We start from the raw sequence: 72,089 nt of genomic DNA, 5'->3' as shown, positions 1-72,089 counted from the left end.
GCTCAGATGGCCAATGAAAAATTACAAATGTTCTGTTCCATAAGTACTTCCTCTTAGAGTTTGCTGAACACAAACTTCAGTGCACAAGTCTGGGAGTTTATAAGGGTCCGTGAATTAGAATAATTATTAGAGAAAACGATCTAATTCTCCATGGATTTTGCACTTACACATGTCACTCATCCTCATGTGACCATGTGTGAACAGATAATGTGGTTGTTGATTATGATAATGTTAACTGCTTTTGATAATAATATGATACACTCTTACATGAGAAAGAATGAAAATTTGGCTGTAAGTATGAGACTAATGAAACCACAGCAGTCATAGTTCTCAAATCCTGGTGGTTTGAGGGGGAAAAAAGCTGCTAACAATCTCTCACACTGCCTTGGAACTTTCTTAACATAACTGATATCCTGTATAAAACTGGCTATCTGAAGAGCTGATGCAGAACAGTTGCATCTAGTTATATTCTCATGAGTTAGTACTAGGAATTCACTTTTTAAAAAAGTCATTATTACCTGAGAGCTATTCCTTGAGAGCTTACCCATAATGGTTCATTTGCAATAGCTTTGGGAGAAGGGGGGCTTTTTGAGACGTCTTTTCTCATCAGATATTTTAGTCCATTGTGGTCTTTTTTCTCAGCTGATGGATATCATGAAAGATTAAGTGAAAGGACTGACAGAGAACAGCTTCTAAAAATACCTTTTGTCCCTGAAAAGACATTCTGATGTGAAAAGAAGATATTGAGTGCCTAGAATAAAATGTGCTTAATTTAGGCTATATCTTGATGAAACAAGATCATTCAACCATACTATATTATGAGGGTGCATCAATGACTAATGAGAATTCAAGTATAGTTTCACTTTTTAAAAATGTATCTCAGTTGTTCTTGACAGAGGTGATTTTGCCCATTTAGGGCACACTGGGAAGCATCTGGAGACATTTTTGATTGTCATGACCTGTGGGTGCTACTGGAATCTAGTGGGTAAAGGCCAGGGACGCTGCTCAACACTTGACAATACACAGATAGCCCCTACAACAAGAATTATGTAGTCTAACATGTCAAGAGAACTGAGGTTGAGAAATCCCAATTTAGAGGATACATTCTTGTTCAACGCAAATTCCACACCTTAGTTCTAACATCTGATATGCCTCCACATTCTAAAAAGGAAATATTGTATAGTGTTTAAGAGTGAGCTCAGGAATCAAACCTTCGGTTTTCAAATTCTGGTTATACTATTTATTCCCTTTATCCCTCAGTTTTCTAATCTGCACCTTCTGAATAATAACTACCTCATAGGGATATTGTGATGATAAAATAAATTTAAGTCAAATGCATAAAAATTCCTGGCACATAATATCTATTCAGTAAATAACAGCTGTTGTTATTGTTATTATTTTTATATTAAAATAATAAAAGTTAGTATAACATGACATAGATAACTTCGTAGCAAATATTTGTAATCATACTTGAACTTCTCTATGAAGGTTCAAAATGAACCTCAGAAGTTACAATGATGCTGAACAACTGTCTATTTAGCTCACATATTCAATGGTAAATGATGCTTGACGTCACTGTTTAAAGACAGTAGGAGTGAAAATTTTCACTGTTGATCAGAGGTATAATCATACACACATGCATAAAAGTTAAGACTATTACAAATCTTTTTGGAGTTAACAGCATAACAAAGAAACATATAATAATAAATATATGGATTTTGTTCAATAAGAATTTATTGAGTAACTTCTGCATACAAGACCAGATGCTTTATAGAACAGATGGAAGATTGTTCAGAAACTTGTCATTTCTTGGGCGAGCTCTGGGAAAGGCAGAGTTGTGCTTGGAGAGAACACTGAGCACGCCCAGGGTTGGGGACATTGGTGAACTGTATCGTTAATCTCTGTGGAGGAATTTCTACCAGGACTGGGTGTTGCTCTAACAAAACATAGAGAATATAAGGCATTGACTTTGGATCTTGGCAGTGGGTGGCAAGGTAACTATTACAGGAGCCTGGAAAAATGGTGACCCATGTGTGGCAAGGCATTTGATACAACTGACTCTTGTGATAGTGTAGAAACCAGATAATGTAGTTAATAAACGTGTGGCTGTAAGTGCAATGATTGAGAAATGAGTAGTACTAGCTAGTACTGGTTACAACTGACTGCATTTAAAAAGAATCTCAGAAACTAACACAACATTGTAAATCAACTATACTTCAATAATAAAAAGAAAACACTGAAAAAGAATCTCAACACTTCTTGAATGAATGAATGAATCTCTACTAATACTCTTCAGTTCAACTCCCTAATCGTTATTTGAATTATTGTCTTTGCCTCCTAGCTAGTCTCTTTACTGTTAACCTTATTCCTATTATCTAACTTCCTTTTCACTCCCTGGGAAAATAATCTATTAAATATGCCTATTATGGCCTTGTATCAGATGCTTCAGGATATATTATATATTGTACCCTTTAGTAAGTCATAGAATAATTTGGCTTCTGCTTACCTTTCCTCTACTGTTTTCCCACATACAACCCACCCTTCCGACACATTCAACTCCTTTCATTTCCACAGCTCCATGTTTATAAATGAGAAATGTTCACAGTTTGAAATTGCTCTCCTCAGTTTTGCCTGGAAAATAGCAGCCACTTAATAAATACTTGTAGCCTTAAGAAAGATGAATATATAGATATGAAGATCAAAAAATGAAACTATTGTACTCATTGAAAATATCAGATACCATAGAAAAATAATGTGAAATCGCCCAAATTTTAATGCGCATATACATCACCTGGGTTCTTGTTAAAATGCAGATTCTGATTCAATAGGTCTGGAGAAGGCATGAGATAAATTTCTAACTACAGCTCTCAGGTGATACCAAAGCTACTGGTCCACAGATCACACTGGAGTTAACAAAGTCCTAACAGTAGAATTTCCCATAAAAGTATCAATAGAAAGAAAAGATAGGTAAAGGGACAGTATTAACAAAGTCACTGAGATAGAAAATTATTGCCTTTAGCCACAGTGAATTATTTCAATTTGTGGTCACTTAGGATTTACAGAGGTGAAATTAAGGCAATAATGCTGGAAAGATAAGTTAAGACCATGTTATAAAAGATCTTGAAAACCACAGTGAGAAACGTATACCTAGTAGAGCTGGCAGTGACAAATAATTAACTTTTTTTTTTTTTGAGTAAATGTGTATGTGTATATGTATGAGTTTGTGCATGTGAATTCATTTTGGTTATTTGGATTGTGAATAAATAAGTTAAAGGTAAAGAATTTGGTATGATATCAAAGGGAAGTCAGACATAACAGCACCAGAGTGATGAGTAGCTGAAATTCCATATTGATATTTAGCATCATAAGAGTATCTTCAAGTCACTACAATGCAATCTCTGAAGCCAGAACACCTCCCCTTCCTCTTTCCTCTCACAAATTTAGATTTAATGAAATATTTGTTTGGTTTAGAAAAATAGTTTATATTGTTTTTATACCTGTTTCATAGAGAAATATGTAGATTTAGTTCCTGTTTGACCTAGTCAGTTGAATTAGAAACCAACAAGCATGTAAACAAAAAAGTCAGAGTAAAATCTAATTCAGTTAATGGCCTAGAAAACAGTTTTACATTTGCTTTGGTTAGGGGTAAAAAGCTCAATGAATATATTGAGTTTATTTCAGCTTTTAATTTACTTTTTGGTTGAATCGTTGAATACAAATGCTGGATAGAACACCCAGAATGGATTTGGAAGCATTCGAGTACACAACGTTAAACTCCAAAATCTCTGAACTGAGACTGTAACCTGTGGGAGCTTATCTAGTGGCTGTATTTCAGTGAGGATATCCCAGGTATCTGTGATTCAATATGTATGTGCCCATCAGGAAACATTTTCAGTAGAATTTGCCTAAGCTGTGTAGGTTGACGAACAAAGGAAACCTGAGGGGTTGGCATCATATAACAGTAATCACAACACCCCCTTTGTATTGTTTATTTGCAAAATAAATCAAACTACATTTTTATGCAGCTAAAGCCAAACCTATCTATTTGATGATTCTCTGAAAACTTCTTCAGTAGTAAAAACAGACTGCAGAAATCATCTTAGCAAGATTGTTTGCTATATTACAGGAAGAAAAAGATGAAAAGCTTTTATGTCTGTGTGTGAACATTAATTGGGTCTGATGCTGAAAACAGAATCAGGATGCATATAGTTGACTGCAGTAGACTGGATGTTTGTGTCCACCCAAAATTCATATGTTGAAGTCTAACCTCCAATGTGGTGGTATTTGGAGATTGAGCTTTTGGGAGGTAATGAGGTCATGAGGGTGGAGCCATCATGAATGGGATTGGCGCCTTGTAAAAGAGACCGTAGATGGCTCACTTGCTCTTTTTCCACCATGTGAGGACACATGGAGAGGATGGCTGTCTATGAACCAGAAAGAGGGCTCTCATCAGACAGTGAATATGCTGGCACCTTGATCTTGGACTTCCCAGCCTCCAGAACTATGAGAAATAAGTCGATGTTGTTTAAAAGCCACCCAGTCTATGATAATATATTATAGCAGCCTGATCTATCACATTGACCAATGGATCAAAAGATAGATAGATATCTATCTTTTGATAGAATTCATATAGATAAATGGAACTACTTTACTTCATTTCTAGACTATAAGCATCCTGGAACTACTTTACTTCATTTCTAGACTATAAGCATACTATAAGTAAAGTAGTAACTACTTTACTTCATTTCTAGACTACAATTTAAGATGTTGTCTAAAAGATATTTTGAATATTCCCTACAATCTGCATAATACAGTGTTCCCAAAATAACAATTTAAGAAATGTTTATGGAATTGCGTGAAAACAAATTAGCAAGCATATCTATCTACCTTTCTGGAAATTAAAACCCAAATGAATTTCCTCATCACTCTCTATGTTCCTAGAAGATCAATGTGGAAGGAAAAAGAATACAGACAGGGTTTAGAGATAGACTGATTTTATTCAAATCCCAGCTTTCCATTCACTATGTGTGTGGCTTTGGGAAAATTACTTAAATCCTCTGCACCTGATCTCTTCATCCCTAAAATGGAAATAAAATTTTGTTGTCAATGTTAGTGTGAGTATTGGAGATAAAGCAATGTAAAGTGCTAGCATCATTCATCATGCACAGAAGCTATTCAATAATGTTATCTCTTATTAAGATATAATCTTTACACCTTTAGTTTTCATCATAACCAAGTCACCAATTCACATTCAGCAGGGAATTTTGCAAAAAATGCCACTTTGACTTTTCTTTTTTTTTCTTAGTTTATTCAAAGACACTGAGAGCTAAGTTGGGGTGGGAAAGTTGAAAGCTATGAAGGGACAAAGGGAAATAAACATTTGAATCAGGGAGGGCTGTGAGCTCTCAGGAGACAGAATAAATCCTGAAGATGACGGACAAAACTGCTTCCTTCTTGCTGGAGATGGGTAAAAGGTAGCACCTCACATTTTAAATGCTTTTCAGTGGAAAAAACAAAACTAGAAGCAGTAAATATACTACTTAAAGCATACCTTCAAGGTCAGCATAGTGATTTTTGAAAGTTTTTGCCTACTACTGAGAAATTTATATGGGGAAAAAGAAAGCATGACTCAGAGATCCTTATAAATCTTCTTAAAGTACCAGGATCATCTCCCTCTATATACCCTTCTAAAGTCTAAGAAGATAAAACAAAATCCCTCTTAATTAAATGTTTGATGCCTCTTCAACTAAGCTAATAGTTTTAGCTCAAATTTTGGATACAGTAGTTATATGTTATTTGCTGTAGGTTTATTTCCCCCACATAATCAATGTGCATATTGCATTGATATTTATTTTATATGATCTAGAGCATCATTTTGATTATTTATATGATTATTGTATGGGTTTTCATGCTTTTGACTTTGTGACATTTGTTAGTTCAGGCTAAGATTTATTTAATGCTGAGGACTTGGTCAGGAAAACAACACTCAATTGTAATATTTTTATTTTTTGACTTGCCAGATTGTGGCAAGAAGCATGAAATGGGTTTTCCTGAAGCATAAAAACAAAAAACATGAAAAAGCAAACAAATAAAAAGTCTATGAGGAACAAATGGTATATGACTTCTAAAGAAAATGATAGCTTCATAGGTAATTATTGTGTAGATTACACAGTAATGTTACTAAGAAATTAATGTGCGAATTTGGGCTATTTTTTGATGCTGTATCTTTATGTATGCTTATAATTTGATATGATTTGTGATTACATTTATGATAACACTGTTATTAAAATGAATACTGATTCCTCCATGTAATCAAACTTTGAACTCTCAATATTAACATGATAGAGTTGAAGTACTTTTATTTTAAATCTGTGATCATGTTTTTTTCTGATTTACAAGTTAGAAGGAAATAAACAAAATATGGAACTCCTTAAGTTGATAATTGTTGAAACATGTAAGTGTTTGGAAAAACATAACAAAAATAATGAAGTAATTCCATTTATTTCCTGTCTTCTTAGAAGAAATTCAAGAGTAAATGAATTCTTGAATCAAGAAATGTTTAGAAAACATATTACTGTATTTGAGAATAGTTTAATTGAAGAAATGTCTGATAATTCGGAAAATATTTCAGACATTTGGAACCTAAAGAAGAGTAGATATTTTATTTTTAGGATTTAAAAAAAATGAATATTGGAATGCAAGGAAATTTAGGTGTCATTTACTCAACCCCTGAATAATATATTTTATATTAATTGCATGGAAAAATAATCATTCAGCCCTTTTGGGAACACTTCCAGTGAAGGGTGGTTCTCTTCTTCCATTTTGGGAAAGCTGTGTTCAAATGTTCTTCCTCACATTGATTTGACATTAAATTCTATATCACTTATAACCATTCATCTCACAGAAAACAGAATATCATAGGTATTGTATACATGAACTTCAAACATTTTTACCTATGATAAGAGTATTTTTACTTTGTTTTTCAAGTTTCACAAAATAAACCTAGTTTGTTTTCCATGTGATAGGTCTTCACTGGCTCTAATGTGTCCAAAAAGTCTTTTGTCCAGGATAAGAATAACTGGAAAAGCAAGAAATGAATAGTTTGGTAGATAAATAAGGAGATTTACATTTCTGACAGTATATTAGACAGCATATATAACCCTCTCTGAAAAAAAAAAGTTGAAGACACTATTAAAACATATCACTGAGCTGAGAAGAAAGTAACTATAGAAAGCTCAAAAACTATAAAAATGGGGATCTTGGAAGATAGATATATTAATGTCAAAGATCTCTTTTAATCACAAGTTTTCCACCAAGCCCTATTGTTCATAATCTTCAATTTTAAAATTGTGGAGGCTATGGAATTATAATGGGGTATCCTGCAGATAAAGTCTAAGAGAGCATCTCATGAAGAGAAAACCCAAAAGGGCCATTCCATCTGTGTATGGGTAAATGAAAAATAAATCTACCCATCCTCCCTCCTCTTGCGACAACAGGGATGAACCTGGAGGTCATTATGCTAAGTGAAATAAGTCAGAGTCAGATGGAAAAAGAAAATACTGCACAGGGTCACTATATGTGGAATCTTAAAAATAAAAAAAAGTTGAACTCATAGAAACAGAGAAGTGAAAAGTGGTTGCCAGGGGTGGTAAAAATAGGGAGAAGCTGATAAAATGGTATGAACATTCAGTTATAGGATGAATAAGGTCTGAGGATCTAATGTAAAACATGGTGACTACAGCTGATAACACTGTATTGTATAATTGAAATTTGCTAATAGAGCAGAAGTTGAATGTTCTCACACACACAAAAAAGTAAATACGTGGGATGTTAACTCAATGGGGAGAATCTTTTCACAATATATATGTATATCAAATCATCATGTTGTACTCTTTAAATATCTTACAATTTTGTTTATCAGTTATACCTCAATAAAGTTGAAAATGAATAAAATAAGATGCAACTAATTTTAGATTAACTAATGCTCTGTCCCATGAACACCATTTTCACATTTTTATAAATGAAAATGACCACTGTGACTCTCCATCAGTAGACAGGAACATCAGCAATATTAGGGTTTTTCTCCTCAATGAATGGTGATGGATTTCTGATGATTCATCCACTTCTCTTAGCTAGAAATCATGTAGAAATGGAATTCTTTTATAGTATATTATGGTGCTCCTTGGTAAAACAAAATTGTCTTCAGTGGGATTAAGTCTTGGTCTACTTAGCCCTTACTCATAAACATTTTGGTTTCCAAATACAACAAATGGAGAAGTGTATCAGTTCTCTCAAAACCCATTCTAACACTTTGTTTCTGGAATGCAGAGGCTGGAGATACAATATTTACTATTCTCAGTTTCTCTGTGGCTGTAGCTCCACGTGTGATTTGGGTTTGGCACATTAGATAGAGTCGTATGCTACTTTGGTTTGGAGCTAAGTCATGAGGAAGAAAGGGCATCCAATTTGTTGGCACGGATCATGGCAGTGAGCCTCCTTGGGGCTCTGTACCACTGCGGTATTAAAAGCCATTTTTGGAAGTCTAGCCACGAGAGCATTTCTTCAGCCCTGCCAGCAATTCTATGAGCTGTGACTGTACTGATTAATATCCTTTTGCACTTTTCCAAAAATGGAGTCTCTTGTTCATACTTTCCTATATCCAGGGGTGTATCAAGTGGATACATCTGGATACTTTGAAATATAAAAATGAAACAGGAAACTAAATGTAGTACACTTGATTGAAGGCTAAAATAAGTTAGTTAACTAATGACCTAGACACTTCTGTTTAATTAACTGGGCTGGCTAATAATTTATTTCATCAAATAAAATAAATTATTTTAATATAAACAATATATGTGTAAATCTATTAGAGGAATGTTTTCCATACTTATCTTACTTGAGAAAAGGAGGTGAAGGTTAGTTTTATTAACCCTTATAACAATCATAACAAATAAAAACACTTTTTTGCATTATTGGACCTTAGATATTTCTCAGTGTGAAATGATTATTTTTTTCTTATGAATGTGAATGGCTAATACACTATATTGATTTATGTTGCCAATTGTAACAATGCTATTCTAAGAATACTCTATTTCAGAAAGTTCAACTTTTAGTTACTGGCTCCTTTGTCTCTGAAAGTTTTGGTGATTGATCGTACTAGCTAAGCTACAATGATATTGTCAGGAAGGAAAGGAAAAATTAATGTTGATAGATGTGCATGACATTTATAACTTAAGATGTGTATGACCATCCTGCTAATCATGGCAAGTTTTCTTCCCTTTTTCTGTATGAGTTGCATATATGTATATGTTTTCTTCTTCTAAGCCATTCCAGCATCAATTGCCTGTTGTGACTTTCATACAGGGAAGTGTATGTTCACAGCAAAAGTATTATCACAGTTGGACTAAAAAACCTATTGATAGTGATGCAAAGAAATGGAACATAAAGTGAATTTAGTTCAACAGAATGATGACCTTTTCCCCATGATCAGCATGGTCTTGTTTCTCATTGCAATATCCAAACAAGTATTATGTAATCTCCAGAAATCTGTACTGATATTGAAGGAAATGTGCAGCTCAGAACTTCAAGTGCTATATTTGATTAGCATCCAAAAACCTAGTTTATTTGACTGGTGTTTGTTTATTATACTTATTTGAACAAGTAGAATCTTGAAATATATAAAGCTAGAATAAAAAGAAAAGATTTATTTTTAAGTAAAAAGAGTGAGGAAATTCATAATTGATTTCCATTATTCAAGAAATGCCCTCATAAACCTTAAGTAGGGGTTTAGATGTGGGTCCATTCAGGCCGAAAGGAAAAAAGTAAAAGAAAATCACTTAACAACCTATTTTAGAAATAACAAAAGCTTAGGGTTTTAATGTATCTCTAAAAGTGGGCCAGGATCAGCAGGGGTTCTCATTTTATCTAAAACCATTTCCTTAAACTTGAGTATTTCAAATGTGTCAGAGATTCCACCTCTTTCAAAGTTTCTTCTTATTTAATCAATGTCTAATAACCAAGGGATGCTAGAGGACAGCTTTACAAAGCTCATTCTTGATGACTTCAATTAAATCCTTGTTCTGTGCTTTATACTGATGAATACTTATACATCCTCCTTTTGTTGAGAAACACTGAACTCAGAAAAATCTTTACTTTCTGAAATTGTTTGTACCTTTTTTTCCCTTTGGACAGATGTTAGTAGGTGGAGTGTTAAAGACTCTAGACAGACCTAGTTTAATATATAGCTCCATATAAGCTATTGGAGAGAATTAAAAAACGGTATTTTGTTTCAAATGATAAAGGGTTTCTAGCAAAAGAATCAATACATACATTTACCTGTTCTTAAAAGCTATGTTTTAAGTAAAAATAAATTTATTTAGTTATACATTAAACTTAAACCAATAAATGATAATGTCATAAAATGAACTAGAGACACTAAAGATAGCTTTTCTCTAGTTTATTAAAAATGGTGAATGAACTAAAAGGAAAAAGGAACTATTTTTAGCAATAGCTTTTGTTTCACCTGCACTCTGGCCAGGGGTTAATGTGCACATTTTCATTTGAAGCTAACTCAATTCAGCATCACTTTCTCATTTCCTAGGAAATAGGGCAGTGGTCAGTAATCCCGTTAGCTATGAGTGCCATCAGTGGGAATACAAAATGGTCAACAGTGTCATTGTTTTTAGCATAGAAAGGCACAGTTAGAAAAGAAACAATGAAAGAAAAGGAAGCAAAGGTGTAAAATGAGAAGAGTTTGGTGGAAAGGAAAGAGTGGAAGGTAAGAAAAAATTTAATATTTGGGAACACCAATAACAATTGACTTTAGGACACTTTGAGTCTCCAGAGTTAATATTTAAATTTATAAGAATTAGTTCTGTCAAGTGATTCTTATTTTTGAGCTCCTTGTAGGCAGGTAGAAAAATGTTATACAGAGAAAAAGAAAAGAATACAAAACAGAAATCTTGCCTTCTAGAAGGTTACATTTTAGTTAAAAATGTCATTCTAGCTTATAAAAAATAGCATTTTTTTCATGACAATATCTATTCAAACTATGACAAATTTGGTTAGATTGCAGAATCCACTTGGAAGTTTTTTCGAGTGTGTAACTAGCATTTGTATGGATTACTGCTCTTTTCCCCCAGCATCAGTTCTGATGGTCATGCATCTAAGCATAGCATCATCTGAACAAAATGATGTCTACTCCATTGAACATACCGTGGCCATTTGATTTCAGACTGAAGTTAGAAACAAAATGGCAAAGCTGGTCTTAATTTCCTCATATTTTGACCCCTGGTTAATTCTCATTCTCTGACTAAAAGGCTGATTTCGAGCTCTCTTAGAGGGAAAGAAAGGTACTGATTCCCAATATAAGTGTTATGGAAGAATAAATGGTGAATTATAAAGCACTTAGAATGGAAATATTAGAACTTCTTCAAAAGATTCTATGTTGTATGAATTGCCTTTCATAGCCACAATATCAGTTCAAAATTCCATAGTGCGGGCATAATCTGTTGTTGCTTTTTGGTTTGCTTTGGATTATTTGTGTAAAGGGAGTCTAAATGTGACAGCTATGAAACATCCTAGTTGTTATCAGCACATTTTGGCAGTCTCTTTGCAATGTAGCTTCTGGTCCTACCTCTGTTTATATTTTAAAAAACAATGGGAAATAGGATGATTGCTCTTATCACAAACAACAGAAGGACACAGAGAGCCGAGCTGCGTATACAATGACACTAGAGATGTGTCATATTACTGTAGCTGATTTAATTCAGCTGATCAGTAAAGTAGGTCCTGTTGGTTCACATCTTCTGCTTGCTCTTTTCCATCTGATAATCTCTTGGTATTTTTTTGTTTTTTTAGTTTGAGCCTTTTCCTTTCTTTGTTCTATAATACACCCTGTCCATTTTTCCAAAGTAGAATAGCATACTAATTCTGAATTTTTATCCACACTAGATTTTTTTGTTTCTTAGGATTTTCTATCTCTTATTTGTTCTTCATCTCTCTCTCTCTCTCTCTCTCAAGAGAGAGAGAATTATAATTTCCCCAAATTTTCTTAATAAGGCCTTTCTATATTCTTATGAATTCTTCTCCCATGTTGAAGATGACCTCCATATTCATTCATTTAAAATAAGGAAGTGTAACAATTTTACTTTGAAATTCATTTACTTTTGGTACCTTCAAACTTCCTGCCTAGGAACCTACAAACATTTTTCCAGAGGACAAACCAAAGGGCTAGCAATACTTTTTTCCTCTGGCATGAAAAGAGTTTAAAGACTAATTATCATCAACCCAAATTCCATAATTTCTGTCACTGAGCAAACCTTAACTGTTCTTGGGGGAGGGATCTTTTTATTGTAGAATGTCTGTTGGACATCATTTTGTTGGCAGAACTATACCACAAGACTAGCTGCACTGACTCTGTTTTCCATCAGAGTGAATGTGTGCATGAGGAATATAATACCTGATGTGGCCTCTATGCCCAGGTAGTCTGCTCACAGTGATAGGCTTGTGCCCAACAGTCTTCTGTGTGTCATTAATTGTTATAGGCCCCTATTTCCCAATCTAGTGTATTGTCCTTCCTCTCCATAAATGTCCCTCCAAACTCCCAGGAAGTACCTAGAAAACTTCCTTCTAATTTGGTGAGAGAATGTTACTGCTTTATGAACTTTCAGATCAGAGAGGTTAATATTCTTATGTACAGTTTAGTCATCTTAGCACTAACCCATACCTGGAGAATTTGTATCTATGCCTCGTGTAACACTTCATCTTATTTTGAGCTTGAACTAAGTATAAACAAGACAGTCCTTAAAACTGATGGGAAAAGTAAAATGAACCAGTGTTTATTGAGCAGCAACTTTGTATCATATATTTTTACGTATATTATTTCATTTAATTTTTAAAATGACACTGCAAGGTAGGCATTACTATTCTTGGGTTCACACATGAAGAAACCAACACTGAGAAGTGATAGGATTGGAGTTAAAAGTCTCTGTCTATGTACTATAAAGCTCATGATCTTTTCATTAAAACTTTCTTCCCATTTGTTACCAACAAAAGCAGCAGAAATCTTCCTTTAGCCTGAGGCTGAGAAGGAGAAGACTGAGTGGGTATCCTTTTGTTAGGAAACAAGGCCCATCTTACCTCATTGCTTGGCAGACTATTCTCCTCGGTAAGGCTGCTCATCTTAAAACTGTCCTAATGTGTATCCACAGAAGCCATCATTTCCTATTTTTACCCCGAACTTATGCCAACAACTTTTATGTTCCTAAGCCATGAGTGATCTATTTTCATGTTTGTTCTAAACAAGCATGAAATATTTTTAAATAGTTAAATTGGGTTATGTATAATTTTAAGTCAAACAGATTGTAGTGGGCAATCTACCTTGTGTTAAAATCACAACAGATAATATTTCTGGAGCTAACTGAAATGTATTATTGAAATAATTTCTACGCTATCTATGTACTTATAATTCTTGTTTACTTTGAATACATATATGCATTTAGAATCAGTTTAAAATAATCATCCGTAAGATGAATAGGTATCCTTCTGTTCTGACAAGGATTCAAATATCTTAGGGATTGTTCCAAGAGGGATTATCTTTAGTATTAAGAACTACTGTTTGTTACTGGGTGTCTGTGTTCATGCCAGGCACCATCCTAAACAATAAGCACTTTATCTCTAATCCTCATAAAACTCTGCAAGGCAGATGTAAATAGCCTAATTTTTTAAATGTGGAAACTCGGGCTTAGACTGTTTAAATAAGGTCACAAAACTAGCAAATGGCAGAACCAAAAATCAAACACAGTGTTGGTTATGAAACTCCATACAGTAAGCCATCCAAGTAGGTATTTTTAATTGGTTCCATCTTTTGTCCAGACACTGGAGTCCTGAGGCCCAGAGGCAGATGGAAATACAAGTCTCTGTCCAATTGTGCGGCCCAGTTTTATCTATACTCAAACATAGGATACTTTTAAATATTTATTTGGTTCCCAATGTTTATCTTTAACATGGTTGGCGTTAAGTGAAGAGCATCCACAAAATTCCATAAAGCAAAAACCAAGTTTTCTAATTCCAAACTTTAGCCTTTTTCATTACACTGTGCTGGCTCTATGAACTTTAATTTTTTTTAAATTTCAGGTGACTATTTTTTTTATTAGGACATAATTCAATAATACTGAAATATATAGAATAATATAACAAAAACTCATATCTCCACCACCAAGCTTATCAGATTTTAGCTTTTTTAGGTCATGTATTTTCCTTAAAGAATATCTTATACCTTCCTGTAAACTCACAAGCTTATTCCTCTTCCTCCCTCTCAACACGTCCCCACAATATTGAACTTCCAGTTTATCATTCCTTTCCACACTGATATACTATTACCACACATAATGTATCAATAAAACAATATTCAGTATTGGTTTGGATCCTTCTGAAAAACATATATATTTATTTATTTATTTTATATATATATATATATATATATATATATATATATATATATATATATATATATATATATAAAATTGGCTTATGCAATTGTAGAGGTTAGCTATGCAAGTTCCAAGTCTATAGGTCATGTAGGCCACCAATCACAAGGGAAGATCAGGAGCAAGCTAGAATCCCGTGGGCAGGGTCTGAAGCTTATCTAATGTCTATAGTTGGGAGTTTCTATCCTTCAGGGAAGCCCTAAACTCTCTTTTAAAGGATTTCTGGCTAAGTCAGAATGACCTAGGGTAATCTCCCTAACATGAAATCAACTGCTTAGGGATTTTAATTGTATCTGCAAAATCCCTTTACAGCAATGCTTAGATTAGCATTTAATTGAGTAACTGGGAAGAGGTGTGTATATGTTACAATATGGCCATTGTATCCCTTCAGTCCTCTACCTCTCAAGTAAGAATATCTCTTGTAGCTCACCTTATCTGGAAACATATTAAAACCTGAATTTTGGGGAAGGTAGATTAACTTAGCCAAGTGACACTCCACAAAGTTATCACACTCTTTAATGGTGAAAGAAGTCATAAAATTATGTCCTTGTGAGTAGGGGAATAGCTATTAATCAGGAAGGGGCAGGAGTGCTTTTGGAGTACTGGAAATATTTTATAGTTTAATCTGGCTGGTGGTTATGCAGGTATATATGAATGTAAAAATTTATCAAGCCGTACACTTAAGATTAGTAAACTTTATGCCCTTTATTATACTCTTGTTATAACTCAATTTAGGGAAAAAAAATGAGAAAAAAAATAGTAGGCATAAATTAGACAAAGGAATTGTGAGTGCCAGATGAAGAAGAAAAATATATCTCATGAAGTGAATATCTTTTAATGGCTTGGAAGTAAGAGAAGTTTCTCCCATGTTAAGGACTTCAGTATAATGAGCATATATTTGGGAGCAAGTGAAGGACAGAACACAGAATAGGATGTGGTTCCTGGGTACATGAGAAGAGTTCAGAATTTGAAAAGGCCTTGTGATCTATGTTAAAGAATTTGGACTTCCTTCTAAGGATAATAGGAGGATATAACAAATTTTAACTAGGGTAATAGCATCATCAGATGGATTTTTATAAACCCACTGGGCACTGTGTGGAGAATTGATTGGTAAGGGGCAAAATGGAGGGAGAGATCAGGCTTCACAAATCAGTAACACTGTGGCATTCAGATGTCACTCAATTTGTCAGTGTCTATGTTTCCTCATCTCTAAAAATATGTTATCAAGTCTGTTTACTTATGTCAGAGGATTGTTCCAAGGATTGTCTATAGACTGTATTTTATAAGAATTTACTAAATGAAAGAATAAATGAATTTGCCCAAGAGATGCCCAAATTGTTAGTAAAGTTATAATGTACCACTGGCTGTATCACTCTGTGTCAGAAGCTGCCTGTTTCCTTCGATATTTTTCTCTCCTTTTCCCCAAAATGATAACATATTTAGCCAGGCATATGTATGACTAAAAAAAAAAAAACAAAGATTATGTCATCCAAGCGTCCTAAAGCTAGGTGTTTCCATGTGACTAAGCTTTGTCCAGATGGGATGCAAGTATATGTGATTTGTAGCAGTTTCCAAGAACTTCCTTAAGAGACACCTAGAGCAAACCACTCACATTCTCTTTTTTATCTCTTCTTCGATCTTGTGTTCTGGACTGTACATGCTGCCTTGAATAATGAAGACAAAGACACACTGTAGAGATGACAGAGAGGAGAGCTGGAAGTATTTTGAGTCTCTAAACTACTTCTCCACTGCTGAACTATAAAGTTTCTGACATTTATACTGGTGAGAAATAAATTTCTTATTTAAGCTCCTTTTATTCTGGGTTTTTTAGTTACTAGCTGCTTAACGTAAGGCTAAGAAATAAGGAATTTCATACTAGCAATGATATGCTTAGATTAGTGAAATCTGAACCTTTTTCAATGGCATAATGGAATCATTCATGTGACAGCAACTCAGATATTTCAAGTTCGAAAAGCTACCTCATTCTTTCTCGGCAATGCATTTTGTGACACTGTCTCCTGAATTTTCTTAGAAGGCTGTGGGTTGACAAAACTATAGTGTCAGGGGAGCAAAGAGAAAATTTTTAAATTTTGGTGTGTTTTGACTGCTCTTGTCACTTTCCATAAATTCTTTAAAAGTGAGGTAAACATGAGTATGCAAATAGAATTATTTCTTTGATGAAAGAGTCTGTTGTATATGTGGGAAGGAAAGTATGGACAGTTATTTAGCTATCCAAAATGCTGGACTGTGCAGACTGTCTGACAAAAAGAATGTAAAAAGGTATGTCCCACAGAAGCTTCTAGGAACTTCCCTTAAGAGACAGCAAACACAAGACATTTGCCTTTATCATGGCTCCCTCTCTCCATTTTGCTACCTGGAATGTAAATGGAGGTGCTACTGGACTGTGAAGAAACTGAGCAGCCCCTAATAGGGGAATGGTGATCTGGAAGAAGCCTGGATTTTGGAGACCTCTTAGGACAAAACTGCCACTTGCTCTGGACTGCAAATTTTCACTCTTTTATGTGAGAAAGAAATGAACTTAAAAAAAAAATTAGGCAAGCTGTAGCTTTAGTTATTTTGGACTTTTCTATAGTTTTAGCCAAACCTAATGACCAAGATGGCCTGAATGTTCTCCCAGCTTGTCTAAACTTTGGACAGGTTCCTTCCTGTCTATAGGCCCCTGATCTCTCTATTCTTACAGCATTTTCCCCTTTGAAATGTAAATCTTCTTACAGGCTTTTACTGGTTTTTCAACTAAGGGATGTCTTTTTCAAGAATCTGATATCCATCCTTTGAAATATAATCAAGACAGATCATACCCCTATCTCTAGTTTCTGTGAGAGGTAGGAGCCTAACTTTGATAAGCATCAATTAGCAGACACAGATGACTTAATCACACTGACCAACCTCTTCCTAATGTCCTTCAATACTTTCCAGTAGCTCATCCCAGTGCTTAAAAACTCTCCTGCTTTTTGTTCCAGGGCAGTTGAATTCAATCTCTTTCCCTTTTTGCAATGATATTGAACAAAGGCATTCTTGCTTATTTAACTCTGTCCAGTGCAATTTTAATTTGACACTAGTCCTAATTAATATATTCTCTGTGTAAGACAAGATTCCTCTCACAGCATGTCAAGCCATCTATTCATTATGCCCATGTTAGCATAGCCAATGAGAGCTTTAATCATCCTGGAGGGAAAACAAAAAGAATAAAAGTGTCAAAGTGGAAGAACAGTTCTAGAAGATAGAAAAAAATAGGTAAAAAGATGAGAGACAAAACTAACGCAAGACAATAATAGAAGAACTGGGCAAAGTAAAAGAAAAGAGATAACATTACAATGGTGCAGTAACAAAAATAGTTGATCATTTAATTCTTTTACCCAGACTTTGTCTTTAAGTGTTGGCCACAAATGGAAAATTAGTAAATTCATTCCTGGTTTTCAGATAATCAGAATGCATCATCTTATTCTCAAAATAAAAAAGTAATATACCCCTACAGCTCTGTGTTGAAGTTAAACACAAATATTACAAGAGAGTAGTGGCATGAATATATTTCCAGTAAAACAAGACAACAAAATAAATATCGACATAGCTTAAAGCTTCTGTCTCCCTCAAAATTCTGTGTATGCTATTTATGACAGTTGTTTTTATAACCATTACTATAATGCTACTTAATTATGATTGTTATTATGTAAATTTAATGTAAATTACAGTGATTATTATGGAAATTCAAGGTAAATCTCATTTGTATTCTATCAGTAATGCTTTGGATGAAGATGTAGGTTAATCATGAGAGAGTTATTTGAGATTAGATTGAAAGAATGGAATAGGAGAGTTTCTAGTGAGATCTTTAAAAGCATGTTTACAAATAATAGTAAATGCATAGACTTCAGTCATTTATTTCGCCTTTTTGATGAAATAATGGATTGATCAGTATATATGTCAATGTACTTCCTGTGGGTGAAACTTTACCCATGAAAGTCTAGAAATTTCTAATTTAGGAAATAGAAATGTAATGTCTTTTTTAAATCTCTTATGGTGTTATAACTTCTTAAATATGCCATGAACTTTGACATTGATTTTTAAAATACTAAAATGAATATAGATAATCACTTATCTAACCAAACATAAACCATTTTATACTTTTTTAATTAGTTATCTATTTTATACATATTAGTGTATACATGTCAATCCCAATCTCCCAATTCATCCCACCGCCACTCCCCCAAACCCCCGTTTTCCCCCCTTGGTGTCCATACGTTTGTTCTCTACATCTGTATCTCTATTTCTGCCTTGCAAACCAGTTCATCTGTACCATTTTTCTAGATTCCACATATATGCGTTAATATATGATATTTGTTTTTCTCTTTCTGACTTACTTCACTCTGTATGACAGTCTCTAGGTCTATCCACGTCTCTACAAATGACCCAATTTCATTCCTTTTTATGGCTGAATAATATTTCATTGTATATATGTACCACATCTTCTTTATCCATTCATCTGTCAATGGACATTTAGGTTGCTTCCATGACCTGACTATTGTAAATAGTGCTGTAATGAACATTGGGGTGCATGTGTGTTTTTGAATTATGGTTTTCTCTGGGTATATGCCCAGTAGTGGAGTTGCTGGGTTATATGGTAATTCTATTTTTAGTTTTTTAAGGAACCTCCATACTGTTCTCCATAGTGGCTGTATCAATTTACATTCCCACCAACAGTGCAAGAGGGTTCCCTTTTCTCCACACCCTCTCCAGCATTTGTTGTTTGTAGATTTTCTGATGATGCCCATTCTAACTGGTGTGAGGTGATACCTCATTGTAGTTTTGATTTACATTTCTCTAATAATTAGTGATGTTGAGCAGCTTTTCATGTGCCTCTTGGCCATCTGTATGTCCATTTTACACTTTCTTGTAACAAGATTTTACCATTTAAATTTTTTCCACTGTAAGATTTTTATTTGCTTAATGAAAACTATAACATTGTATGGTAGAAAAGAATACCTTATTTGTGTATACCATAACAGTTTACAAAGTACTTTCATTTACATTATTTCAATTAAATTCAATGAGATGATTAATGGTGATTTTTCTTTCCAGTATTCTCTTCAGTATTAAACCAGGAAAGGCAGCAAATCCAATGTTCACTCTAATTTTCAATGGAATTTTTAATGTTTATTAATGTGAGCTACAATAATTTCATTTTAACATTAAACTTAAAAAAAATCTTGGCTTTGAACCTGAAGCCTACTTTATATAATTAATTAATTAATTGTTCAACATTTATTGGGTGTCTGCTGTTCCCCAGAGGCTGGGTTAGGGAATTCAAAAGTTTAAAAGAGAATTTTTACAAATCTAAAATTTTTAGTTATATCACTAGAGATGAAGTCATCAGCTTTGTTCTGAATCAGGATAAAGGACTGTTGATCAAATCTACAAATATTTAAACTAAATTGAAGAGTTTATTTGGTTAGAAGAGGAGGGAAGGGCAAGAAAGAAGCATTCATATTGAAGATAGAATACAGAGTGATCTAGGGTAATTTATACTTTTACAATTTACATTTCTCTTCAGTGATTGGCATCAGATAAAATGGAAAATTTGTAATTCTGTCCCTGATTTTCAGATTATCAAAATAATTAGTCAGTATCTAAGGGACTGTTAAAGAGACAACCTTGTCCATTCTCAAGGTACTGCTTGGCTCCTACAAAATTGTTCTGCTCAGGGCATAGAAATCCACTGGAAATCTAAGGGAACAGAGAAGTGCCTTAGCGAAGAGGGAACCACTGATAAATCTAAAACTGACCTTCACAGTATAATGCCCTTGCTTCCTCTTAATTTTTTTTCCTTGTATAGTCCTCTCTAAGCAATAATCTTAAGGATTTTTTTTTCATTTCTATTTTTTTCTTTTATAGCACTGTTACTACTAGTAGTAATACTAATATCTACGTATTTCTAAACACATTATGTGCTGAGAATGGCTATATGCTCTTTAGGATTCTACTCCAAATTTGATTAGAATATAAGCAGAATTCACAACCCATATCATCCACTTTTTCAGCTTTTGATGGTGGCTCCTGGACTATGGGGATACTCATATTTTACCATCTCAAGGAATTGCAGGATTATTTTGTTTGTTTCTTGAAACAATTATCAAAGAGGAGAGAGGACCCAATTTCTTTCATGTCTGAAAAAAACATATTATCATATTTTCTATGAGTGCTGAAGGAAAAAAAAAGAAAACTTAATAGATCTCTTATTTATAAGGGAAGAAAATCCCACTATCAGTGACAGGCTTGAAAAAAGGAAAGCAATATATTTTAGTCTTTGTTGTTCACTTGTAACTTACAGACCCTGGGGCAGTTCTAAAAAGAGTACACCCTGGGGTTTCCCAAGCAAGCCTGCTAGGATCTAATTCGGACAAATCAGAACATAAAGGATGGGCTGATAACTTCCAGTGAAAGAGCTCTTAAACTATCTGCATTTAATCATTGCTCTGAATAACTCATGATTTTAAAAAGGGATGATGGAGTTTGGGCAGAAAGAACCTGCTACACATGAGCAGTGGAAAGTAGAAGCGTGAGACAATCGTAGAGTAAAATTATTTTATTATGCATTATATAATAATTTTATAATTGGGGATAACTGATGACTATGTCTATTGGAACTAAGAAGGAGGAAGCTGTTTAAAACTTTTTTCTAACAAATAACACTTTTCAGATTTTTTTCATATCTGGCTGACTATAAGAAAATGAATTATTAGAGGAGTTTTAAAAATAATATCTTAGTAGCATCTTAAAAATCTCCCCACAGTGATTCTTCTACTTCTTTTTCATTTGTTTTTCTTTTAACTTTTTATTATGGAAAAACTCAAACATACACAAAAATGGACAGAAATGTATTAGGAACCTCCATGTACCCATCACCCAGTTTCAAAAATAATCAGCCTGACCAATCTTGCTTATTGATACTCCAACCCACTTCTACCCACCATCAATCCCTACTCAGTATAAGCCCATCCCCATCCAATACCATCTCATCCCCACAAGATTATTTTGAAGCAAACAATAGACTTTATTTTTTCCATAAATCTTTGAATGTTTCTCCAAAAATTAAAAACTCTCAAAAATATTCATAAGAGCCACATCACACTGAAAATAAGTGAACAATTCTGTAATATTATTGAATATCTATATGTATCAAATATCTAGTTGAATGTTCAATTTTTAAAATTTTTCTTTAGGCTTTCCTTTTTGATATTCCTTTTTCCGTTCTTTCTTTTTTCCCCCTCCCTGTTTTACAATCTCTCTCTCTCTCTCTCTGTGTGTCTCTCAGCTTGTTGTTTGAATCAGGATCCGAATAAGGAGCATGCATTGTAATTGGTTGAAATATTTTTAAGTCCTTGCAAACTCTTTATTTTTCATCACTATTTTTTTTCCTTGTAAGTTGTTTGTTGAGGAAATAGTTATTTGCTCTGCAGTTTCATATGGTGTACATTTTACTCACTGTTTGCACATGGTGTCATATAACATGTGCCCCTCTCTCCTATATTAACTCTGTATTGGATATGATCTAGAGGTTTAATCAGATTCTAGATCACTGTTTAAAGTTTTTGTTTTTGTTTCTTCTTCTTTTAAAAAATACTTTTAAGAGTGGTTGTATACGTCCATCATAAAGGATCCATTTTTTCTCTTTTTTTGTGATGTTAGCAGACTTTGATTTTCATTAATACCTAGATGTGTTAATTCAGTAGAAGTTATTAAATTGCGATGTTCCAATAAATATCTTCATTTATTGTCTTGAATATTTCCATAACACAAACATTCTCTCATCTACTACTTGGTTACACAGAGGTACAGTTTGAAAGAAAAGGCAGAATAAATACTAGATTATTTTCCTGTATTTACCCATTTTTGAAAATAGTAAAGGAGTTCTTTATAGTCCTTTATAAGGTGACCAATTAGGTGTTGTGTTTGTTTTTTGAGTATCATTATGAGTCCATAGATATTTGATGTGTTTAAATCCATTGCAGTTATTATCTTTAGTGGTGTTCAAATTTTCCCAGTTTTGATCAGTAGAACCTGTTCAATTGACTCCTGAAAACTTTGATAGTTTTGATGGCTTCCTTGTCTGTTAGTGTGGAAAGTCTCATCTTGTACATTCCCTACACCAGATCTCAAACCAGCCATTTCTTCAAGAAGTCCTGTTTGGTTTTAAGGGAAAATAGCACTTGCAGAAATGCGGAACTCACTTATTGTTCTTAAGACTTTTCAGTGAACAAGATTGTTTCTTTCAAGATAAAATAGTTCCTGGGTTCATAAGGACAGTTCTAATTCTAATTTAGGACCACAAAGATTTAACCTAATCAGTCTTAGATCTTGATATCCTTTCTCCCATGCTAAATATCTTAGTTCTCAACAGCACTGACAATTTTCTTTTTAACTCAGCATAAAAATAGAGAAACTAACTCATAATATGATTAATGAAATAGTTTAGGAACACTTGTATTCTATTAGTCCTTAGGGTATATCCCATTAAAAGTATAGAGTGAAATTACTGTTTTTTTAAGGTCATTTGGAATTATTCCTGTATTTGTTTTTTATTGTTACTATAAAAAAATTACAAACTTAGTGGCTTTAAACAAGACAAATTTACTAGCTTACAGTTTTGCAGTCAGAAGTTCAATACTGGATTAAAATCAAGGTGTTGGTAGGGTTGCTTTCCTTTCTGGAGGCTTTAGAGAGGAATCCATTTCCTTGCCTTTTCCAGCTTCTAGAAGCTGTCCACCTTGCTTGGCTCATGGTACCCTTCCTCCATCTTCAAAGCCAGCAATGTTGTTGTCTTTCTGGTACTTCTTCAGTCCTCACTTCATTCTCTGAACAAAACTGGGAAAGGTTCTTCACTTTTAAGGACTCACTCAGATAATCCAGGATAATCTTCACTTCCCAAGGTTTGCATCTCAAGGTCATACCTGCAAGTCCCTTTTGCTACAAAAATAACATATCCACAATTTCTGAGTACTAGAGCTTGGACATCTGTTGGGGAGAGCCATGATTCTGCCTATCACAAGTCCTCTTCTGAGGCTACACTGCCAGCTGCACAAACAATTTAATTTGTTTAATTTCCAGAGATTGTTTATCCATATAAACAACATTTTCTTGTAAAATATTTACAGGATTCCAAAATAAAATCTACAAACAAGATATATTCAAAGAAGTCTACCTTCTGTTCTGTCTACTCTATTTCCTCTTTCCCCTAAAAATAATTGTTATTTTTATGGTATATCCTTCCACTGGTTTATTATTAATATAATATTTTATGTATTAATGTATATTTATACTTCTCTCATATTTTTTAGCTAAACAATAGCATAGTATACACACATTACTCCCCATTTTTTTACTCAACATTACATCTTGGTATCACTCCTTCACTGTATAAAAAGTTAGTTCTTATTCTTTAATACTGCTGCATAGTACTCCATTGTGTGGATGTTCATGGATTACCTAACCAGTATCCTCTTAGTGGGAATCTGATTCTTTCCAGCTGTGTGTCAATCCAAATAGTGCTGCAGTGAACAGCACAGCCTTTTTATTCAGTAAAGAACAGAACTTAAATATATTTCATAGATTCTTAGAAAAGTGAAATGTCTAACACCTCTAGGATCCGACATGCTATGAGTTTTCCTTTTTCTGTAAAAGCACATTTATTAATTAACTATTTCACATATGTTTATGTAAATACTTCAAATCCATACTGAAGAGTTTTTGCTAGCTATTGTCCATATAACAATGACTAGGGAATCAGCAATTCTGTGGGCTGGAATCTAGACATCCTAATCTACGGGTATTATATCTTAGAGAAAATTGAAATTCCCGATGAGCAATTAAAGATAAATATATCTGGTTCAGTCTCCACTTCTTCATAGGACTGTGCAGATAAGGAGTTGTCTGGACTATACTTGAATCTTTCCAAGGATGGGTAAGGAGCTAAACGACATGGTAGTTCATCTTGTGGTAACTGTTAGAATGAACTGACCTAGAATTGATTGAAATAAGCTTACTCATAATTTTACCCATAGAGACCAAATTCTGGATTTCACATGATACATATTGTTCTTCCTTCTGGCAGTACTTAAATATAGTGATTTGAACTGATTGAAATCATAAATTACAATTTTTCTGACACTCATTAGAGTTTTCTATATTACTCAATTCTGCTGAATTAAGTATTACATGAGACCATATGTTGTTTTCCTAAATTGTTTATTCCAGTCAGACTGGTATCACTGTCCTTAAACACTTTACTCTTATTTGTAGTTTTAAGCTTTAGAAACTACTTCACTACTAAGCAAATGTCTCAGCTCTAACTCCTACCCTTTCCTCCTTACCATTTATTGAGAATTTGTCATGTTTCAGGGATTGTGCTGAGTGTACTCAATAAGTAAGGAATATTTGCTGCTTTTTTTAAAAAACAGTGTGAGGAGTAAGAGATGCAAACAAATTGAATATAACATGATAAATGTTAACAGAGATATGTGAAAGAAGTACCATGAGAGACTGTGGAAGATTTTACAGTAGAGGTGATGGTGTGTAGTCTTGAAGAATAAGTATAAATTGGCTGATATGCTGCATGAACAAAATCATGTAGAATCAGCAAAAAGTCTACAAACAATAAATGCTGAAGGGGTTTTAGAGAACTGTGTACCCTCTACCTGCTGGTGAGACGTAAAGGGTAACAGCCAATAATGAGAACAGAAAGGAGCTGTGTTTAAAAGTAAAAGTGGAGGTACCATTCAATCCAGCAGGCGCACCATTGGACCTCTCACCTGAGAAGACAAGAATTGAGAAGACACAGGCTGCAAAAGCTGCAGTGCAGCCTTATTCACAATAGCCAAGACAGTGAAGCAATCAAAATGTCCAACAACAGGTGAATGGATAAAGAAGAAGTGGTCCATGTACACAGTGGAAAATTAGCCATGGAGAACAATGAACCATTGCTCTTTGAGGCACCACAAATGAGTCTGGAGATAATCACGAAACATGAGGTAAGTCGGAAAGCAAAAGACCTATATTCTATGATATCACTTATAGGTGTTATCTAATAACTGACACAAATGAACATATTTCCACAGAGAAAGACACTCACAGACTTAGAAAACAAACTATGCTCATCTAAAAGCAAAGGTGGGGGGAATGGATAAATTAAGATTAGTGTTACTATATGTATACAAACACATATTATATACATATCTCAAACAGACCGACCATATAGCAAGGGAGGTCTGCAGAACCCTCTGTAACATTTTACATGGGAAGAGGATCTGTACGTGAATAGACATATATAATGTACAAATGAACCAGATTGTGTACACCTAGCACAAACAATATTCTAAGCTTTACCCCAATTAAAAAGATTTGAAAAACCAAGAAGAAATAATGAGACATAAACTTATGGGGGTTTCTCCATGCACATTCCAATGTAACTTACAACCTAGGAACACGACTTCCAGAAAGGCTCTGCTGCCCTAGTACCCAGATTTGGGAATGGAGAAATGCTGCCTCCTTGAGGCCACTTCCCACAACAGCAGCTTTAAACCCATTGCTAAAGGTCACTAAATATTCACCAAACTTGCAGTTCGGTAAATGACACCTGCTCTCTAAAAAAATTCTGGGGTGGAAAATCGACCAAAAAATTCAAAAGAGGGCAACCTTCCAAGAAGACAATTGCAAGAGTTATATTGTACTCCCAATTGTTTCCTTTTTTTTTAACAGAAAAGAAAACGGCAGAGCAAAATGATGAGTTTTATATAATCTCAAGATTTTCCAGTTCCAGCATAGAAGAACTAGGTTAGAAATTTTGGATTCCTAGCCAAAATTTACTTTTACTTCCTAGCCTCATTTATTTGGATAAGTCACCACTGTAATACTTTTGAGACACCCATTGTGTGTGTGTGTGTGTGTGTGTGTGTGTGTGTGTATGACTGTATATGATTCATGAATAATACATATTTTATTCATGAATCATATACAAGTACTACTGTACAACCAAGTAGGTTGAACTCAAAGAGATCCGCACCAATACATATTATAATTAAACCGTTGAAAGACAAAGACAAGAGAGAATCTTAAAAGCAGCAAGAGAAAAGCAACTCATCATATATAAGCAACTCATCTTCAATAAGATTGTTAGCAAATTTCTCATCAAAAACTTTGGAGGTGAGAAGGCAGTGAGCTGATATATTCAAAGTGGTCAAAGAAAAAAAAGTGTCTACCAAGAATTCTATATCTGCAATAAATGTAAAGGGAGTCTTGCAGGTTGAAATGAAAAATCACTAGATAGTAACTCAAAGCTATATGAAGAAATGAAGATCTCAGTAAAGATAAATACATGGGCAGTTATAAAAGCTAGTATTATAATTGCTTGTAACTCCACATTTTGTTTTCAATACTAGAGACTAATACATTTTAAAAAGCCTCACAAGAATTTATCTAAAAGCTAGTATTATTATAACATTGATTTGTAACTCCACATTTTGTTTTCTGTATGAGCTAAGAAACTAATGCATTAAACATTATTAGTTTATGCTTTTGGACATCCAATGTATAAACATGTAGTTTTGTGACATCTAACATAATGAAACAGAGTTGTAAAGTAGCAGAGTTTTTATATGTTGTTGAAGTTAAGCTGGTATAAATTCTAATTAGAGTCATAACTTTATCATTTGAAATGTAATCCTCATGGTAACCACAAAGAAGTTATTGAGAATGTGCAAAAAGAAATGACAAGGGGGGGCTTCCCTGGTGGCGCAGTGGGTGAGAGTCTGCCTACCAAGGCAGGGGACCCGGGTTCGAGCCCTGGTCTGGGAGGATCCCACATGCCGCAGAGCAACTGGGCCCGTGAGCCACAATTACTGAGCCTGCGCGTCTGGAGCCTGTGCTCCACAACAAGAGAGGCTGCGATAGTGAGAGGCCCGCGCACCGCGATGAAGAGTGGCCCCCGCTTGCCACAACTGGAGAAAGCCCTCGCGCAGAAATGAAGACCCAACACAGCCATAAATAAATAAATAAACAAATACTTTAAAAAAAAAAAAAAGGAAAGAAATGACAAGGGAATTAAAACATTTGACTGCCAAAATTTAACTAAACACAAAAGAAGATCTGTAGGAACTGAGGGACAAAAAAGGTATAAGACATATAAAAAGCAAATAGCAAAATGACAGAAGTGAGTCTCTCCTTATCAGTAGTTACTTTAAATGTAAATGTAAATGTATTAAACCCTCCAAAAAAAGATGGAGACTGGCATAATGGAATCAATTACCATAATATGAGTATATGCTATTTACAAGAGACTTACTTTACATTCAAAGACATAAAAAGGTTGAAAGTGAAAGGATGGAAAAAGATAGTCCAAGCAAATAGTAACCAAAACAGAGCAGGAGTGGCTATACTACTATCAGACAAAATAGACTTTCAATCAAAAAAAGTTACAAAACACCAACAGAGACATTATATATTAATAAAGGATTCAATACAGCAAAATATATAGCAATTATAAACCTAATGCACCTACTAACAGACCATCAAATATATGAAGCAAAAACTGGCAGATTTTAAAGGAAAAATAGACATTACTACAAAAATAGTTGGAGACTTCAATACCCTATTTTAAATAATGGATAGAACAACCAGACAAAAGTAAGAAAACAGAGGACTTGAACAACATAAGAAAACAACTAGTCCTAATAAACATATAAGGAATACTCTACCCAATAACAATAAAAACCACATTTTTCTCAAATGTACATGAGATATTTTCCAGGATAGACCATATATCAGGTCACAAATTGAAACTCAATAAATTAGAAAATATAAATATCTTACAAAACATCTTCTCTGACCACAGTGGAATAAAGTTAGAAATCAGTAACAGAAGGAAAACTAGAAAATTCACAAATTTGTTGAAATTAAACAACACACTCTTAAACAACCAAAGACTCAAAGAAGAAATGAGAATGTAAATTAGAAAATACTTAGAGACAAGTAAAAATGAAAACACAGCATATCAAAATTTATGGGACACAGTGAAAGCAATGCTAAGCAATGCTATAAACACTTACATTAAAAAACAAGAATGATCTCAAATCAACAATATTTCTTTACAAATTAAAGAATTAGAAAAAGAAGTAAAAACTGAGCCCAAAGCTAGAAGAAGAAAGGAAATAATAATTAGAGCAGGAGTAAATGAAATAGAGAATAGGAAAACAATAGAGAAAATCAATGAAATAAAAAGTTGGTTCTTCAAACAGATCAACAAAATTGAGAAAATCTTAGCTAGACTGACTAAGAAAAAAGAGAGATGACTGAAATTACTAAATCAGAAATTAAAGTGGGGATATTAATACTGATTCTACAGAAACAAAAAGAATTATGAGACTATATTAACCAGAAATTTAATAACCTGGATAAAATGGACACATTCCTAGAAACACTAAACTATCAAGACTAAATCATGATGAAACTGAAAATCTGAATAGACATACCTAGTAAGGAGATTGAATACGTAACCAAAACTCTCCCAACAAAGAAAAGCCCAGAGCCTTATGGTTTCACCAGTGAATTCTACCAAACACTTAAAGAACTAGAACCAATCTTTCATAACTTTGTAAAACGAAAAGAAATGAAGAAGAGGAAACACTTCTTGACTCAGTCTATGAGGCCAACATTAGCCTGATACCAAAGCTAGACAAAGACACTACAAGAAAAGAAAACTACAGACCAGTATCCTTTATGGACATTGATGGAAAAGTCCCCAGCAAAATACTAGCAAACAGAGTTCAGCATGCTAAAAGGATAATGTACCATGATCAAATTGGATTTATTCTTGAAATACAAAGGTGGTTTAACATGAAAATCAATCAATGCGGCAAACCACATTTACAAAATGAAGGGGAAAAAAAAAACTACATAGTCATCTCAACAGACGCAGATTCATCAACAGATGAATTTGACAAAATTCAACACCTTTCATGATAAAAACACTCAACAAACTAGTAATAGAAGGAAACTACCAAAAACATGATGATAAATCATGATAAAAGCCATGTGCACTACAAGTGGGAATGTAAACTGTTACAGCTGCTGTGGAAAATAGAATGGCAATTCCTCAAAAATTAAAAATAGAATTATCATACAATTCAGCAATTCCACTTCTTAGTATATGTCTAAAAGAATTAAAAGTAGGGTCTCCAAGAGATATTTGTACCACCATGTTCATAGGAACATTATTCTCAGTAACTAAATTGTAGAAGCAAACCAAGTGTCTGTCCATCGACAGATAAATGGATAAACAAAATGTGGTGTGTACATACAATGAAATCTTATTCAGCCTCAAAAAGGAAGAAAAATTCTAACATATACTACAACATGGAAGAAACTTGAGGACATTATGCTTGGTTGAAATAAGTCAGTCACAGAAAGAAAATGATGCTTAATTCTACTTATTTGATATATCTAGAGTAGTCAAAATCACAGAAAATACAATGGGTGGTCAGGAACTGGGGTAGGGGGAAATAGGGAGTTATTTTTAATGGGTATAGAGTTTTAGTTTTGAAGATGAAAAGAGTTCTGGAGATAGATGGTGGGAATAGATACATAATGGTATGAATCTACTTAATACCACTGAATTGCATGATTAAAAAATGGTTAAGATGTTAAATTTTATGTGTATTTTACCATAAGTAAAAAAAAAAAGGGAAAGAAAAAAATGATTTTTCTTTCAGAAGGAATAAATAGAGCATTCGCTTAAATAACAAAACAAAGTATAACAAATATAATTCAAACTGCATTATGTTAATTTTGTCATTATTTTAGGAAATAGATTTCTTGCAATGGCTAAATGTTATTAAGAACTCTAAAATCCATAAAAGCAAGGATCCTGTCTCTTCTGTTCATTGCTATATATTTTGTTAAAGCACAGTACTTGGAATATATAGTAAGTTCTCAGGAAATATATATTCAGTTGAATGAAATTATGAATAGTTAATATTAAAATTTATACATTAATTCAATATTCTTTGGGAATTAAAAAAACCTCGAAGTACATTATTATGTGTTTTTGTCCATGCTTGCAAATATGGTAATATTTTGTATGTTTATATTTCATATTATACAATGTAAATTTACTTAAGTTAATATTTAGTAAGTTTATGTGCTACTTTTTCACAAGTATAGCCTCCCACCAAAACATGAATCCCCCATGTTCTTGCAAGACAACGCTCTGGCAGTTTATTTTGTTTTCATTTACTCTTACTCACTAATAGTTTTGAGTTTAAAACGAATCCCTTGGAAATACCTATTGCTGAGTCACATCTCAGGAGTCACGGTCTGTATCACATTTCCTAATTTGGCCCCCATGGACTAGAAATGCTGAGCCTTTTTGTTTGTTTTTAATTTAAAAATGCCTTTCGGTAAAAAAAGATCTGTAGTTTAGTGATACTTATCATTGGGAAAACATGATATAAAAAACTGGAATTTACAGTTTGTAAGTGCTATGGGTTAGGCTTGAGAGTACATTGTTGAATTCCCAAAGAATGGAAGAGCTAGAGGCTTCCCAGTCAGCAGAAGAGGAGAGTGGTCACCAGGGAATTCTGAGTTGCATTCACTCTTTTTATCATTGGGTAGTACTTTTCTTTGTCAGGGTAAGCAAAGAGAAGCATATTTTTGCTAATGCGCCTTTGTAACTGGATTACAATTTGAACATATTTAATTGCTGCATTAGTCAAAACAGAATTTATGTTTCAAATTTGACAAAGTGAAGAAAAATAATTGGCTTATTAATTTTTTTTTAGCCACAACATTTTTACCTCTGACATTACACTCTGAAGATACAGTTGAGTTATTATTGAGTCTAACAAAGATGTGCTAATGACGAGTTCACTGAAGCTGCGTCAGAGCAAAAATAAGCAATCTGTATTTAACTTTATGCTGATGATACAGTGGGAAATATGGTTGTTTAAAAGACCATCTGTTATTTTCAGGCATTTATATGGAATTCTATGGTGGATAGCAAAACTATCGTGACTGTAAACCTAAAAAAAGACATATGTTATTAACAAAAGTAAAGCCCCCATCTGCCCCTAGATGTTTGTTAGAGAGCTGAATTTGGTAAACTAGTTGTTTGAAATGGCATTAGTTGCTTTGAGTGACTTATTCACTAATACGTGTGCATTTCATTAACATGTTAGTCTCCCATCAAGGTCATTATTTTAAACCTAAATTAAAAGTATGACAGGTGAATGGAACTTTGGTTTACTTGAAAGCCTTCAGGTATGGTAATAGTGAAAGAATGCCTTTCTTTCATTTGGTTTTAATTTACTTTTCTGTAAAATGAAAGAGTTCATTCCTAGGATTTTTTATAAATCTAAGGTTTTATGATTCTGTTAGCTATCCAGAATAGTTCTGAAAAAATGGGTTTACTGAATTCCCTGGAAGCCATTTTAGCATTACATACTACCGATCATTTCAGAAATTTCTTTAGGAGTACCTTATAAATAGTGACACACACACACACAAATCATTGCAAATTTGATAAAAAGAGTTTATAAACAGACACTCAATGTTCTGTCACAGACTATAAATTACCTCTGAGGCTTGTGTCCACGGCAGATCAGAGAACTGAATAGGTGGTGGGATGAATTGGGAGATTGGTATTGACATATATCCACTAATATGTATAAAATAGATAACTAGTAAGAACCTGCTGTATAAAAAATAAAATAAAATAAAATTCAAAAAACAAAAAAAGAACTGAATAGGCAGTTAATCTTTCCGGCTTAGAGTCTTTTTTCTGCCTAGGATCAGGGTCTGAACAGAGAACCTACTCAGTTTACCATCACCTGGGAATTGCAGGAGAAACCCTCTGGCATCAGTGTGCACTCTCTATTTTCCTATGGCATCCTCTTAGGAATGGCTGTGTGTATAGATTTCTCAGATCAAGGGACACTTGCTTGGAGACCTCCTTCTCAGTGAGCAAATATATCAAATTTGTGTGTGTGTGTGAGTTCATACAGACAAAAAAGGGAAAGAGTTAGGCAGAGAAATGAAATGAACTAGAAGAGAAATTAATCACCTTAAACATATGCATGGCTTTCCATAAAATAATAAAACATTACTTTCTTTCTTACTTTTACTAGAAAATCTCAACATTAGAAATGTTCTCTTTCTCAGAAATACGTATATTTCTTTGCCAATTAGAAAAGAGATTCTTGTAATAAAAATGAAAGCACCTCTATGGTATCTTCAGTTTCATTTTCTATTGAATATTTCTAGAGTGGAGACTGATTAATTTAAGGAATAATCTTTCTTGTTCATTGGTTGAATTTTTTAAAATTAATTAATTAATTTTATTTTCGGCTGCTTTGGTCTTTGCTGCTGCACGCAGGCTTTCTCTAGTTGCGGTGAGCGGGGGCTACTCTTTGTTGCGGTGCGCGGGCTTCTCATTGTGATGGCTTCTCTTGTTGAGGAGCATGGGCTCTAGGTGCATGGGCTTCAGTAGTTGTGGCACATGGGCTCAGTAGTTGTGGCTCGTGGGCTCTAGAGCACAGGCTCAGTAGTTGTGGCACATGGGCTTAGTTGCTCCGTTGCATGTGGGATCTTCCTGGACCAGGGCTCGAACCCATGTCCCCTGCCTTGGCAGGCGGATTCTTAACCACTGTGCCACCAGGGAAGACCTGGTTGAATTTTTATATAAAATCATTAAAATGGTTCATTGCTGGAATATGGATTTTTTTTTTTTTGGTTGGAACAGAATATGGCAATAATAAAAGGCATTTTAACTGTGTAAGAAGTTAAGCAATTTTCTTGATGCCTCCAATGATAATGTTCATCAGTTCCAAGTTCATTTTCATAGTGTAATACTGTTATTAGAATTAGCATAAACTTAAAATGGTGGGTAATTCATATCTATTAGACAAAAAATCATCTTCTGTTTTTGAAGTTCTTATTACTGTTGAGTAACTTGCAGGTTTTAAATTAATTTTCCTAATTTGAATTAGGTTTAAAGCTGTAAATAGCTTTTCAGAATATATAATTGAGTTGATGTTGAGCTTGTACAAGAGCATCCTATTAAAATAGAGATTTCTATTAACATTTGAGCTGTGATTTCAGAGACACCAAGGAAAGACATAAGACAAGCAATATATTAGTAATATGCAGTTTTGCTAGGCTCTCTCCAATAAGACTCAGCAGAGAATCATAAGGGAAAGGGAATCAAATAACAGTACAATTAATGTTCCAATTGAGCCATATTTTACAGATTACTACAGATGTAATTGGGTGAGAGAAAATACAAAGAGAAACAAGAATTTTAATATTGACAGAAGGAAAAGCAAGTCAGCACTTTGCTTGTCAAATACAGAGATGCTTCCACCTCTCATTTAACACAATAATTGCAGAGGAAACAAATAGGCTATTTGAGCTACATAAGAAATTGTATTAACCAATCAAGTTCTACAATGATTGAGCGTCTAGTATTTAGCGAGAAAAGTCTGTCATTGACATCCTGAGGTTGGGTTGCTAGTAGTTAACACTTGAGTATTCTTCTCCTTTGGAATCTGAATATTTTCATAGTTCTTTTGATTTTCCAACTGCATCTTCACTATTGCTGGGGTTTTTTTTTTTCACTCTTACATAGATGATTTTCATTTCTCACCCTTAGCCCTCTTCTCTTTTCATCCATTTCCATGACTTCCAACTAGCACTACTATGCAAAGGAGCCTCAAACTGGCATCTCCATTTGTGAGCCTGTTCTTTAACTCCAACTCATATTTACTCACATGAATTTATTGAAATTTGCCCTGTATGCTCTGATGTCACCTCCAATACAACATGGGTGAACTGAACTTCCTTATCATCTTCCCTCACAAAATTTTTCTTCTTCTTGTGTTCCCTCTTTTTATTTATAAACCACTATTCTTTTTGTCACATATTTGGCATTTTGGAGCCCTGGCTGAGTTTTTTCACTCTCTTTCCTTTCACATTTAATAATACAAGGTCTATCATTTGTTAATACTATAAGACTCTCTCATCTCTCTCTATTTTCTGTATTTCTACTATCATGTGGCTTTTGATCTTATACTTTTAACCATCCCAGCACATATGCACTACATATCTGAAAGATTTTTGATAATGATGGGAAGTCATATACTGCCTACCTCATTTGTTCCTAACTTCCGCTGGCTTTGACTCCTTACATAACTTAATTTATTGTCAGACTCTTCTTCATTATTCCACCCCAATCTTTTGGCTGTGGAAATTGCATCCCACCTCTCTGGCTCTGAAGCCAAGCCCTTGTTTAAGGGAGCTGGTTTATAACTGCTCAACTAATGTCACTGGGTGATATATCAAATCCAGCAAATTTGATTTTTGTAGGATCCCAGTGTCTGCTCTGTATGTCTCCCAGTATCACTGTGTGGTCACATCTATCAGACAAAACAAATAGGAAAACTAATATTATGTCCATAAACTTCTGGAGAAAAGGGACCTGCTACCTGTGTGTATTTGCCCTCTTGGGTCCAGCAGTATGTATTCAATGGAATTTCCCCCCCAAATTTCTTTTTTTTAAATTAATTAATTAATTAATTAATTTTTTGGCTGTGTTGGGCCTTTGTTGCTGCGTGCGGGTTTTCTTTAGTTGCGACGAGCGGGGGCTACTCTTTGGTGCAATGCGTGGGCTTCTCTTGTTGCGGAGCACAGGCTCTAGGTGCGCGGTCTTCAGTAGTTGTGGCTCACGGGCTCTAGAGCGCAGGCTCAGTAGTTGTGGTGCATGGGCTTAGTTGCTCCGTGGTATATGGGATCTTCCTGGACCAGGGCTCGAGCCCATGTCCCCTGTATTGGCAGGCAGATTCTTAACCACTGTGCCACCAGGGAAGCCCCTCCCCCCAAAATTTCTTTTCATTCCTTATATATCACACAAAACTGCTCTTTTCCCCACTCACATCCAACCAAGTTGATTTTAGAAACCTAGATACAATTGTAAGGATTCAATACCTAAAGGCAGGCTTCTATTTTCCAAAAACTTCCTGACCCAGAGCTGATTACTGAAATATTTTTGTAAAGATAATACTAATTGCAGTCCTTTTGGTAAACTCCCTACCATTTATGCCTAATTACCCAACAGTGCAATAATGATTATGCAAATAAGTAAATGCTAGGTTAAATTGGCTGTAAATTTTGTTTGACTGCAACATCCAACCTTGTGTCTGCTCAGAATTTATTGTGTGTTTTTTATTTACTATGGCCAGATATATCCAACTTAAGTCATTCAAGGGAATAATTGGAACAGTAGTAAATAACTCAAGAAAGTAGTGATGAATCAATAAACACATTTTTAAGAAATTGTTCACATTTTGTTAGAAAAAGAAAGAACATTAGAATCTACAACAGGATTGCATAGCAATGAACAGTCCAAATGCAGATAGTTCTTGGCAAAAGAGATTTTAATTTCAAGGATTACAGTAGATTATGATGATCATTTACATTTGGTTCCCTAATTCAGAATTCTTTGTAGGGCTTAACACAATAATGGTTAATTAACTCTCATGATCCTTAGAATAGAAGATTTTTTCAGCCAGGTCACCATTGCTTCTGAACAATAATAGATGTTCAAAAATGTGGATGTTCAACAAAAATTTATTGAGTCAGTGGTTGCTTTGACAAGATATCTGCTCTCCTCAGATTTTAATATTTTAAAAAGTCTGATTATATATAATGTTTTTCAAATTGATTTTGTCATTAATATTTTGTGCCATTTAGTATTAGAATAAGTTCGATTATTTAGAAGGAAAAAGAAAGGGTTCTAGTATCTGAATAGTCAGTTTAAGTCATGAACAGAGAAGTCAGGTTCATGATGACTTTGAAACCATAACATGCTAATGGTAATAAACTTAGGACAAATGGTTATTTCACTTATTTATTTTACTTAACAAATACTTATTAAGTGGCAGAGTTTAGTCTTCACAATAATAGGAGCAACTCAAACTGGAAGTGTCTGAGCTATTCTATTCAGGGAGCTTGCACAACAGTTTAAATAATGGTACTCACTCTAGTGACAGTATTTTTTTTTTTTTGACCCTGGGGACAGTATTTTTTTCTCTTTTATAGTGACTATAACATACTTGGAGGCAATATTCATAATCATAAGGCTGGCTTTGTGGACATTCCATCTGTGCAGTCAGATAAGGCTTTCTCAGAAGGCCCCACATTTGTATTAATGCTCTGCTGTTGCTGTATTGAAAGTCTTAATAATTTTTGAACAAGGGGCCTTGCATTTTTATATTGCAATGGGTCCTACAGATTATGTAGGGGGTCCTGCATAATATATAAATAAAGAGATTTGGAGTCAGACTACTTTGGGCTTGAATCCTGGTTCCATCAATTTTGGATAAGTGACTTTTAAGCTTATAATATTAGGGAAATTCTACCTACTTTATAACTTACTATATGGATTTGATGAAATATTGTGTAAAACACTTTAACCAGCCATGGTGACTATGAAATAAATTATATCTCTTATTGTTATTCTGTTGCAATGTTTTGCTAAATATTTCAATAGATATAATTTGAAAAATGGGCGCCAAGTTTAAATAAATCAGAAATTTTAAAAGATTATGTAAGACTCAGAATTTTGTATCATGTGAAGATCTTAAAAAGGGAAGTGAAATATGCAGTTTATTCAAAAATGATTTGCGAGAGGGCAGACAGCAGAAGCAAGAAGAACTACGATCCTGCAGCCTGCGAAACAAAAAACACAATCACAGAAAGATAGACAAAATGAAAAGGCAGAGGACTATGTCCCTGATGAAGGAACAAGATAAAACCCCAGAAAAACAATTAAATGAAGTGGAGATAGGCAACCTTCCAGAAAAAGAATTCACAATAATGATAGTGAAAATGATCCAGGACCTTGGAAAAAGAATGGAGACAAAGATAAAGAAGATGCAAGAAATGTTTAACAAAGACCTAGAAGAACTAAAGAACAAACAGAGATGAACAATACAATAACTGAAATGAAAAATACACTAGAAGGAATCAATAGCAGAATAACTGAGGCAGAAGAATGGATAAGTGACCTGGACAGAATGGTGGAAATCACTGCTGAGGAACAGAATAAAGAAAAAAGAATGAAAAGGAATGAAGACAGCCTAAGAGACCTCTGGGACAACATTAAATGAACTAATATTCACATTATATGAGTCCCAGAAGGAGAAGAGATGGAGAAAGGACCTGAGAAAATATTTGAGGAGACTATAGTTGAAAACATCTCTAACATGGGAAAGGAAATAGCCACCCAAGTCCAAGAAGCACAGAGTCCCAGGCAGGATAAACCCAAGGAGAAACATGCTGAGACACAAAATAATCAAATTGACAAAAATTAAAGACAAAGAAAAATTATTAAAAGCAACAAGGGAAAATCGAAAAATAACATATAAGGGAATCCCCATAATGTTAACAGCTGATTTCTCAGCAGAAACTCTACAAGCCAGAAGGGAGCGGCACGATATATTTAAAGTGATGAAAGGGAAGGACGTACAATCAAGAATATTCTACCCAGCAAGGATCTCATTCAGATTTGATGGAGAAATCAAAAGCTTTACAGACAAGCAAAAGCTATGAGAATTCAGCACCAACAAACCAGCTCTACAACAAATGCTAAAGGAACTTCTCTAAGTGGGAAACGAAAGAGAAGAAAAGGACCTACAAAAAACAAACACAAAATAAAAGAAAATGGTAATAGGAACATATGTATTGATAATTACCTTAAATGTGAATGGATAAACACTCCAACCAAAAGACACAGACTGGCTGAATGGATACAAAAACAAGACCTGTATATATGCTGTCTACAAGAGACCCACCTCAGACCTAGGGACACATACAGACTGAAAGTGAGGGGATGGAAAAAGATATTCCATGCAAATGGAAATCAGAAGAAAGCTGGAGTAGCAATTCTCATATCAGACAAAATAGACTACAAAATAAAGACTATTACAAGAGACAAAGAAGGACATTACATAATGATCAAGGGATCAATCCAAGAAGAACATACAACAATTATAAATGTATATGCACCCAACATAGGAGCACCTCAACACTTAAGGCAAATGCTAAAAGCTATAAAAGAGGAAATAGACAGTAACACAGTAATAGTGGGAGACTTTAACACCTCACTTACACCAAAGGACAGATCATCCAGACAGAAAATTAATAAGGAAACACAAGCTTTAAATGACACAATAGACCAGATAGATTTAATTGATATTTATAGGACATTCCATCTGAAAACAGCAGATTACACTTTCTTCTCAAGTGCACATGGAACATTCTCCAGGATAGATCACATCTTGGGTCACAAATCAAGCCTCAGTAAACTTAAGAAAATTGAAATCACATCAAGCATCTTTTCCGACCACAATGCTATGAGATTAGAAATAAAGTACAGGAAAAAAAAACATAAAACACACAAACACATTGAGGCTAAACAATACACTACTAAATAACAAAGAGATCACTGAAGAAATCAAAGAGGAAATCAAAAAAATACCTAGAGACAAATGACAAAAAAACCACGACGATCCAAAACCTATGGGATGCAGCAAAAGCAGCTCTAACAGGGAACTTTATAGCAATACAATCCTACCTCAAGAAACAAGAAAAATCTCAAATAAACAACCTAACCTTACACGTAAAGGAACTAGAGAAAGCAGAACAAACAAAACCCAAAGTTAGTAGAAGGAAAGATATCATAAAGATCAGAGCAGAAATAAATAAAATAGAAACTAAGAAAACAATAGCAAAGATCAATAAAACTAAAAGCTGCTTCTTTGAGAAGATAAACAAAACTGATAAACCTTTAGCCAGACTCATCAAGTAAAAGGGGGAGAGGACTCAAATCAATAAAATTAGAAATGAAAAAGGAGAAGTTACAACGGACACTGCAGAAATACAAAGCATCATAAGAGACTACTACAAGCAACTCTATGCCAATAAAATGGACAACCTGGAAGAAATGGAGAAATTCTTAGAAAGGTATAAGCTTCCAAGACTGAACCAGGAAGAAATAGAAAATATGAACAGACCAATCAGAAGTAATGATATTGAAACTATGAATAAAATCTTCCAACAAACAAAAGTCCAGGACCAGATGGCTTCACAGGTGAATTCTATCAAACATTTAGAGAAAAGCTAATACGCATCCTTCTCAAACTGTTCCAAAAAATTGCAGGGGAAGGAACACTCCCAAACTCATTCTACGAGGACATCACCCTGATACCAAAACCAGACAAAGATACTACAAAAAAAGAAAATAACAGACCAATATCACTGATGAATATAGATGCAAACATCCTCAACAAAATACTAGCAAACAGACTCCAACAACACATTAAAATGATCATACACCATGATCAATTGGAATTTATCCCAGGAATGCAAGGATTCTTCAATATATGCAAATCAATCAATGTGATACACCATATTAACAGATTGAAGAATAAAAAACATATGATCATCTCAATAGGTGCAGAAAAAGCTTTTGACAAATAGCTTTTGAGAGTTCATGATAAAAACTCTCCAGAAAGTGGGCATAGAGGGAACCTGCCTCAACAACATAATACAGGTCATATACGACAAACCCACAGCAAACATCATTCTCAATGGTGAAAAACTGAAAACATTTCTACTAAGATCAGAAACAAGACAAGGAGGTCCACTCTCACCACTATTATTCAACATAGTTTTGGAAGTCCTAGCCATGGCAATCAGAGAAGAAAAAGAAATAAAAGGAATACAAATTGGAGAAAAAGATGTAAAACTTTTACTGTTTGCAGATGACATGATACTATGCATAGAAAATCCTAAAGATGCCACCAGAAAAATACTAGAGCTAATCAATTAATTAGGTAAAGTTGCAGGATACAAAAATAATGCACTGAAATCTCTTGTATTCCTATATGCTAACAACAAAAGATCAGAAAGAGAAATTAAGGCAACAATCACATTCATCATTGCAACCAAAAGAATAAAATACCTTGGAATAAACCTACCTAAGGAGTTAAAAGACCTGTACTCAGAAAACTATAGGACACTGATAAAAGAAATCAAATATGACACAAACAGATGGAGGGATATACCATGTTCTTGGATTGGAAGAGTCAATATTGTGAAAATGACTATACTACGCAAAGCAATCTACAGATTCAATGCAATCCCTATCAAATTACCAATGGCAGTTTTTACAGAACTAGAACAACAAATCTTAAAATTTGTATGGAGACACAAAAGACCCCGAATAGCCAAAGCAATCTTGAGAAAAAAAAACGGAGCTGGAGGAATCAGACTCCCTGACTTCAGACTATAGTACAAAGCTACAGTAATCAAGATAATATGGTCATGGCATAAAAACAGAAATATAGAGCAATGGAACAGGATAGAAAGCCCAGAGATAAACCCATGCACATATGGTCACCTTATCTTTGATAAAGGAAGCAAGGATATACAATGGAGAAAATACAATCTCTTAGTAAGTGGTGCTGGGAAAACTGGACAGCTACATGTAAAAGAATGAAATTAGAACATTCCCTAACACCATACACAAAAATAAACTCAAAATTGATTAAAGACCTAACTGTAAGACTGGACACTATAAAACTCTTAGAGGAAAACATAGGAAGAACACTCTTTGACATAAATCACAGCAAGATCTTTCTTGACCCACCTGCTAGAGTAATAGAAATAAAAACAAAAATAAACAAATGGAAGCCCATGAAACTTAAATGCTTTTGCACAGCAAAGGAAACTATAAACAAGACAAAAGACAAACCTCAGAATGGGAGAAAATATTTGCAAACAAATCAACAGACAAAGGATTAATCTCCAAAATATATAAACAGCTCATGTAGCTCAATATCAAAAACACAAACAACCCAATCAAAAATGGGCAGAAGACCTAAATAGACATTTCTCCAAAGAAGACATATAGATGGCCAAAAGCCACATGAAAAGCTGTTCAACATCACTAATTATTAGAGAAATGCAAATTAAAACTATAATGAGGTATCACCTCATACTGGTTACAATGGGCATCATCAGAAAATCTACGAACAATAAATGCTGGAGAGGGTGTGGAGAAAAGGGAAGCCTCTTGCACTGTTGGTGGGAATGTAAATTGCTACAGCCACTATGGAGAACAGTATGGAGGTTCCTTAAAAAATTAAAAATAGAATTACCATATGACCCAGCAATCCCACTACTGGGCACATACCCAGAGAAAACCATAATTCAAAAAGACACATGCACCCCAATGTTCATTGCAGCACTGTTTACAATAGCCAGATCGTGGAAGCAACCTAAATGCCCATCAACAGACAAATGGATAAAGAAGATGTGGTACATATATACAGTGGAATATTACTCAGCCTTAAAAAGGAACAAAATAAAAAAAATTAAAAAAAAAAAAAGGAACAAAATAAGGTCATTTGTAGAGACGTGGATGGACCTAGAGACTGTCATACAGAGTGAAGTAAGTCAGAAAGAGAAAAACAAATATCATATATTAACTCATATATGTGGAATCTAGAAAAATGGTACAGATGAACTGGTTTGCAAGGCAGAATTAGAGACACAGATGTAGAGAACAAATGTATGGACACCAAGGTGGGGAAAGCAGGGGGTGTGGAATGAGGGAGATTGGGATTGACATATATACACTAATATGTATTAAATAGATAACTAATAAGAACCTACTGTATAGCACAGGGAACTCCACTTCACTGTACAGTAGAAACTAACACAACATTGTAAAACAACTATACCCCAATAAAAAACAAAAACAAAAACAAAACAAAAAAACAAAAAAACACCCCAAAAAACTAAAAAACAAAAATGATTTGGTCCTTGAACAGATTTCTTTTTCTTTCAATGAGCATTTGCAAAACAGAAAAGAAATGGTTTCCTGGAAAAGGAGTGGTCATCTCACATCTCAGTAAAGTGGGGATGTTGACAATCCACACAGACGAAAATGGACTTGATCTATGGGAAACAGGGTCTATGTGGCAATAGATTTACTTGATTCCCCTAAGTGACTTGTAGCTCTTAGTCACATTTCTGTAGGGATGTAGAAGCCTAACTCCAAATCACTTCTGTATAACCAGTACTTTTCAGAGAACACAGTTTAAAACAACTACTAATTAAATACAGTTGTCACTTGATATCCACAGGGGACTGATTTCAGGATCCCTGTGAATACGAAAATCTGAGACTACTCAAGTCCCTTATATAAAATGGTGTAATGTTTGCATATAACCTACACACATCCTCTCATTTATTTTCAGTAATACGTAGATTACTTATGGGAACTAATACAATGTAAATGCTATGTAAACAGTTGCTGGAGCATGGCAAATTCAAATTTTACTATTTGGAAACTTCTGGAATTTTTTCCCAAATATTTTTGGTTCACAGTTGGTTGAGTCCACGGATGTGGCATCTACAGATACAAAGGGCTGATTGTAGTTGTTGCACATGAAAATTTTTAAAGCCTTCTCCTTCCTTTTGTAAATATCTTGGCACCTATCTCATCCTGGATGACTTCAATATATCTATAGACTGTGGTTTCTTAGTTTTTTTTGTCAACTCTTGTGAATTTCTCTAACATTTTACCTCACCTAAGCTGTCACCTCCTAAAAAAACAACCAGAAACACTAAACGTCTCTAATTCTAAAAGGACTGATTCAGTTAATGCACTATTCAGCCACAGCCTCCTAGTCTACATTGCTTGCTCAGGTTCTCCTACAATGTCTTGACCTTTTCAGGGTCTCTTGTCTATTCAAGCCTTTGCTTTCTTCCAGACTTCCACCCTTATTTTTTTCTCCCTTCCTCTTTTTATCCAGTTTAGAGTCCATGCATCTTTTACAATGTCTACCAAACTCTTGGTAATAAACTCCCTGTCCTTTTGTCTTTTCACTTACCTATTTGGAGAAAGTCTAATACTGGTTGAACTCAACTGCCTATTTCCTCAATCCCCTGTGAGCAGTGAATAATTTTGGAGAAGATTAATAGGGGAAAACAATAGCACAGTAAATTATTATAAATTAATAACTACCTGTCACAGCTGGAATCTTTACATTGCACAAAAGTCTATGTTTTTCTGTCAGTTCAATCCCCCAAATGTGTGAAGATTATTTCAAACTTTTTCAATGATGTTCCAACCTACCCAATTCCCACTCACAATCCTTCTCATTTTCAGCAAATGAATATGCCTCCTGATTTAAGAAAAAAATGGGAGTGGTATGGTAACTGTTAAATGGAAACTCCAACTTTCTTTCCATATACTTTTGTGATAATCTTATGTCTATATTCATTATGTGCTTCTTCCTTGATCTTTTATTAGGGAGGCATTACCTTTTCTCACCTATAGCCACTTCCTCTCCCTATGCTTCCTCTACCTGACTCACTTATTAAGAAACCAGACCCTCTCAATTATGCCTGTTCTCTTCTATATATTCAAAATTTCTCTGGGACTTCCCATTATGTATGTCCAAATTTTAAAAAATCATAGTAAACTAAAAAGAAAAAAACTTTATAAACACTGGGAAAAACCCATCTCTGAACCCACAAGTCTCTCTAGTCATCATTCTATTTCCCTCCCATATTTTACAGTAAGACATCTCAGAAGAATTACTTGAACTAATTGTCTCCGTTTGTTATCTTTTCATTCCCTCCTCAATCTGTTCTGAACTGACTTCCTCCCATATTACTACCAAAACAATTCTCACTAGGTCATCAATGATCAATACTCTTAAATCAATGGTCATTTTCAGACCTCATCTTCATTTATCAGCAATATTTGTCATATTGATAACTTTCGCATTGAGACATTCTCCCCCCCCACCCCCGTCTCCCCTGTTCGCTCTCTTTTCTTTTTTTGTATTTCATAACATATAGTTTCCTAAATGTTCCTCTACCTCTCTGCCTGCTACTTGTTATTCTCCCATGCAGTCTAATTTTTCTCTGTCTAGCAATTGAATATTAGAGAATCTCAACACTTGGTTATATGCCCTTGTTTCAATTATGCATAAAGCAAAACCATCCCCAAACTTAATGCCTTAAGACAATAACAACTTATTATTTCTCATGACTGTGGGTTGGCGGGATAGTTCTCCTGGTCTCACCTGGGCTCACTTGTATGTCTTTATTCATCTGCTAAGTCTAGACATATAGAGTAAAAGATGACGCCACTCTCATGTCCAGAATGTTGGCAGGGAAGGTGGGTTTCTGGGACCTCTCTCTCCACATGGTCTTTCATCATTCAGTTGTTTTACCTGCACTTCTTTACACAGTGTCTGTGTCTCACGAATGTAAAAGTAGAAGTTACACTATATCTTGAGGCTTAGGCTCTGGAACTTGCACAAAGTCATCTTAGTCAAATTTTTTGGTCAAAACAAATCACAAGGCCAGTCAGATTCAAAGTGATGTGGAAATCCACTCCACCTCTTGACAGAAGGAGTGGCGACATCACAGTGTCAAAGACCATGAACAGTGTGAGTCATGATTAATTGGAGAGCATTATTATCACTCTCTACCCCAGACCTCATCTTTTCATTCTATACTCTCTCCCACAGGGCTCTTTGCTTATTTTATTTGGCAAATATTTATTGATCATTTACTTTTGTGCCAGTTACTATTCTAGACTCTGGGGACTAGATGTAAACAAGATTAAAAAATTGCTTCTCACTTTGAGCTTATAATTTAGAGGGAGTGAAAGAATATAAACAGGTAAAAAACTTTGTAAAATAATTTTAAATAGTAATAAGGGCAATGAAGAAAATGAAACAAAGCTTAGTAAAATAAAATTACTATTGATGAAGGAAAAATCGCAGGGATCCTCCTTGATGAAGGACCTAAGGTGGAACACTTAGACTTGACCCTTCGTATTTCCATGTGAGGAGAGTTGCAACAGTGCCACTCTGGCCTCTCTCTGGCTTTTTATTCACACCTCCCTTCTATTCATACCTCCCCACAGAAGTAGGATTGACTTATCTTAGTTTGGGAGAAGGAACTAGGTAGTGTAGTTCCACATACAAAAAGAAGGCATTCCTTGCTTCTCCATGCCTTGAAATTTTATAGGACGAGCCCATACTGAGAAATCTGTGATCATGCACTCTGCCTGTGTCTAAATGGGTAAATTCAATTCTGGGATGCAAGTTTGGTTTGCCAAGTCATTTTTACAATTAGCTTTAATAGTAATAAAAGTCATTTTTTGATTTCCATCTGTCTGACTCTTCAGGCTATGAGTTGGTTCTGAATTTGAGAATTGAAGAGATGAGTGTTATTTATTGATACTCTAATATTCCAATAGAGACATTTTAATTAATATCTTCAAATATGAAGAGCCTGACAAGCAAAGGTGTGAAAATGACTTTTTAGTCTGGGTGTACAAAGAATTACATAGCCAAATTTACAACATCCATATGCAGCCCCTAAAAGTATGTTCCTCTTTCCATATTCCCAATAACAGTGAATGGAAATACTACTCATACCATAGCATAGTCCGGAGCCTAGAATTTATTCTTGATACCTTTTTTTTTCCTTGTCTCATTTATTCTACTAAAGCCTACTTACCTACCAAAATATCTTGAATCTAATGATCTCTTTTATTTCTACCAAAAGCCATTTTGCTATTAGCTCTTGACATTTTTTTTGAATATATGCATCTTTCCCACATCCAAATTATACCTTATGTCAATTAATGTAAGTTATACCATTCCCTACTGTTTTTTATATATCTCTTTAAGAATGTTTCCACTGTTTTATAATAAATACTCAAACCCATAACAAATATTAACCTGTCCATCAAAATTCATGTTCCCCTTTCCATAGTGTGGACTTGTCAAGACAACTACCTAGCATGGGATTGCATTTCCCTGTTTTCCTTCCTTTTTTTCTAGTTCTCACTAATGGAATATAGTGGAGGTAATCATTACCTTTTCTAGGTTAGGGTCTCAAGAAGTCATTGGAGTTTCTCGATTCTCTCTCCCTTCTGCATATACACAGACAGCTCTAAGATGACACAGTTGGCAGAAACCCAAGACAAAAGCAGTTTGGGTCATGAATCGCCCCATGCAAGAAGTCATCTACCAATCATAAATAGCTATACTGGACTTTCAGGTAAATGAAGAATAAACTACATCATGCTAAACCACTGACATTTTGGGATTTGCATATTTGAATACCCAGTATTATTCTAGTTTATATAGCCTACACGGCCTAGGTAGTCTAGCTTATCTCTGCAGCCTCACTTTGTTCTACTTTCTCTTATTTCATTATGTTCTCTTCACTAAACTTCATTCAGTTCCTTGAATGCTTTACTCTACCACAGGACCTTGGTACATGGTATTCCTTCTGCCTGGAATGCTCTCTAATGCCTTTATGAGGCTTACTTCCAGAACTTTTGCATCTAAGTGCTCACATATGATACATTCTTTGGAGGTTTGCCCTCAGTCTACTGCTACTTGTTGCTTTGCCTGAAATCACACACTTGTTTGACTTTTGCCACCTTTCCTGTCCTGCTTTTCCCACTCTTGAGAGTACTCCCTCAATAAACCACTTGCACAAAAATACTTATCTTACTATCTGTACTCTGATGAATCTGATTTACGGCAATGTCTCTTAGATCTCATTTTACATCCATTTACTCAGGGCAGCCTTTCCAGATGTTCCAGAACAGGTCATGTTCCCTATAAGTGATGTTTTTATAACACTGAGAATTTGACTATAGGGAGTATTTCTGGCATGAAGTTGACTCTCAATAAATACTGGCATGTGCCTGGCATGAAGCTGACTCTCAATAAATACTGAATGAATAAATGGAGCAAAGAAAGAAAAGAGAAAGGACTAAAAGAGAAAAGATATACCTCATATTGGTGATGACATAAAAGAGAACCCGACCTTATAAGAAAAATAAATTCACTGCAATGTTTGCAAGGTTATTTTTTAACCTCTCATTCCAATTGGGAGATCAAATTGCATTCCAATCAACTCCATAAATTATAGGAAATTATTTTGAGGAGGTATTTTTGGGAGTGTTTATAATTTCAAGTGTTTTATTAACTACTATAAACTGGTTGATTTTTTTCTATACCAGGTCAAATTAGGACTTCTTAAAAGCCATCAACAAATCATTTCTCTATATGAATATTCTTTTTTCAATTAATAGTTATTTGTTGGACTCACTAGGCATCTTGTTAGCCATTGGAAGTACAGGGGTAACGTAGATAATGTAAAGCCCTTAGTTTATGGGGCCTTAAATATAGCAGTCATTTGAAAATTTATATGAATGATTATAATTGTACTAAGTTCTTGAATATGTGGTGATTATGTAAATATTAGGACACCTCAAAGGTACATGTCCCTTCAATGTTTTCCTGGTCCTAATTTGAGTGCTATGAAGGCTTTCTGATTTTCTATATTGCTATTTTTGAGCTCCCAGCTCTTTGTAGGACAGCCTCTAAGAATTGCTTTTTATAACTGGAAATGTCTCTGGGTCAGTTTACACTCTCCCAATTCCCTGCAGTAGATACTGTGCGGGGAAGAAAGGATCAGAGGGGATTAGAAAGAGATTTATGTTTGTGCACAGGACTTTTTAGGGAACGGCTGAGACTCCTAATGGAAGCCAAAGTAGAAATGTTTTGGAGGCATGCACTTACCTATAGACCTGGGAGAGCCACCTGAGAATGCAAAGGCAGTGGAAGGCCAGGAAGGGTTGATTGGGCTTCTTAAAGCTGAGGCATGAGGATTGGGCTATCCAAGACCTTGTAAAATTTGCAAAGGGTAGGGCAGCCTGACTGAGCAGCAGAAATGCTATGCTGGAGAGGAGAGTTTGCCTGAGGTGATATGAAGCAGCTGAGCAAGGAAATCTGCTGTGCCTGGAGACTGCAGTGTGGGCAATCCACCTGTGAATAATCAGTTCTTGGCTGATGACTGTATGTGCTGCTGGGTGTTTTTGAAATACTCATTCTTACTAGGATAGGGTCTGGTAATAATTAGTCGTTCTATAATCTGCTGCATCTCTCAAAAGTCATTTCTATTAAGTGGAATTACACTCTTTTAAATCTGGCAATTCAGACCCATATGTTACTTATATGTAATTATTCCAGAGCTTTCCTTTTTTAGCTAGGCAACTCATTATTAATTAAAGTTATCTATATTAATAATGATCACCATGCAAAGCTACACTCTTGCAAGGAATTACAATGTCAACAGCTGCCAATTCTTAGGTGAAATGATTCAGTAATGGGGAATTACTATTCCTTGGGGACCTGCAACCAGTTCTTGGGTATAGAAGTTAAACTTGCCAAAGTCATCCAAGTAGAATTGGCAGAACTTTTCCCTTTGTGTTCTTTATGAGTGACTAAAAGTATTCAAACAGGAAAATGTGTTTTTATGTGTCCAGAGATGTAGGCTATCAAAGAAATCTTGTTTATTTTAGAACTGCATACAACTCACGCCACAGTCCTAATACAGGTAAGAACAAACAACAAAAAAAATCATTTCATTTTAATTAAAAAAATAATCAGTGCTGGCATTATTTCTACATAGAAAAAGAAAAAAATCCTGAACTACTCTGAAGTATTCAAATGATTTGAATGGATATAGAAGAGTTTGCGGTGATGCAAACATATAGGTCACTCCTCTTTGTAACTGTATGAGTTTCAACTTAATGTACTGTCAGTAGTAAAACAATGTATTGGAGAATACGTAAGAACAACAGATCTTTGTTTAAACTGTCTCATGTAGAAACATATTTTCCATATAGTACAATGTTATCTTGATTAATCCTAAGGAGATGAATCAAATAAAGTAAAATAAGGTCAGATTTTGCCTAGGATTGATTGAGGATGTGGAATACTTTTTTGTCTTCTCTAGGTGGAGTAGCTTGTAGAAGCAACTGAAAGGAATATAGTAGAGTAGAGTAGAGTAGAGTAGAGTAGAGTAATTACTGTAGTATAGTATGGTGCAGTTTGAGTGTCTGGAAAGTGACCAGAGTACAGGCTGGAAGGTGGAGGGAGCAGAGGGAGAGGGAATCCTGAAAGAGGGCAAAAATGGAGGGGAATCCCTGTGCTGGGATGCAGCTCTGTCTCTCTTATGGTCTGTCCCCTTTTCTGATGATCTTTCTGACAGCAGTATCTTACTCTTATATTTGGTGACTGGCAAGACTTCAAACTGGAAACCTGAACTGACATTATATCATTTTAATGGAATTCTTAAACAAGTAAACTCATGGATTACAGATAAATAGGATTTCTTTACAAAAGGGGTACAAATCTAAGGGATTGGGTCATATTTTTTTACAGACACTCTATTTCCTCCTCTTCAGTTAAGAGCAAGGGCAAGTATTTGCACTGAACTTTAAAAAAATTTTTTAACATCTTTATCGGAGTATAATTGCTTTACAATGGTGTGTTAGTTTCTGCTTTATAACGAAGTGAATCAGCTATACATATACATATACATATATCCCCATATCTCTTCCCTCTTGCGTCTCCCTCCTACCCTCCCTATCCCACCCCTCTAGGTGGTCGCACTGAACTTTTTAAATTATGCAGCACTTTTCTATAAATTGTCTCATTTGAGTTTCAAAACAATTCACCAAAATAACTGCTTTGACCCAATTTTATAGGTCAAACATTAAGACTTAAACATTAAAAGACTTTTCCAACATCACAGAAGCAGAATTTGATCAAGGCAAGAACTGTGTGTGTGTGTGTGTGTGTGTGTGTGTGTGTGTGCATGTATGTGAAAGTGTTTTTTAACCAAGAAATAAATCAATGTTTACATATTTTACTTTAATATGAGACATAAAGAAGAATTTTCATTTTCCCTTCCACTGTTTGATAAGAAAGGAAGAGGGTAGTAATTTCAAATTAATGACATTCAAAGGCAATACAAAGTCTATAGTTATAGACTGTATACAAGATAAGTACCTTGGGGAAGTTTTAGGTTCATTATACTATTATTATATCTTTTCCCCTAAATCAAAATATACCTTTTCCTTAGGCTATTATGGTTTAAAATATTTCTTTCCAAGTCTTGAATGTATACATTAATGCACATGCATACTCATATGAATGTATACTCTCTGGGATAAAATTTAGGAATATCAACCACAGCTATAGCAGTAATAACAAATGCTACCATTTATTGCACTTTTACAGTGTGCTAAACTTTGTGTGCTTAAAGAAGCTCATTTAATCTTTATATAACCTACAGGGATAGCTATTATCCTCATATGACAGATGGCTAATTTAAGGCTCAGAGAGGTTGAGAAACTTGAAGTAGTTGGGATTTATAAGTCTAGTGTAACAAAGAAGCCAATAGGATTTTAAAACAAAGAATGTGAAATTGTTTATTGATCTACATACCACCTAAAGCACTGACTAGACAATATGTGGTATATGGTAAACACTATTGTTTGAAAAGTAATGCTTGTCATATATAGCAACGCTCTTTGTATTTTTATTTCTTTCTTTTCCAAACAAGTGCCAGGGTGAAAGATGACAGTGTGGGTAAGGGGAGAATGTAATAACAGTGTGTTTTGTGTTTTCAGGCCACCAGCAAGTCCTCCAAAGGTCAGATATTGAACGTGACTACAATAATTCTAAAGCAGCCTTTAGAGCCATCAAATCACATAAAACTCAGCCATACGATGGCAAGTCTTCAGATGTAAAGGAGACATTTTATTCCCTTCTTCCTAAATTCCTATATATATTATACTGTCAAAGAGTAGAAAAATTGAGGATTAATAGCAAATAGCCACACCTACATCTGTATCACTGGAATTAAGAGAGGCTGACTTTTTTTTCCCTGAATTACGAAATTCTTGCTGTTTCCTGTCAGTCCTTTTGGACTCCTTTCACATTCTCATTCTTTACCTTATGATGCCACTTTGGGATCTTCCTGAGTGACTATTAATGCTATTCAGGATTGGGTAGCAGTTCTGTTATCTTTACCTTTATTTCTGTCTCTTCTGGGACACATTTGATATCCTTGTAGGCTTTAGAACTAAGAAATCACAATTCACTTTTTTGAAGTAAATTCTTCAAATTACTAAGATAAATTCTCTAAGGTACTCACTGTCATATGACAGAGCAATATTATTGGTTTCTAGTGGTGATTTCAGCACGATTTGTCCAGTGTTTCCCCTTCCTCAGTATAATTGTTTTTCACTTTAATTCACTCACTATTTCCTATATACTTTGAATTTATATTTTCTCAAGTATAATATTTTTACTTTCTATTTCTTGATGGTTTACTGTATTCCATATTGTATTTCAGCTCTTCCTTATAATTTTAATAGGAACGTTTACTTTTCTTTCCTTTTTAGAATGATTCCTACACACTATCTTCATCATCAAAATAGATTATAAAGTGATTTGTGAAAAGCTTTTATTTGTAAGGGATGATTTCCCAGCTCCAATCCTACTCCTGAGGGATCTTGAACAGCAATCCCTTTATCCCCAAGCATTACTCTTGGGGATGAGCAAGGCCTATAGAAATTGCTGCCTGACTGAAAGATTAGGCTGAGAGAGGAGGGGAATAATATGAGCTAAAAGAAGGCAAAGGAACAGGAGTATGAAAAAACGTAAAGAATTCCTAAAGTCCAGGGGAAAGAAAGATAATAAAAGTAAAAATTGTCCTCATGGAACAACTGGAACACCACATGGAGAAGGGTGGTGTGGATGTTTATCCCAAATGACTTCAAATTTTGTACCATCCCCGTGCCAGTGCTTTGCATTCTTCTATCAGTATATCTTTGTCTTCTGAACTTTGGGATAAGTACTTAATACAGATCTTCATTTGTCATTACCATTTTTCCTGCCCTAACTCTACCCTCATCTCTCTTTGCATTTGACTGCACTTGACAGAAAACACCCCAAGCTTCTTAAAACCTTGATCTGTCACTAAGTTCCAGCAGCTGCTCCTTAGATCCATCAACATGTCAAAATGTCAGGTGCTGAGACTCGTATGTGGGTATTGCTTCTGGCAGTTTTGATCATTGTAGCGAGACATGAACATTTCCTATCCAGTATACTTTCCGAGTGGTATGACTTTGCAGCAGTAATTGTATAACACCATCATGTTATATCTTATTGTGGAATACAGAATTGGACTAAAACATACAGTGATCATACTTTTGCAGTTTGCAGATAATAGGAAAAATGAATACATAGTAGATATGTGATCCAATCACTATCAGAAAGACTGCAAGTGGTTATCACTTTTAATTATTTGGGAAACTTATCTGTTACTATTGAGTAGAAATAAAAGCCTATGTATGAACAACTTATGGGAATGGATTTGGGGTATGTTTCCCCAATTCAGAAATTAGTTTCTTCTTTCAATATATGCCTGAACTACATTTGAAAGTGAAATAGCTAATACTGGCATGTAATAATGTGGATTAATGGCCAAAGATCTATAGAATCTTACATCATCTCAATTTTTGGTTCTTTTGGTGCTGTCTCCCTTGGGTCCTACAACCTACATAGGCAACTAGGAGCTTCCTGACAGGAAACAAGTCCAGGCATCATCTTACTACCAAAGGGTCTTGAAAAATTGATCTAGGCATTTCCTTCTACACTGGCCTGCTGTCTTATTCCTGTCCTTCCTACGGAGAGGATTTAAAGTAGAAGGTCCTGGTGCCCCCTATCTTCAAATGTAGGTACCTGAAGCATTAGTACCTGGCACCACAACACCATTAGGTGGGGCCTTAAGGGGCTTTCCTCATATGAACACTTGTTATATTGCTTTCATTGTAAGATGCTGACCCTTAGACTCTTTTCTTTAGTTACTTAGAGAAGTAAAGCTCCAGAGTGTTCTTGCTTGTTGAAGATTACACTTCGCATTTCCCTTCAAGTGCTCTAAGTTTCCACTTTTCTGGGTCTTATAACATCAGAGACAAAATAATCTGTCAAGTGTCAGTGTTATTAGACATGAATAAAATCAATTACAGACCATGTCTGGCAGTACCTTCCTTCTCTAAGGAAGCAGGAACTAACCAATTCATATTGGTGATTGGCCCATAATCAAAGATTTCATTTCTGAGAAGCAAAATGGTATAGGAGAGAATCAATCATCAGTTATATCTGGGATCAGGACCTCTGCTTTTGGTCTGGATAATCCAGATTTGTATCACTAGACAAACAACCTTAGCATAAATAACCTCACATATCACGTGAGTTTGTAAGATTTTACCAGTGTTGTGCAATATAAATTACGGAAGGGGAACCATTTAGTTTAGTACCTATTTAGAAAATGTCTGGGTATAACTATCATTTGTAATCCACTTATTCATCAATATGAGATATTTATTTATAAATTTATGGACCCATTTTGGTATAGACCAAATGTTTACAGAAGGTCTGAAAATTTTTAAGAATATTACTTTAATCAAGAATGAGGACTTAGAAAATATTTGCAAATGATGCAACCAACAAGGGATTAACTTCCAAAATATACAAACAGCTTATACAGCTCCATATCAAAAAAATAAACAACCCAATCAAAAAATGGGCAAAAGATCTAAATAGACATTTCTCCAAAAACATACAGATGGTCTACAGGAACATGAAAAGATGCCAACATAGCTAATTATTAGAGAAATGCAAATCAAAACTACAATGAGGTATTACTTCACACTGGTCAGAATGGCCATCATCATAAAGTCTACAGATAATAAATGCTGGAGAGGGTGTGGAAAAAAGGGAACCACCCTACACTGTTGGTGGGAATGTAAATTGGTGCAGCCACTATGGAAAACAGTATGGAGGTTTCTTATAAAACTAAAAATAGAGTTACCATATGATCTAGGAATCCCACTCCTGGGCCAAGCAGTGGGATTTGCTGTACACCTGAAACACTGTAAACCAACTATACTTCAGTAAAAAAAAAAGTCTTTAAAGGATCCATTCATTTCATAAAAGTCAACATCAACCTACTTTATTTTTAGTCTGTGTGTGTGTTGAAAAGAAGGAGTTAGTCATAATTCTAAAAATTTAATTAACTATCTTCTGGGAATTATGATAGAAATGTACTGCCCAGAGAGAGAGAGAGAAGAGATTGAATTCAATGGTTTTGGAAATACTACCAACTATTTGTTTTTCATATCAAAAGACAGGTCATAAAAAACTGTAATTTTTAACAATTTTTCTTAGGAAGTTTCCAAAGGAACTATAATGAAGAAAACTGTTAGTAATAAAGTTTAAACTTTTAATAATAATCCTGGCATATGCATATAAAGAAAAAAATTGGATTAATTTTTATTACTCTTACAACTTAAATTTTCTTCATTGCATTTTACTGGAAAATAGTTCATGTTTATTGCATTTTTATATAAATATGAAAATTACATAATGTGAACCAACAGTGAAAAATAATATTACGCTATCAAAACTGCAGTGTAGACATATACTCTATGCCCGTGAAAGGTACACCAGGAGCCCAGAGTATTTATTTTTAAAATGTCAGTGTACACCTTTACTAAAATGGAGTGCCATGTTTTGAAATATAGCCTTTTTATTTCATTGTGGTAGACATGCTCTACACACATTTTATGCAGTGTTTGCCCACCTGTATTGTGCAGTTGCTATTGCTTTATAGATGGAATCAGTAGTGCAGATGGGGATAGACTTCAATTTTTCAGCCTTTGAGTCTGAACTATATTTTGAAATAGTCTTCTCCGTAAATATTGTATGCATGTTGAAAGTGCATAGCATTGGGAATGAGACAGTCGTAAGAACATCACACACACCATACATAACGGAAGGAGTAGATATTTGCTTCTTAAAACAAAGAAAAGTAGGTCCATTTCCAGTTTTCCAGTTTCTAAAAATACATTTTTGTCTCCCCTATCTTGTGTCTTCTGGGAGCATGGTTTCTGTTCTGTTCATAGTAAAATATTGTTTGATAGGGTTTCACAAAATGAAGCTTGTTTTTGGAAATGCTTACCACAAAATTTTGTAGAAAAAATTAGTATTGTGTCTACTTTTAACATTTATATATGTAGTAACATACTATGGCTCATAGGAGATAAAAGCACTGTGTGTTGGAGACCTCTATTTTGGTGAGCTGGACTGTTTGGTGGTTAGTGTGCTTCAGTGGTGTGTGTTCATGGAGACTTTTTGAGCTATATCCTGGAGAGTGGAAAGAGCACGGCCCTCCTTGACTTACCCATGCTCTCTCCATCCACCCAACCTGGGGGAATAAAGAAAGTCATCTTACCTTCTCAGCTGAATGAACTGTGTTAGCTTCAGTGTTTTGCAAATTTTAATGTGTATTTAAATCACTTGGGGATCTTGTTAAATGGCAAATTCTGATTCAATAGGTCTGGGTGGAATGTAGCTTGCATTTCTAACAAGCTCTCAAGGAGCAAGGAGCTAAAAAACAAAAATGTTTTATTCAAACTGCAGCTATGACCCTCAACCCACCTGCAGTGGTTGTGGAAACTGTGGTAGATGCTGCCTGTTGAGTAAAAAGGGAAAAAGGTATTCTTGAATAGTGGAATATGTATGGATATAGAAAATTAAGAGGTTAAGGAGAGCCAAGAAGAATGAAATTAAAAGTGATGGAGCAGAAATTGGAATGGGAGAACACCTTGGAAGAAACTGCTATTCATTGCTTATGTAGAAAACCTATAGCTCATCTGCTGAAGTTGCAGCCAGTCATCCGGCCTGGAGAAGACTGGATAGCCAACGTAGAATAGCAATAAAATCTTAGCAAACTGTAAAGCATAGTGTTGGCAAAGAGCATCCTTCTGAATTAGTTTAACTGCCTAGGAGAAATTGGCTCTGATGGTTTAGTACTGAGAATGTGTGGTTGAGAGCCAGAGCTCCAAATTTAAAATAACTTTTTAAAACTTTGTCACATAGGTGTGGCTTAATACCAAAGCTGGCTCTTTGTCAATAAATGTACTTTTTCATAGCCGTTGAGTTTCTAAGGGCTCAGAACAACATTTCCCCAAAGTTGTATGAGAAATACTCACTGTGTTTGAAATCAACTAAATCTGAAATGATTGAATATGAGCTAAACAGACCTAGGATGAATTTTAAATAATTCAACTATCAATAAAGACCTTTTTGTAATTAAAAGAATAGCATAAAGTTGCAAGTATTCTATTTTCTGGATAAGAGAACTATACTTTTTTAAATTAATAGAGCACCTATTTTCTCTTTCTTTTAAATGTTCAGCTTTCCTCTTGACATTTTAAACATGAGTTTGGTGCTTATGATTGATAATAATAACTTTTACAGAACTCTTACAGTTAGCTATCTTTCATCACTTTATTGATTTGTCTATTTTTTGTCTATTATGGCTTTTTTCTTTGATCTCATTTAGCATTTGGGTGCACTTTATTGATTTCACCCTGTGGTCAATTTGCATTCAAAGTTTGCATTCGGTTCAGTAGAAGCACTTGTAATACTGGATATTAACAAGGAGTTTCAGAGACCGGTGTCTGAGTTACCTGCTGAGGTTGCCTGAAGCAAATCATAGTGGATGAAGAGGAAATTATTCACATACACTAATTAAAGATTATTTAAATAATGATTTTCAAGATAATACTGCTAAAAATGAAATTATTTTGTAACATATTTCTAGTCACAGCTCTGTAAGGAGACCTTTATGTTTATTATGAATGATGGGGGAGATGACGTAAAGGAGAAGGGGGTATCAGTCTCTCTCCATGTGTAGTCCATATTTACATTTCCATTTTACATTCAGCTATATTTAAAATTCAACCGCAGGTTGTAGAATTTTGCCATTCTTTCCATTTTTCACATTGTCAAATTAATTGTATTAAATTCATTTTATTTTTAAGATGTTCATCCAGTTTAATAACTAATATGTATAATCAACATACATCATGTCAATAGAATGAATTTAATTTTACCAAAACAACATCATTTACATCATAGAACTTTTCTGCCGAAAAATACTGCTAGCCTAAATGTATTTTAATATCAGACTTCCACCTTATACTTCAGTATTATTGTGTTAAAAGATGAGATGGTGTCTTTGAGGGAAATGTATCTGGAATTGATCTGATTCATTCTCTCTCTCTCTCTTTCTCTCTCTACCTCTCTTGCTCTCTCACCCTCTGTGAGGAAATTTAGTGACAAGCCTTTTAGAGAGATGATGAGTGTAATGTAATGTTTCTGAACATGAAGTTTTGCATGTGCCGGGGAACCTAATTAACCAACTTAAACTACTTCTATTCAAACACTCTAGAAAGATAACACCAGTCACAAATGTTAAATATCTGTTTTGCCTTACTTTGCTTACTCATGCATTTATTCAACACTTGCTATGGCAGTTTATCTAAAATTAGGTCCAAAGTAATTTAGGCAGCCATACCCTATGTGAAAGATTCTGTAGAAAGCTTTAAATCATAGTGACAGCCATTAGAACTCGCTTAAAGGAAATGCATTTCTGAATAACTCCAGAGGAAACAATAGGGGAAAAAAGCTATAAGTATATCCGTAGGTCTCATAAGAAATTACTCAGCATTTAGATATGTGCTCCTTTGAAACAATAAAATTAGACATACTATTTTCTGTATTTTTATGAAACCTATTTAAAAGAAAATAATAACTTGTATTTATTGGGCATTTTTTCTGTGTCAGATATATTTCTTGGTGTTTGAATGTTATCATGTTATTGAACTCTCAAAATTTTTGAGTTAAACTATATTGCTACCTTCATTTTACTGATTAGGAAATAGTAGCCCAGAGAGATCAAATCATTTGCCTAAAGTCACAAAAGTAGTTAGTGGCAGACATGCACATTAAATGCTATCAGTGTGATTTCAGAGCCAGGTTCCTAACTTGCATGCTGTTTGTTTTCATTTCAGTCCTGTCACTGATTTCTGTGTAAGTATTCTGAAGTCCTTCACATTAGTTTTTCTAACTGTCGCATGTGAGCCGTCATTCTAAAATGCTGATGGAGACTTCTAGAGTTAACTCTTCTGTAAATTTCTAAGTTTAGAAAACTCACTAGACACAGGATTTAATTATCTGTGTATTGCTTGAATATTATAAATATGTCCAGAACTATACAATAATGGATGCCTGTAATATATCAATTTAACAGTTGAGTGCTGCTATTTTAGGTCCAAGGATGTTGATAAATTGATGTAACTTAGAAATATGGGGACTAAATTTATAGTATTATGAGAACAATCTCAATGTTTTATTCTGAAAAATGTATTCAGAAGCTCATTTGATTTTACAAGATATTTTCTTTTGGGTTGTGTCAAGTTGCAAAACTAAAGGAGTTTAGAATATTAGTAGCGAAATTTTAAAAAATGATTATTATAAAACTTGTCCCAAATTAGATGCTCTAAACCTCTGACACAGAAGTTGATAGAAGAGAAGCTAATTATAATCTTACAGAAAAAATACTTTTAAACACTTTTTAGAGGATTAAGTGTATACATAACTTTGAAAAGTTTTATGTAAAATAATCTAGATTGACATTTGTAAAAGAAATCACCTGAGATATCTGAAAAAAATTGCTGGGACTCTGGAGAAAGGTTGTGAAGTGTTTTCAGCCTTAACGTTTTCCAAAAGCAAAATCAAATTAATCTAAAAAAATCTTTGCAATTTGCAGATTCATTTATTTTTATTTATAATCATGGAACATAACTTCCCTTTTTGAAGAAAAATCTGGACAATGACTCATTTAACTAATCACTGAGTGAGGAGTTAACTCAAGCAACTGAAGGAGAATGAGCTTATATTTACCCCTGGGTATAGGAAATACTCTCTACTAACTTTCTTTCTTTCTCTCTTTCCTTTTTCCTTCCTTCCTTCTTTCCTTCCTGCCTTCCTTCCCTCCCTTCCTCCCTCCTTCTCTCCCTTCCCTCCCTTCCTTCTCTCTCTCTCTCTCTCTCTCTCTCTCTCTCTTTCTTTCTGTCTTTTTTAGGGCAATGAAAGATTCCTATAGCTGGTTAGGAAAATTCCACGTTCCTTAGATCGACTTCCTGCATGCACGCTCTGTTCAGGAGGCACAAAAATAACTATTCCTTTTACCCAAAAATACACATGTTGATGTCTTGTTGCTTTTGATTATGGTGTGCCTCAGTTCTTTTCTAAGGTTCAACTAAAATTCTACACTATTCTAAATTTCTACATAAAAGCGTTTTTGATGAATTATTTTAGTGGAAATAATTGTTCTATCTCAGAATCCTTAAATTCTGTTCAATATTTTATTATAACACTAATTTCATTTTGTCTTGCAGAATCCTTACTTTATATGTATGTACCACATAGTTCTTAAATGTTTACAGCATGGGCCAAATTCACTGTTAAATTTCCTTCTATGCTTTCTAAATTTTACTGTATAATGTTTGAAAAATTACCTATATCTACACTCCCCCAAGTTATCTTTGCCAATTTTTCTGCTTTTGTTATCATTGTGTACACATATACATATATGTGTACACAATAAAATGGAGTTCATATGGACTATACTATTTTTGTGTTTTTATCACTTAAGATAATTATATTAGCACATTCTTTTATCTTTACATGGAATGTAATTTTAATACTGTATGAATGTCCATCTTTAGTATGTATTTTATTTCATCAATCTCTAAACATTTAACAGATTGTTTTATAATTTTAAAATAAAACCAAAGAAACTAACACAACATTGTAAAGCAATCATACTCCAATAAAGATGTTATAAAAAATAAATAAAATAAAATCAACAGTATGATTTTATGTACGTCTTTTTGTGAGTTTCTGTATTTTTCTAAGGATTAGTCTGCAGTACGGAAGTTTAATTTTTAAAATTTATTGTCATTTTGCTGTCTAAAAGCTTTACTTTACTTTGTATTCAAATCATCATAGACTTTCCAAACCTCGTCGAAAATGACCAAAAAGTTTAACATTATTTTAAATAATTTACATTTGTTATTTTGTGAATTTCCTTTTCATATAATTTACCCATTTTTCAATAGGTGAGGTTTTAAAAATTGCATTGAATAGTATTTATATACTAATGTTAAATATTTTACTTCTGAGAGGAATTATATTTACTTAACTTTTCATTTCTTTTAATTGAAAAAATTCCTTCATTTACTTTTCTTTACAAACAGACTTTTTCAAATTCAGTAATCAAACAAACAATAAAAAAAAAACCCTCACTTTGGTTGTCTAACATCTTTTACTTGAAACAAAGAATGCTACCTCTTAGAAGGCCAAGTTCCGGTCTGGGTCAATTTTTTATTCACCACAAAAGTAACATAGTACGCAACTAATACAGTTGCTACATGAGTAAACAAAAGATGAATGACTGGGTGATATTTTTCATCTGATACTTGTTTTATATATGTCTCCTTACATAGAAAAATTGATCTGGAAAATCTTACTGACCAAAATCTTGACTGAAAATGAAAGTATCTTTGTTTATTGAATCATCTTCTAAATAAATTTTAAAAATAGAAGACAATACTGACATCACACTGCAGGGCGTATGTAGTGTCTCTGCGCACCACCTGCCGCCATCTTGAGTTGAGTGTCTTGGGAGGAGCTACAGCGCACATCCCGAGCTGAGGTGTCGGCTCAGCCATTTCACAAGGAACTCTGGTCTGAAGGGCTGGGGGCAAGGCCTCTGCATGGGGCCGGCTATGAGCAAGTGAAACAGACTAAGCACAAAGGGAAAAAACGTGGATGGGCTAGGCGTGAAGAGAGATTGCCAGATTTATGTCCTTTCCATATGAAATGAGGATCCTCTAGCAACAGGAGGTGTGAAGAGAGAGGACCGTCAATATGGTGGATGAGCAGGATGTGGAGATCACCTTCCTCCCCACAAATACATTAAAAAAAAATCTACATGGGGAAAAACTCCTACAGGACACTACTGAACACTGGCAGAAGGCCTCAGACTGCCAAAACTTGTGTGGCTGACAGGGTCTTGGTGCTCCAGCCTGCTGTCAGGCCTGAGCCTCTGAGGTGGGAGAGTCGAGTTCAGGACATTGGACCACCAGAGACTTCCAGGCGCGATGTAATATCAATTGGTGAGAGTTCTCCCAGAGATCTCTGTCCCAATGATAAGACCCAGTTCCACTCAAAGACCAGCAAGCTACAGTGCTGGACACCCCATGCCAAAAACTAGAAAGACAGGAACACAACACCACCCATTAGCAGAGGGTGCCAAAAATCGTAGTAAGTGCACAGACACCCCAAAACACACCACCGGACGAGGTCCTGCTTACCAGAAAGAAAATATCCAGCCTCGTCCACCAGAACACAGGCACCAGTCCCCTCCACCAGGAAGCCTACACAACCCACTGAGCCAATCTTACCCACTGGGGGAAGACACCAAAAACAACGGAAACTACGAACCTGCAGCCTGTGAAAGGAGACCCCGAAAACAGTAAGTTAAGCAAAATGAGAAGACAGAGAAATATGCAGCAGATGAAGGAGCAAGGTAAAAACCCACCAGACCAAACAAATGAAGAGAAAATAGGCAGTCTACCTGAAAAATAATTCAGAGTAATGATAGTAAACATAATCCAAAATCTTGGAAATACAAGGGAGAAAATAAAAGAAACGTTTAACAAGGACCTAGAAGAACTAAACAGCAAACAAACAATGATGAACAACACAATAAATGAAATTAAAAGTTCTTTAAAAGGAATCAATAGCAGAATAACTGAGGCAGAAGAACGGATAAGTGACCTGGAAGATAAAATAGCGGAAATAACTACCACAGAGCAGAATAAAGAAAAAAGAACGAAAAGAGTTGAGGACAGTCTCAGAGACTACTGGGACAACATTAAACGCACCAACATTCAAATTTTAGGGGTCCCAGAAGAAGAAGAGAAAAGGAAAGGGAATGAGGAAATATTTGAAGAGATTATAGTTGAAAATCTCCATAATATGGGAAGAAAATAGTCAGTCAAGTCCAGGAGGGGAAGGGAGTCCCATACAGGATAAAGCCAAGTAGAAACACACCAAAACACATATTAATCAAACTATCAAAAATTAAACACAAAGAAAAAATATTGAAATCAGCAAGGGAAAAGCAACAAATAACAAACAAGGGAATCCCCATACGGTTAACAGCTGATCTTTTAGCAGAAACTCTGCAAGGCAGATGGGAGTGGCAGGACATATTTAAAGGGGTGAAAGGGAAAAAAACTACAACCAAGATTCCTCTACCCAGCAAGGATCTCATTCAGATTCAATGGAGAAATTAAAAGCTTTACAGACAAGCAAAAGCTAAAAGAATTCAGCACCACCAAACCAGCTTTACGATAAATGCTAAAGGAACTTCTCTAGGCAGGAAACACAGAAGGAAAAGACCTACAAAAACAACCCCAAAACAATTAAGAAAACGGTAATAGGAACATACATATCGATAATTACCTTAAATGTAAACGGATTAAATGCTCCAAACAAAACACAGAGACTGGCTGAGTGGATACAAAAAAAAAGACCCGTATATATGTTGTCTACAAGAGACCCACTTCAGACCTAGGGACAAATACAGACTGAAAGTGAGGGGTTGGAAAAAATATTCCATGCAAATGGAAGTCAAAAGAAAGCTGGAGAAGCAATTCTCATATCAGACAAAATAGACTTTATAGTAAAGACTATTACAAGAGACAAAGAAGAAAACTACATAATGATCAAGGGATCAATCCAAGAAGAAGATATAACAATTGTAAATATTTATGCGCCCAACATAGGAGCACCTCAGTACATAAGGCAAATGCTAACAGCCATAAAAGGGGAAATCAACAGTAACACAATAATAGTAGGAGACTTTAACACCCATTTTCACCAATGGACACATCAACCAAAATGAAAATAAATGGGGAAACACAAGCTTTAAATGACACATTAAACAAGATTGATTTAATTGAAATGTAAAGGACATTCCATCCAAACACAACAGAATACACTTTCTTCTCAAGTGCTCATGGAACATTCTCCAGGATAGATCATATCAAGGGTCACATATCAAGCCTTGGTAAATTTAAGAAAATTAAAATCATATCAAGTCTCTTTTCTGACCACAACACTATGAGACTAGATACCAATTACAGGAAAAAATCTGTAAAAAAATACAAACACATGGAAGCTAAACAATACGCTACTAAATAACCAAGAGATCACTGAAGAAATCAAAGAGGAAATAAAAAAATACCTAGAGAAAAATGACAATGAAAACATGATGACCCAAAACCTATGGGATGCAAAAAAAGCACTTCTAAGCGGGAAGTTTACAGCAATACAATCCTACCTCAAGAAACAAGAAACATCTCAAATAAACAACCTAACCTTACACCTAAAGCAATTAGAGAAAGAAGAACAAAAAGAACCCCAAAGTTAGCAGGAGGAAAGAAATCATAAAGATCAGATCAGAAATAAATGAAAAAGAAATGAAGAAAACGATAGCAAAGATCAATAAAACTAAAAGCTGGTTCTTTGAGAAGATAAACAAAATTGATAAATCATTAGCCAGACTCATCAAGAAAAAAAGGGAAAAGACTCAAATCAACAGAATTAGAAATGAAAAAGGAGAAGTAACAACTGACATTGCAGAAATACAAAGGATCATGAGACATTACTACAAGCAACTATATGCCAATAAAATGGACAACCTGGAAAAAATGGACAAATTCTTAGAAAAGCACAACCTTCCGAGACTGAACCAGCAAGGCATAGAAAATATATACAGACCAATCACAAGCACTGAAATCGAAACTGTGATTAAAAATCTTCCAAAAAACAAAAGCCCAGGTCCATATGGCTTCACAGGCAAATTCTATGAAACATTTAGAGAGCTAACACCTATCCTTCTCAAACTCTTCCAAAATATAGCAGAGGGAGGAACACTCCCAATCTCATTCTATGAGGCCACTATCACCCTGCTACCAAAACTAGACAAAGATGTCACAAAAAACGAAAACAACAGGCCAATATCACTGATGAAGATAGATGCAAAAATCCTCAACAAAATACTAGCAAACAGAATCCAACAGCACATAAAAGGATCATACACCATGATCAAGTGGGGTTTATCCCAGGAATGCAAGGATTCTTCAATATATGCAAATCAATCAATGTGATACACCATATTAACAAATTGAAGGATAAAAACCATATGATCATCTCAATAGATGCAGAAAAAGCTTTCCACAAAAATCAACACCCATTTATGATAAAAACTCTCCAGAAAGTAGGCATAGAAGGAACTTACTTCAACATAATAAAGGCCATATATGACAAACCCACAGCCAACATCGTTCTCAATGGTGAAAAATTGAAACCATTTCCACTAAGATCAGGAACAAGACAAGGTTGCCCACTCTCACCACTATTATTCAACATAGTTTTGGAAGTTTTAGCCACAGCAGTCAGGAAGAAAAAGAAATAAAAGAAATCCTAATCAGAAGGGAAGAAGTAAAACTGTCACTATTTGCAGATGACATGATACTATACATAGAGAATCCTAAAGATGCTACCAGAAATCTACTAGAGCTAATCAATGAATCTGGTAAAGTAGCTGGATTCAAAATTAATGCACAGAAATCTCTTGCATTCCTATACACTGATGAAAAATCTGAAAAAGAAATTAAGGAAACACTCCTATTTATCATTGCAACAAAAAGAATAAAATACCTAGGAATAAACCTACCTAAGGAGACAAAGGACCTGTATGCAGAAAACTATAGACACTGATGAAAGAAATTAAAGATGATACAAACAGATGGAGAGATATACCATGTTCTTGGATTGGAAGAATCAACATTGTGAAAATGACTATACTACCCAAAGCAATCTACAGAGTCAATGCAATCCCTATCAAACTACCAACGGCATTTTTCACAGAATTAGAACAAAAACTTTCACAATTTGTATGGAAACACAAAAGACCCCGAATAGCTAAAGCAATCTTGAGAAAGAAAAACGGAGCTGGAGGAATCAGGCTCCCTGACTTCAGACTTTACTACAAAGCTACAGTAATCAAGAGAGGATGGTGTTGGCACAAAAACAGAAATATAGATCAATGGAACAGGATAGAAAGCCCAGAGATAAACCCACGTACGTATGGTCACCTTATCTTTGATAAAGGAGGCAAGAATATACAGTGGGGAAAAGACAGCCTCTTCAATAAGTGGTGCTGGGAAAACCGGAAAGCTACATGTAAAAGAATGAAATTAGAACACTCCCTAACACCATACACAAAAATAAACTCAAGGTGGATTAAAGACCTAAATGTAAAGCTAGACACTACAAAAACTCTTAGAGGAAAACATAGGCAGAACACCCTATGACATAAATCACAGAGAGACCCTTTTTGACCCACCTCCTAGAGAAATGGAAATAAAAACAAAAATAAACAAACGGGACCTAATGAAACTTAAAAGCTTTTGCACAGCAAAGGAAACCATAAACAAGGTGAAAAGACAACCCTCAGAAAGGGAGAAAATATTTGCAAACAAAGCAACTGACAAAGGATTAATCTCCAAAATTTACAAGCAGCTCATGCAGCTCAATATCAAAAAAACAAACAACCCAATCCAAAAATGGGCAGAAGACCATATAGACATTTCTCCAAAGAAGATAAACAGAATGCCAACAGACACATGAAAGGATGCTCAACATCACTAATCATTAGAGAAATGCAAATCAAAACTACAATGAGGTATCACCTCACACCAGTCAGAATGGCCATCATCAAAAAATCCACAAACAATAAATGCTGGAGAGGGTGTGGAGTAAAGGGAACCCTCCTACACTGTTGGTGGGAATGTAAATTGATACAGCCACTATGAGAACAGTATGGAGGTTCCTTAAAAACCTAAAAATAGAACTATCATATGACCCAGCAATCCCACTACTGGGCATATACCCTGAGAGAACCATAACTCAAAAAGACTCATGTACCCCAATGTTCATTGCAGCACTATTTATAATAGCCAGGAAGCTACCTAAGTGTCCATCAGCAGATGAATGGCTAAAGAAGATGTGGCACATATATACAGTGGAATATTACTCAGCCATAAAAAGAAATGAAATTGAGTTTTTTGTAGTGAGGTGGATGGACCTAGAATCTGTCATACAGAGTGAAGTAAGTCAGAAAGAGAAAAACAAATACCGTATGCTAACACATATATATGGAATCAAAAAAAAAAAAAAGGTTCTGAAGAACCTTGGGGCAGGATAGGAATAAAGACACAGAGGTAGAGAATGGACTTGAGGACACGGAGAGGGGGAAGGGTAAGCTGGGAAGAAGTGAGACAGTGGCATGGACATATATACACTACCAAATGTAAAAGAGATAGCTAGTGGGAAGCAGCCACATGGCACAGGGAAGTCAGCTTGGTGCTTTGTGATCACCTAGAGGGGTGGGATAGGGAGGTTGGGAGGGAGACGCAAGAGGGAGGGGATATGGGGATATATGTATACGTATAGCTGATTCACTTTGTTATACAGCAGCAAGTAACACAACAATGTAAAGCCATTATACTCCAATACAGATGTTAAAAAAAATAATGAAAAAAAAAAGAAGACAATACTGCTTGGCCTTACATTTCAAACAAGCAAGGTGAAGTTTTAAAATTTATTGAAAGCATTACCCTATAAAGAAATATTAATCATATATGAAATGCTTTTTTATATTATGTAAATATACTATGATGCATACATAAGAAAAAATTCACTGAAATATTTCATATATATCTGTTAAAATTACACTGACGATTATGATTGTTCTGTGAATCTAATGTGTTGAAAAGCTTGCTTGAAAGTAATAAACATATGGGAATTAACATACTGAAGGAAAAGATGATATGCTTTATGCCATTTAATATTTTAAAGCTAGGAGAACAGGTAGATGGAGAGTCCACAAAATGTTTAGTCATTGGTAAAACGAAGGTATTTCAAAGTCCATGGAGAGCACAGAATGAAATTGTATATAAGAAAGTTACAAATATGTGCAAAATAGGATGAAATGGAATTCATCATATAAAAATAGCAATGATCGTATCTAGAAAAAATAGATTGAAAATAACGTTTGGATACTGAAACAACTTACAAATCAGCAACACTGAATAATGTTGAAAAATTCAGAACGCAAAACTAGATCTTAGCTTACCTTATACTGTAGTCTTAAAATCACAGTGCTATCCATTATGCTTAGAATAAAGTTCAAAAAACTTTGAGATGGTTTACAAATCCTCAGCGAACTGCCTCTACAAAATTTCTGCAGCTTCTCTTCTCTACTTGTGCCTTGCCTCACCATCCCTATCCCTGGAATACCAAGAATGATTCCTTGGCTTCTGATCTGTTCAATGGTTTAAATTTCTAATTGGGTTGGATGGTAGTGTTATTCTCTAAATAAAAATCACAGGAATAGGAGAATAAGGTTTTGTGGATTAGATATGCATTAAGTTATGTGCATGTTTGGTACGTGTTGGCATGTTGGAAAATCAAATTGTGATACTCAGAAGGAAGTTAAATACATGAACCTGGAAACCCCTCTGGAAGTGACATAAGCTGTGGTAATAATTTACTTCTATATTTTAGTAGAAGAAAAGCTGATATTCAGTTATTATGGTATCTATTTGGCCATAATAGATAACTACAGATGGCCTTTTTTTCTGAGCACATGGGGTTGTAGCACAACTATTGTTAATTATTTTGAATATGTTATTCAAATAGAATATTGTAATTGGATTTTCATAGAGGAAAATCAAGATGCAGATGGAGATAATTTGGGTATCCAAAACCAATCCTTATCTATATCCTGTTTTCCCTTAATGAAGAGGAGTGAATGTATGGACCTGTATGAAAACAAAAGCCTGCCATCCATACTACCTACAACTTATGTTCATCTGAAAGGTAAAACCTATGAGCCCTTCAGAATTAATGTCTAATATTTTAACTGTGATTTTCCCAATGTGAAAGACACAGCTATTTGATTTTTTCAAATTTTTTTTTCTAAAAAAGTTGTTTAAAATTGTAATAATTCCCCATCCATCAGTTTATTGACTGTCAAAATATTTATTGTCCCATTTCTGACCTTGGGGAAAACATTGATCAAGGTACTTAGTATTGTTTTTATTTATTTATTCAGCTTGAATTTGTATAACTTTAGTAATTTGTGGCAAGGCATTTAGTTTTATATTTCCTGGAAGGAGGATATCTTTACTTGTTTACTTTTTAGATATAACCATGTTTCCCAAAGTGATTTTCTTCCATTTCCTATTTTGTTTAAAAAGGGATTGTAATGTCTAAATGCATTTACTGGATTCTCCTGTATCAGTCTTCTCAAAAAAATTCTTATTCATCATAAGAGGTCAGTGTTATTCCATATTTTCAGGTCCAGTATATGTTTTATTTTAGAATGTGACTTTCTTTCCAAATGGTTTCATTCAGTTTATTAATACTGTTTATTTTATTCAGAATAAGTTCCAAAGGCAGAATTATTGGGGTTGGAAGAAACCTCACAGCACTGTCTTATCTGTCCTTCTATCACTAAGTACTTAAAATTCCTAAAAGGGTACTTCATTTTTTAAAATAAAAGCCTTTACCCTACTCACTCTCCAATTTTACTTCTCCCTGATTACACTCACTCTAGAATGTGTTTATTTGTTAAAATAGACACAGAGTTAACATTTCTAATTTTAATAACACATAATAAATACACTTAATCATTTCTACCAGTAATTGATCTTTAAGATGATTATTTATCTTTAAAGGCAATTACTTTAAAAAAATTTCTTTGGAGTTTCTCTACAGAAGGAAGAATGATTTTTGCTCTGGGGTTTTTATTTGGATTCTTTGCTTCACTCTGCAGTTTGAGGCACTCAAATTTTGGGGCACAGGAGTATCTTCAAAAGTCAACCCAGTAATCAACAGAATGGTATTGGTTAATTATTACACCGTCATCCCAGAAGTGGGCAGAGTCATCTACTGGTGTTTTCAAGATCTCTGGCAAATGATATCAAATATATATAAGTGTCTGTGTGTCTGTGTGTGTGTATATATATGGATATAATGGATATATGGATATATTATATGTGTGTGCTTGTATATGTATGTATGTATGTATATAAAAGAATAGATGCTATCTACTGGAGAGTAGGTACTAGCAACTCTAGAAGAATTTCTTTCTTCCCAGGAATGATTCCATAGGAAGCATCACTGAAGGACTTTGAAGGAGGTATATCTGTTCTATACTCAAGCAACTATTTGAGAAGGTCCTAGGTCCTATTAGTTAGTTGTTTCATTTAATAATAGGAAGAAATAAATTGAGCATCTAGAATATGCAAAGTACATTAACACACGTAATATATTTTATTTTAATTTAAACTTCACAACAACCTTTGGGAATAGGGATTACTATCCCTATTTCCAAGACTTTATACATCATCCACATTCAGGATCCATCAATGTTAAAATTGTCTCCTGTGTTCAAATGACATGACTAACTATAAAAAGTACTTAAGCAATATTGGTAGATAAAAGACCTACCTGATGTTTCCTACCAAGTGAAACTCTAAGGATATCTAGATGAAACTCAAATATTTTGAGATTAAAATTTTATGTCATTTAGCTCATGCTTACTTCAATAATGGTCTAGGATCTTGACTTTACAATGGCCCTTCTGAATTCGGTGAATATGGCAACCTTATTGTTTATCTCAGTTCTTGAAAAAAAATTTCAGGTAATTAAAAGTGATAATTACAGTTTATATTCCTGACCTCATTGTGGATCAGCACTAATCCTAAAGTTAAACTATTTAAGTCTAACATGGTCAAAAATTATATAATTTTAAATCTAAAATTTTCTTTAAAAGGCAGATGGTGGTGGTTAGAAATTAGCACAATTGAGATGATCTTTATCTACCAAAACTATAGTATGCATAAAAAATAAATATTCATTTTCCCTCTTCAAACACTTAAATGTTTTCCCTAAACCTATATTTCCTATTGGTTAAAAAAAATTATAGTGCCTTTTGAATAAACATTAAGTATATGAAGTTAGGAGTTAAAATTGTGTTTGTAATCAACCTTTGGAATTAGCTATAATTAATAAGAAAAGCAGATTCATGATTCTGAGACTATTGAAAATATCTTTTCATATATCACTTTCATTGTAAACATGATAATAATTATGCTCTAATTGGTAAACTAAACATTTATGTACCTGTGATTATATTGTAATTTTAGCTAAAGATGTTTACACCAAATATGGAAGGGTATTAATGTGCAATTAGATATTTTCTCTACCTCCATTTTACATATTTACACAGTAAAGTACCTGCATGAAAATTTCCATATAAATATGTATATTTACAAAAATATTTTACAGGAAACTATGTAGTTGATATAAAGGATGTTATTATAACTTGAGGTAACTTAGAAAAGTTTACTTAAAATAAAACATATTTTTCCTAAGAAATTCTGTTTTAGGGATGGTTTGTATTCTTGAGAATCTCTCATTTACTTACAGATTACCCATCTGCAAATGGAGTAGACTTTTGTCATATACAAAGTAAATATCCTAAGAATTTTGAGACTCTCCAAGTATGTAGAAATGCATCATAAGATTTAACTCACCAATAAAATGCAGTGAAATAAATCTGAAAAATAAAAGCAACCTCTGTAGACCCTTAATAATTTTATAAATCCAGGACTAAAGTCATTTATAAACTGTACAAATATATTCAGAATGAGCTCTCACTGAAACCATTTTCTACATCTCTTTTTAAATTTTAATAGTTCATATGAATTATTCATAAGTGATAAACCATTGCCAAATTGGATATTCCTGTTTTTGTTTTATATTAAATCTCTGTTTTCTAGCTAAGAATCATCACTTTCTGGGTCTTAATTCAAGAAACATTACAGTAGTGCGTACTATGGGCTAGATACCCTTCTAGGCTCTGTGGCTAGCTGCACGTATCTGCCCTCATAGAGCTTACATTCATTACCATCTATTACCATCACTAGCCATTTGCTTTGTGTTGCTTTTATTATTTATTTATTTACTGGCCACACCGCCCAGCATGCGGGATCTTAGTTCCCTGATCACCTTACTTCCCTGACCAGGAATCGAACCTGCACCCCTTGCAGTGGAAGCACAGAGTCTTAATCACTGGACCACCAGAGAAGTCTCACTGTGTCGCTTTTATAATAAAATTTAAACATCTTACCATGACCTACAGTGTCTTAAATGATCTGTCTGTGTCCTTCTCCAACCTCATCACTTACTCCCTGTGTGCAGTTCTTCTCTAGCTGTAGTATTCTCCATTCTACTTCTATAACACAGATGCACTTAACCCTTTCTTGCCTCTGTTTCCTCTGGCTAGAATTTTCTTTCTCAACTCAAATGTCGTATCTCCATAGAGATCCTATGTGACTTTTTTTCCTCCTTCTCCATTATATCATCTGCCCTTCACTCAACATTTAACACAATTTGTGTGTCTGTTTCTGTCTCTCTACCATATAAGAATGTAAGCTGCAGAAAAGAG

The sequence above is a fragment of the Balaenoptera physalus genome, assembly GCF_965194825.1.
Source record: "Balaenoptera physalus genome assembly, chromosome: 13".
NCBI lineage: Eukaryota > Metazoa > Chordata > Mammalia > Artiodactyla > Balaenopteridae > Balaenoptera > Balaenoptera physalus.
Note: the sequence above shows the minus strand (reverse complement) of the source record.